At 46.8% G+C, this 72,089-nt stretch overlaps 1 protein-coding gene across 1 annotated transcript in view; it reads left to right on the top strand.

Moving 5' to 3' along the window:
- LOC144144829 (uncharacterized) overlaps positions 1-603 on the top strand; it is a 944-nt gene extending 341 nt beyond the window's left edge. The window contains exon 1 of the mRNA XM_077676338.1: positions 1-603. This exon is cut by the window's left edge and continues 341 nt beyond it. Coding sequence (XP_077532464.1) covers positions 1-486 — 486 coding nt within the window. The 3' untranslated portion in view covers positions 487-603.
- Positions 604-72,089: the final 71,486 nt, after the last annotated feature.

Genomic DNA, 72,089 nt, shown 5'->3' with positions numbered 1-72,089 from the left:
GCGGTCAGACAAGAAGTGGTTGATTTACAGCAGTACAGCCGCCGAAGCAATGTTGAGATAAAAGGGGTTCCGGTGGTCGAAGGAGAAGACCTTATCGCCACCGTAAAAACCATTTCTGTCTGTGTGAACGCTGAAATCGAAGAAACCGATATTGAAATAGTTCATCGAGTGCCAACTAAAAATGCGGAGCAGCAGAACATCATTGCCAAGTTTGCGTCACGAGCATCCCGAGATAAACTTCTTACTGCTGCAAAAAAACAACGGCTAAATGTTTCTGCACTTGGCTTCGAAGGTAATGACCCGATATACATCAATGATCACCTGTGCCCGGCAAACAAGATCCTTCTGGGTAAAGCCTTGAAAGCGAAAAATGAAAAAAACTGGAAGTTCACATGGGTGCGAGACGGCAAAATACTGATGCGAAAGGCTGAAAAATCTCGAGTGCTTCACATTAAAAATGCAGAAGACCTAGCTCAGGTCGTTTAAGCTAATGTCTTTTAGCTTTACGGAAATTGAAGAATCATGGCTTGAACGAGATAACCTGTCCGTACTGAATTGTAATATTCGTAGCATCCGTAAAAATGTTGACCAGCTTGTTGTATATCTGTCCCAACACTCGTTTGTTCACGACATTATTGCAGTAACCGAGACTTGGCTCAAAGATGGCGAAACGGTTGAAATACCAGGATACGAGTGTTTGTCTTTGCCCAGAAACAGTGCGTCTCGTGGAGGCGGCGTAGCTCTTTTCATAAAGTGTGGAATAGAATACCAGTGCTTGAGTGAAAGCTGTTGCAGTAGGAAAACTGTTGAATCCCTTTTCCTTTACCTTAAACTTGGTGTAACAGTTGGTGTTGTTTATCGGCCACCCAACTCATGTTATAATGAGTTTATTTCTGGTATGGAATCAATCTTGGATCCTCTTATGTCTCGGACTACTCCTCTAGTTATATGCGGAGATTTTAATATTGACTTACTAACTGCTTCTGATCGGGATTATGTGTTCTTGTTGCAATCGTTTCGCTTAAAAAATGTAATTAGTGCCCCCACCCGTGTAACATCAAAATCTGCAACGTTAATTGACCATGTACTGTGCAACATTGACATAACTGTGCGGGCTGGTGTTTATGAGGTTCCGATTGCTGACCACTATCCCACTTTCATATTCTTGCCTCGGACGTATCTATATCCCCTTTGCGAAAAACTAGCAGAACGGGCAACCCGAGTTGATTACGGAAATGTTAACAGCCTCCTTAAATTGATTAATTTTGAAACCCTGTATGATAATGACGTTGACATAGAATGTGAGAATTTCATCCGCTGTATTCAGAACGTAGTAAATAAATCCACGCGGGAATGCTCGCGTCGTCAATACAATCATGCCATATGCCCCTGGGTAACTAAGGACATATTATCAATACTGAAGAAAAAAGACACCTGTTTTCGTAGATGGAAGCGTGATAAAACAAACACATATTATCATAGCCAATTCAAATATTACAGAAATATTTCGGTTGCGATGATGAGGAAAGCAAAAAAGCAGTATTACACGAACCTAATCAATGAGCAAAAGGGCAATTCTAAACTGCTGTGGAAAACTATAAAAGACGTAACTGGTATAGGTCAAGTGAAACGTATTTTTCCCGATGACGTCACTGTAGAAGTCGCCAATAATTTCAACAGTTACTTCACCAATATTGGTAATAGCCTTAGTAGCAAGTTTCCATCCACGCTCACAAATTCATGTTTGCCAAGAAAGGTCCATAACGACTTTCATTTTCGTGCCATTAGAGAAGATGAAGTTTTGTCAGTTGTAAGTACATTACCGATTAACAAAGCAATCGGCCATGACGGCATACATACGAAGGTTTTGAAATATAACATCGAGATACTTTGCACTCCATTGTGTCACATTTTTAACCATGCACTTGAATCTCACTCTTATCCTCACATACTGAAACTAGCGAAGGTCATACCGGTGTTTAAATCAGGGGATCCAAATGATCCTTGTAGCTACCGGCCGATATCTATACTAAGCATAATTAACACCCTTTTTGAAAAACTAATTGCAGTACAACTAAATCTGTTTCTTCATGCCAACCGTATAATTTGTCCTCAACAGCATGGTTTTGTTCCACATAGGTCTACATCTACAGCAGTTCTAAACCTATCTCAAATTATTAATTCCGCCCTTCATGAAAACAAAATCGCAATAGGAGTCTTTTTAGATATTAAGAAAGCATTTGACACGGTTTCTCACACTGTGTTGTTGAAGAAGTTGGAAACTTATGGAATCGTTAATGACTCAAAACAGTTTTTTCAAAGCTATTTATCCTCTCGTCAACAAAAAGTAGTAATTGGTAATTGTCATTCCACTTATAACACCATTACTTGCGGAGTACCTCAAGGCTCTGTGCTGGGCCCTATTTTATTCTCAATTTACATAAATGATCTTCCCCAGTCCGTTTCTTTTTCTGAAGTTTTAATGTACGCAGACGACACCGTGTTAGTCGCAGTTGGTGACGCCCTTCCATCTCTTCGAAGTGGTATAATGGCTGATTTGCAAAACCTTTCGGAGTGGTTTCTACATAACAAATTGACTATAAATACTGATAAATCGAAACATATAATTTTTCACTCAAGGTCCAAACACCTTAATTATGACACTTTTAATTTATCCATTGAGAATCGGTTAATTCAAAGTGTGTCTTCCATCAAATACTTAGGAATTATTTTTGACCAACACTTACACTGGATGGAACAAATTGATAGCGTATGTAAGAAGCTTGCTTTTGGTTGCTACACACTACTAAAGGCCCGTCAACACTTTCCACTTAATATTCTCCGCTGCCTGTACTTCTCGTTACTACACTGTCATTTATGCTACTGTAGTGAATCGTGGGGTGTTACCTACGCGACCTATTTAACTCCACTGCAGCGATTACAAAAGCGAGCGTTAAGAATAATAACATATTCTCCATTCGATCACTCGAGCAACAGATTATTCAATGAACTTAGAGTGCTTTCTTTCATATCTCTCCGTGATTACAAAATTGCCCTTGTAGTCAACACCATAATAAATTGTAACTATCCCCTGCCCTTAACTTTGTTTTCTTTGCCCGTTCGTAACACTAGACAAGCTACAAATGGTAATTTCAACCTCCCGATTTGTAAAAATGTCTATGGTGAAAGGTTAATTGAGTTCTTTGGTGCGAAAATTTGGAATGTCCTAACAATCGAAACTAAACTTGCAAGAAATTTTAAGTTTACCTGTAAAATGGTCTTCTTGTGTAATCAACCTGTATAGTTTTATCTGATTACGTATGCCTTGTTTTTCTGGTCTAAAATGTTTTTCTTGTCTAAAGAACCTGTGAAGTGTTTCTCTGATTACGTATGCCCTGTGTTTTTCTTTTCTGCGTCGTGCCTTGTTTTGCTATTCAATAATGCATTTATGCTTTGGACCGGACACTAGCCTTCGGCTATCGGTCCAAATATTTTTGTATTGTTTAAGAGATGTGTTTAATAAAGTTGACTTATGAAAAAAAAAAAAAACTGCTTACAACATGTCATTGAAAGGGCGCGGCACACGGCGAGGGCTCCTCTGCCTACTTGTTAAGCAGCGAACCCGACACATAGTGCAATCCGGCTAAGCTCTACTGCCGGTGCAGCACTTGTATGAAGCGAATCTTACTCATGCAAAACGCGGAAGTTCCCAAAGTTGATAGCGTAATTAGAAAAGTGTCTTGATACTTCAAAAATGCAGAAAACAGTTTCTGCCTGAAACCTAAGTCATTGTACGGTAAAAGCAGCGAAAAGCGAGTGTTTCTTTGACTCAATGTCTCACACAAGCATCTATACATTGACAAGAAGTTACTTGCGATTCTAAAGATATGTCCTCTTATAAAGCTGCGCGATCCCTATTGTACGAACACAGTTTTTGCCTAATCGGTAAGTTATATTCGCACTCTCTGAAATTCATAATGCTGTCGAGAGCTCAAATATTAGGCGGTGCTTTAGTTAGAGCTTCTGAGAAAACGATATTGAAAGGAACAGTTTTTTCATGCGGGCAGTTTAGTGGGTCGAATACTCCTAAGTCACATTACATGGGCATTTATAAAAAAAATTGGGCCCATCTCCCCGTGAGGGGGACCCGAGTAACTGCGTCGCATAGGGGGTGGGTGTATTGAGGTAAAGTTTAGTGTTTGGAGAGTTGGTGGTAGTGAATGCGTTGTATCAGCAGCTTCTTGACGTAGTTTGAATGAGTCAAGGATATAAGGCGTGTTCGTAGCCTTTGTGGCGCAGTGGGTAGAGCACCATGTACATTGCGTTCTGCCCGCAGGGTCGAGGGATCGAAACCAGGCAACGGATAGTATTTTTTATATAGTGTAGGGGGAGGGGTGCGGACTACGACTACGGACGTCAACGCGGGTGACATCGTGAGTTACTGAAATGCTCTGCATTTAATAGAATCCTGAAAGCGATAAAATCAATGTACCAACACCATTCAGCACAGCTCCCGGACTAACTTTTTATAAATTCTGTATTTATACGGGTTTGTATTGTAAGAACGCCATGCACAGAGTATCAGGATCACCTACCGTGACACTAACGAAAACGTAAGGGAGACAATATTTCACCTGAATAGAGCGTACCCATATTTCGGAGAATTTTACATATAGTTCTGGGGTAGAAACACACTGAGCGGCCAAACTATGTACCAGCTCCGTAGTCTGTTGAAAAAATCACTTGTTGCTTGCATGATACGCGGGCCATCGGAATCGTTATGCTCGGCACGGGCGCTGAATTTTTGTTTGTTTTCTTGCTACCTTTTCTGTTTCTGCAATATCTTCGTATATGTGCTGCTGGAGGCTTCTGTATTCTCGTTCTTGTTTAGGGTCATTATGAGTTTCCTCGACTTTAGCAGTATTCTAGTTTTTTCTGAAAAAGAGCGACACTAAATTGTGAGAGATTTCACGAACCAGAATACTCAAACCAATATTTCAGCCAACACATAAGAGACCATCGTTTTGCAGTGGCGTTACATGTTCCTACTCCGTCAGCTCATTTCTCACCCGCACGTTCGGCTATATCCTTTTGTAACACCAGAGACGGGGTTCCTTTTTCTTGGATGAATGATGACAAAGGCTCACCCTCAAACATAAAAATTCGGGATGGATATAAAGATATCGCCCTTTCAACACCACCCTAACGTGCAATTTGCTTTTCTTGAATAAGTATTGTTCCTTTATGTTGACTGTTCCTTGCGAACCGATACTAAGAATATAAGAGAAACGAACATAATATGCCCTCAACTTTAGTAGACAGCTTCACATGCAAGAAATAAATATAAATAAGATATATTCTGGCTCTTTAATGCAGCTAGAGGCAAGAAAAATAACCACAATCCAGGTCAAGCAAGATAACTGCTGTTTGTTGTTTACGACAAAGATCTGTACAAACCACAAGTACTTTGCCTTTTAAGGGTGTTCCCACACTTTTTTCTTGCTGTACACTATTAGCCCACGCCATTGTTTTCATTTATGTGTGCTGGCGTGGCTGAGGAGAACAAACAAAACGGGTGCACCAGTTAACTAATAGACTGGTGTTGTCTTCATTGCAGACTTTAGCAGCGCTCCCACAGAGGCCAAAGAACAGTACGTTTGTAGTTGCCAGTAGCCTTCATTTCAAACAAGACAACATGCTGCATTCAGTAATCTGTATTATTGCAGTCATTATGGGTAAGTAATGTGCTGATTTTTTGTTATCTGGTTATTTTCACCGCAGAATGTTTAAACTTGTACGTATACATCTCTGGTTGGGAAAAAATGCGGAATAAAGGGCGGCACATAATAAGAGAGATCGAAACATTCAGCGGGGCACAGATGCAGAAAGGAGAGAACGAATAGGCACCTTTGTGCCACCTTTTGTGCCCAATATTTGTAATTTTAAAGTACCAAAACCCCTGAATGCTATCCTTATCTCTAGTTTTTTTTTCCAGCAAAAATTGCGCATAAAATTGCGTGTATGTATACAAATTTACAAGGTGTTGTATATTGCCCGTTTTTTTGTTTTCCTTCCTTTTTTGTGATATGATTGCTTGCAATCATATTCAACGTTTACACGCGCCTAAGTTTACCCGAAACGTGTAGGCCTCAGTTATTACAGGGCACACCTGTCACTGGCATAAGTGATTATTTATTGTTTTGAAAAATTTGGAGCATTGTAAGACCCACAAAAACAGATCAAGTACAAGTAGACAAACCATGTCAATTTAAAGTAATCATTCACGTTTGTATGTGATAAACTGCATTTCAAGCGTAGCAATTTCGTAGCACAAGTCACCGCAATGCGCGCCAAGAGAGCAATGTTCTATCTCCCACACGCCACACTGGCCCGCAGCAAAAAGTGGACAAGAATGACACAGCACTGTTGCCGTATGCATATGAATAAAAGCCATTGTAAGAATGAAAAACTATTCTTAGGTGCTACAAAAGCGTCATTGCAAGCTAGCACTATTTATTCAATGTTTACAAGCTGCCCTAACATCTCAAGTTTCCTCACTTCAGTCTGACTTCGGCACGTTGGCAAAAATCAGGAGGAAATCAGGGAAATGCAACACTATTGTAAAGCAGAGGAAAACGTGCAATGTTTAAACATGAATATATATGACCAAGACCAAAACATGTGAGCCACTTGAATGCCAAACAAAAATCAAATCGCATTTTCCCTGAGAAATTTCTTAAGCGCTCGAAAAATTGCACAACCACCACGAAACGTTTTTGCAGAGTACAGCTCCATTATCTCCTAGAAAAAATGGTAATTAGTGCCACGCTGATTCCTCTGTACTTGCGTAGATTTACAAAACAAACTTATAATAAGCTTATCGCTTGAAATATATCCCGACAAGCACACCATCACGGGGCACCTTCAGCAAACTTGGTGACGGTATTGGCTACATCGCAGACCCCGATCCCCTAACGTCAGCTGTAACTTACCGTGGGGAGGAGGGTACGAAAGTACAAACGGTGGCCGTCGGAGCCCCGGTCAAGCTCTGGCGGATGTTCTGCCTGTCTGTTTACCAGGAAGGGAGATCCGGGACCTCCCTCTGTATCAGGGTAACCCGAGCAAAAAAATTACCCCTTCCCGTGCTTGTATACTATAGCATATGGTATTTTCAAACCCGCCCTCCAAATGTGTTGGGTCCCTGAAAAGGGTCTGTAACGAAGTTACTTTTCCTCCTTCGCAATCAATCTCAGTCCCAATGCCCGATTATATCTTGCGCTTTTTGATCATGGAATCTCTTTACAAGACAAAGCCCCTCACTTCCCCGTCCATGCTTCCAACCTCCAAGTTTCTCGAAAGGCTTATCGGAAAGTCGTACAAGGCTAAGAAACTCACAACGGGAGAAGTTTTGATTGGCGTAGAAAACAAACAAAAATCCTCTAAAAATCTCAAGAAAACGCGCATTGTAGATTTTGAAATAAAGATCACGCCCTATCGCAGCCTCAATAGTTTCCAGGACGCGATCTCTGATCGGGATCTTCCAAGTGAAACAGAAACCGATCTGCTCGAGGGCCTTAAAGATCAGGGCGGGACAACAGTGAGGTGAATCACTATACGCCGTAATGACCAAATACTTCCAACCAAGCAAATAATCTTGCCGTTTGATCGCTCAAAGCTTCCTGCGTCGGTCAACGCAGATTTGATGAGATGTCCGATCTGACTTTGGGTGCCCAACCCGCGCCTTTGCTTTAAGAGTCTGCGGTTTGGCACGGCACAACCTCTTGCAATGGTAAACTGACGTGCGCAAAATATGCAGCACATGATTAATTAACGGACAATTGTGCATCAGAAAGCTTCACCCTTGCGAACTGCCAGAGACAGTACGCTGCCTATTCCGGGAGTTGTGGAAAGTTTAAGAAGAAAAATATCATCGCGTTAACAGTCAACGAGAACATCACCTTCCAAGATGCCCGAAAGAGGTTTGCGTACCTCCCTGGGGAGGTACGCCGACGCAGCTCGCCGGAGGGCGAAGCTGCGGCTGGTTTCGGCAGGGAGCCAGTACCGCAAGTCGGACCTTTTCCTGCCTCCGCCCTCCCTCGGGTTGCCTCGTGCAGCTCAAATCGTCACCATATCGCCTGCTCAGCCACCAGCGGGTGTGGTGGCAACCACGTCCGTTGGGGATGCCGCTGCATCCACTGCTTCCTCCCCACCGGCCCAAACTCACGCGAGGACACGGACGAAATGAAGACGGAAGCACCGGCGGCAGTTCCCACCCCAGCCGCACCGGCTCTGCCACCTGGGGCACTCCTGACACCCTCGGCGGTCGCGCTTTTAACGAAGGGCACCGGAAAGGGTGCCACTTCCAGGGGGTCCGGTTCGCAGGGTACCCCTTGCAAATCTGATGACGGGATGAATGTGGGACCGTTCCTGTATGCTTCGCAGCGGAAGGAGCGGGTCCCTTCATCCAAACCTTCAGAGAAGATAAAAAACCTTTTTTAACAGTGAAAGCCCCGAAACACCTCTGAATGCTAATCAGCCAGGTGTAATGTGTGTCCAGTAAACACACTTGAATTCCGATCGCACAAATTTCTTCAATAGTTATATAGTATTTCGAATAGACAGGAATTGCTGCACACACCCTTCGGCCGATGTGGTAATAATCGCCCGGAAATCCTTAGCATGTCTTTCTATCACTTTGAACAGTCTTCTTCCGCACAACAATATTTTAGAGGTTCATAAAGGCATGCTCCATTTACATTCCTCCGTATTTTGCATTTCAAGTTCGAACTCCGAGGCGCTGGTTTACCAGCTGCCCAAACCATACATCCGGACAGGCGATCTTAATGCCCGCAATATTCTTTGGGGCTCTTCTCGCAGGGATGACCCAGGCCACCCAAAAGAGATTTTAACATCCAGAGGAGCTTGCCTTTTAATCAGAAACAGCCAACATACCATAACATCGGACACAACAAATTCTAATATATGACTTGGCTATTGGCTCCGAAGTTCTCTTTCCTGTCTTGAATGGGCCATTGGCACGGACCCACATTGTAGTGACCACTTACCCACCTGACAAACATATACGCAAACACCCACGCAGTCCGTCTTCTTAGAACTGGTTCAATGACGCAAGAGTTATCTGGAATACATCTACAGAGACATTCAAAATACACTACACAACCGTAAGACACCTACACATTGAAGAAGCTACGAAACTACTCACGGCGCACATCCTCGACGCCGCCGAACAGTACATTCCCCACGCCTCTGGTGCCCACGCAACCAGAGGAGGCCGTGGAGGAATCAGGATTGTAGGCGGGCGCGATAGGCCGAGAACAAGGCGTGGGGTATCCTTCGTCGGTACCTCACGTCAGATAAACTCTATTTGTTCAAACGTTCCAAGGCGTTTGGAAAACGTGTTCGCCAGTTGGCACACCTTCTGGACATCCAATATTTCATACACGGATGCACACAAAGTCAGGACACATTTACGGAAGCTCAAAGGACAACAAACAGCCTGCCCCCTGGTTATCGCACAAAGAGAATGCACTCTAAGACCAGGCTAATACACTTGTACCACACTTCGAACACGTGTCCAGTTCAGAACACTACACAGTCAGATGCAACACAAAACATCTGCAGAAAAGAAGTCCCTGCGTGATAGAAACAAGTCGCACCCTTCCTACGATTCTCCTTTTTCAATTCATGAGCTGAAGGCCGCTCTGATCACATGTACGTTTTCAGCTCCAGGTGCAGACAGAATCACATACACCATGATACAACACCTACACTCAGGCACCCTTGAAACACTTTTACATATATTCAATAAATAATGGCTTTCGGGGCACATTCCACGCTCTTGAAGGGAGGCCATAGTAGTGGCTTTCCTGAGGAAAGGAAACGACCCTTACTCTCTTGCCAGTTATCGGCCGATTGCTTTGGCCAGCTGCCTCTGCAAGCTCCTCGAGAAGATGATAAACAGGAGGCTCGTGTACTTTCTTGAGTGCAATGGTCTCCTCTAAAGCTGCCAGGCAGGCTTCAAGGCAAGGCGACCCACTAACGATGAACTCGTCGCGCTCAAGTCTTACATAAATGATGCTGTTATTCATAAACAGCTTTGTACAACGGTGTTTTTTTACTTTTAGCCTTTTGACTGACTTTGACTTTGACTGAAAGCCTATAACACCGCTTGGCACTACGGGATACTCAGTGACGTGAAGTCATTTGCTGTCTCAGGCAACGTGATGACCACTCTTGCTAGTTATTTGCCCGAAAGAACATTTCGTGTGAGAGTTTGTAGCGCACTCTCAAGGGTTAACGTGCAAGAAAACGGTGTTTCGCAAGGTGGACGTCTAAGCTGCACTCATCTCATAGTTAAGATGATCTCCATTCGGAAGGCACTATCCCCTACAATTTCATATTTAAGGTATGTTGACGAAGTCCAAGTACCTTTAAATCATGCAATATGTCCATCTGTGAGAATCAAGACCACCTCACTGTCAAAACTCTTGCGAGCTGGGCAGACAAGAACGGTTTTAAACCTAAGCAAGAAAAAACCGCTGTGTTGTCTTCTCCAGGAAGGGTGGGATCCCTCCGAAACCAGGGATTACTCTAAATGGCATCTCAATTACCGTCAAAAAACGCACGTTTTTAGGTATAGTATTTGATCGAAAACTCACAATCATTGTAAACAAAGAACAACTCAAACATAAATGTCAAAAGCAATCAACATTCTTCAAATTCGCTCACATCATCAGTACTATGGAACTGTCAAGCAATTCCTGTTACGTATTTTACCAGCCTGGTGGGTTCTCGATTGGAGTATGGAAGTGTCGTTTATGGGTGTGCAACAAAAAAGGCTTTAAAAATGCTCGACCCAGTGCTGCATCTGGCGCTACGCCTTTCATGCGGTGCCTTTTCCACTGGCCCAGTGTAGCGCTTCTACGCTGAGTGTTATGAATGGTCCCTTTATCACCAGAGGATTTACATGCACTTGTTGTATGCATCGAATATCATGGCCCTGACTAACAACACTTTTAATTCCACCAATAATTACACATCCTCCCAACAACTGTTTTTAAATCGTCCTTCTATCACTCTGCCTTTTTGACAGCGTAAGAGAGGAAGCCTCTGAGCTCAAGGTGCCCTTTTTAGGCATCCATAAGACACCCAATAATTTACTACCACCAGGGAATCTGCGCCCTCTGTTGTGTGACCTATCTTTTACGCAACTTCATAAGAACAGGGCACCAAGAATTGCGATTCAGCATCATTTCTTGTTTTTACAGAATAAATACCGGTGTGCCGAATTTTATAGTGATGTGTCAAAGACTGCTACCACTGTGCCTTTTGCTGGGCACGGACAGAACATTCATTTATGTCAAACGATGAATCCCCAGAACAGAATTTTTACGGCGGAAGCATACGGCATATTAATGGCGTAAAATCACAATGTCCCACACAAAATTACAAAGTCCATCGTGTACACGGACGCCCTCATCGTTGTACGTGCGCTCTCCTCTAACAAACAGTTTAAAAACTATGTAGTTAATGTTACTTTTAAGTCTATTTTGTCTGCATGTACCGCAAAACGATTTAACTATATGCTGGGTTCCAGGACACTGTGGGATCGTCGGGAATGAGGTTGCTGTTGAAATGGCTGCCGGGGCTGCACTACAAGGCACAGTGGTTATAACAACAGTACGGTACACTGACATGAAGCCACACATTAGACAACATCGTAAATCATGGCAAACAGACTGCAGTGAACAGATAAACAGCACATTACACATTATTAAACCACATTTGAGGCCCTACACAACCGACACACGCAACAGATACACCGAAGTCGCTTTGGCTAGGCTACGGATAGGGCCCACACATGTAAATGACTAGTATCTGCTCCCGGGATCTTATAGACCCCTGTGCGGAAGGTGCGGAGAGGCCCTATCCGTAGTCGAAATACTCATTCAATGGAAGGCACTTGACACAACACGACAAAAACACTTTTCTCAACCCTACAAAGAACACATTCCACACCACCCTTCACTGTTTTTGGGTGATGATGCCATGGTTCTTGTCAAATGTGTTTTCAAGTATTTTTCAGATATAAATTTTTAAACCTCATTTCGTATCATGTGTAATCAAAACAGGCACTATACACCAGACATCACCGTTGCCTTCTATTGATTAAGCCAGTCGTCTGGCTTACACGTTTTAACACCCACTATTTTGTGGTGACCACTTTTGTTTGCCGCTCTTTGCCTTAGCTGGCCTTGCGCCAAAAACACCCAAAACTCATCATCATCATCTTGACACGCACTTTTTCAGGCTACTGGTACTCTGTTTTGAACAGTCGAACATAAAGTATTGCACACTTGTGTGCACAACTTTGGATGCGCGTTACCTAAACGTGCCGTCTAACCTTCAAGAGATCACGAGAATTCCAGTTGTGTATTCTTGCATGGGCAGAGTTCTCACAGACAGTTTGAAGGACACGGGAGTCATCAAAGTCTTTCGATATGTGGTTGGCTTCTTGATGCTGCTGGAGGGTAGCAAGACAGCCTTCTCTGAGGAATTGGCTACTGCACTGGATATTTTTAAGGAATGGTTTAGTCCTTTTGTGGTCACTCACGAGGTGCATCAACAGGAAAGCGCGAAGTTTTGGGATCTATTAAACTAAGAAAAACAGCGCAGACGACGGGACGAAGAAAGGTAAGACTAAACACAGGCGCTGACGAACAACTGAGCGCTTTATTGCAGCAGAAAACATATATGTAGACAAAGGAAAACAACAGAAGGACCGATAATGACCTAGGAGATATCACATCGGGAAAAAACACGATATCTCGTAAACCTGAACCGCCACGTGCCGATACAAAGTCTAAAGTTCAAGATAGGAACAGCATTTCTTTTTCCAGAAGGGAAACTGATGCCGCACTAATACAAGCACCTCCTTTCTTTTTGATCTTGAACGCTTCAAAGATTTCCCGCTCTCTTCGTCCAGGATACCGCGCGAGAATCGCGCAGTCATGAAAGAGGGGTTCGCAGCCGCAGGAAGCGCAATGCGTTGCCAAGGTGGTACTTGATGACGTCCTTACATTGTTGGCATGCTCCCTCAGGCGATCATTTAGGCAGCGGCCTGTCTGCCCGATGTAAGTGCGGCCACACGGTGACAAAGGAATTTCATATACGACGTTTTGCACACATTCAACATAGCGTGTCATGTGATTTTTCCCGCACGTGCTTGCCTTCGGTGTTTCAGCATTGACCCGCTTGCACAATCGGCCCAGTTTTTTAGGTGCAGAGAATACCAGCCGAACATCTGCCTTCCTTACAATCTTCTTGAGGGCATGGCTGACGCCGTGGACGTACGGAATCACCGCTGTTTTTTGTCGCTCCTTCTGAGGGCTCTTCTCTGGAACTCTTGAGGAAAGCGCGCGCTTTCCTCAAGAAGGCAAGCACGTGCGGGAAAAATCACATGACACGCTATGTTGAATGTGTGCAAAACGTCGTATATGAAATTCATTTGTCACCGTGTGGCCGCACATACATCGGGCAGACAGGCCGCTGCCTCAATGATCGCCTGAGGGAGCATGCCAACAATGTAAGGACGTCATCAAGTACCACCTTGGCAACGCATTGCGCTTCCTGCGGCTGCGAACCCCTCTTTCATGACTGCGCGATTCTCGCGCGGTATCCTGGACGAAGAGAGCGGGAAATCTTTGAAGCGTTCAAGATCAAAAAGAAAGGAGGTGCTTGTATTAGTGAGGCATCAGTTTCCCTTCTGGAAAAGGAAATGCTGTTCCTATCTTGAACTTTAGACTTTGTATCGGCACGTGGCGGTTCAGGTTTACGAGATATCGTGTTTTTTCCCGATGTGATATCTCCTAGGTCATTATCGGTCCTTCTGTTGTTTTCCTTTGTCTACATATATGTTTTCTGCTGCAATAAAGCGCTCAGTTGTTCGTCAGCGCCTGTGTTTAGTCTTACCTTTCTTCGTCCCGTCGTCTGCGCTGTTTTTCTTAGTTTAACAATGTACCAACTGGCCCGTCAGCATACCCTTTTGGGATCTATGTCTGAAATGCACTGCTTGGCATGCATGTTGGTTGTACGAACCCTGTTGCCAGATACCGTTATTGCCATTTACGTCCGCACACACTAAACTTGTGAAGAGGAGCATTGCCATCACGTGTCTTACTAACGCGCTGAAGAAATCTCGCAAGCACCTCAACAACATTAGCTTTGACGCTCAAAGTAGCAGTCTTACACCAGCCGGATATCCTCAGAGCGTGTCTGTAGCAGGGGTCAATTCGATTCGTATGAAGGCGAAGAAGGTGCATTCAGACCCAGAATGGGTGACTCAAAAGGACAAAAATGTAGCGGTCATCCTTTATATGCATCGCATGTCGCACAACATTCAAAGGACTGGTGGAAGCGCTGGCGTGAAAGTTGTCATGTCGGCCCCAGACAACATGTCTAGACTCTTCAGCCAAACGGTCCCTCTAAGCAAATGGAAGAACAAGAGCCTCATATATTTCCAAAACCAATACGTGCGTTGCGCGGGAGGGTGGTCTATAAGTTGCCCTTTACTTGTAAAAAAACATACGTCAGCCCAACTTGACGGTGCCTTAACACTCTTACACGGGAACATTGCAACAACGTACGGAAAGGCAAAGGTTCTAATGTGGGTATTCCTTGACAAAGGAGCGAAAAGTGCGAGCCTATGTACGATGCGTGCTCAGTCATATTTTGAGAAGGTGACCAGCGCAGCGAGAGATTGTTGAGGCCGCGGAATTGCTTCGGATAGCTGCAAGTGCCAGTACGACAACCATATCTTTGAACTCGAAGGAGCTGGCCTTCTTGGATAAGCATTTATCACACGTGTGTCCTTGACGGCTGCGTGGGGGGCTCAGCAGTGACGTGATAAATTTTATAGTCGTTTGATCGTATCGTTCTTCTTTGTTTATATATCCCGTGGTTATTAAAATTCACTTGTAAGTAGCGCGGGTCGTCGTCTCCCTCGTCCTGTGTTTTTTACTGCGCTTAGTAGAGTGATTGTGCTTCGGAATATTCCTACCCCGAGGAGTCGACGTCGTCTGTGAGAATTGTGCATATTCCCGCTACACGGAGCCTTAAACATTTCGCCCCTAATTTATAGTTTAGCTTTTCTGTTGAGGCGAATGAGGCGCATTGCTGCTCCGGCCTTGAGCTGCTCCTTATGCCAGTCTTGGGAGTCTATTCTCTAAGCATTCCCCATTACCCCCAGGGACGATGTGGATTTCTTCAAGAAACAAAAGTTTGTAAGAACGAACTTGTGCTCCTCTAAGAATTTAAAGAATAGACGAACGGCGAAGTATTAGTGCCAAAAAAAACCGTGCACAGTAAAGTGTCGGCGAATTTTATTGATGGGGCGCTTGATCCGCGAGAAATTATCGTCCCGCGTTTTGCTTTTAGGTGCGAATGCACTTCTTAAGCGACCCTGAATCACGCGTCCACCGCCGTCCGTCCATCCGCACCACATACCCACTTAGGGCGATTGGCCAAGAAGAGTTCCTAATTTCTTTAGCACATACCCACTTAGGGCGATTGGCCTAGTCCTCCAGCGCGCCACCGCGCCCGCCGCCCCGCCCCGAGCCTGCCCCCAGGCCACCGACGCCATCGACGACTGCTGCTTCGCCAGGAGCGGAAGTCGGGGCGAGTACTGCGGCGTCTACCTCGTCGGTCACGTCTACGCGAACCTCGTGTCGCACGCCGTGTCCACCTCGCCGGTCAGGGACGAGTCGCCGTACAGTGCCGTCTACACCGACGCGTACTCGGGAGACGGAATCGTGGTCGTCACCCTCTACCTCGCGCCAAACATCTCGCGCGACGACGTCGTCGAATACGTGGACGCGGCGATGGAGAGTGTGGCCACGCGCGTAAAGCCCTCGGACTCGGTCGTGGTTGTTGGGGACTTTAACGTGGAAGTGCGAAAGGGCGGCGAGTGGTTGATGGAATACATGCTCGCCAACCACTCCATGACGTGCCTACCGCTAGAGGCTCCCACCACCATCAACGGCAGCTACATCGACCTGGCCTTTGCGAGGAACTGTCTGATACGCGCGGTCTTGCAACAACTCTTGACCGTACATTTCAGTGACCACAAGGCGGTCATAATGACCTTCAACTACAACGACAACACCAACAAGTGCTGAATAAAGAATACTGTCGTTTCACTTTACTTGCTTGTGTGTGTGATCTCCTCGAACATACACTTTAATTAACCAAGATTTCCAGAGAACGACTAACGGGGTGTGTGAATCCCCACTTGATCACGCGGGGGTGTTAAATGCAACTAACGGGCGAATGCCAACACAGTTCAACATAACTCCCCCTCATAGCATCACCCGTGCATTCGCACTTCCCCATGCTCCCCTTCGGGGAAATGCGGGTGAATTTTTCGAAATAGTCGAATTATATCGACAGCACGAACTAGTTTTTTATGCAAGGGCATAGCACTCTCTGTACCAAATGAGATTGCTTCTTCAGCATACAAAACAACAAAATGGGAACCCGCGCTTGGCATTGAAAACATAGGAAAGTCAGGCTACATAAGTAAGAATAGATGTAAAAATAGAACAAAATACATCAGCAAAAACAGATTGTAGGGTTAGTGGCCTTATCGCCTCTAAGAGTGTATCGACGGGATGCCAAAGTAAAACGGTAGCACAAACAATAAAAAGTCTCTCATCTGGTGTGCTATGGCTTGAGAGAAACCAAATAGACAACATCCGCTGGTGCGCATCATTGTGATGTGCCGGATTGACCGTCGGCGACAGCCTCGTAGACAACATGCCAAAACGCCGCTGAATTCTGTCTGATCTCAAATGCCATCACCGGAGCTTCTCACTTAACTCCCCGTGGTAAAATTGCGGTCCAAACCCTCCCTAGATTACCTGTTTGATACTCAGCGTCTCAAGTTCGTAGGTAGTAGCGTTCGCCATCCAGCAGCTGCTGGTTGGTTGTACAAACTCTAGCAAGCTGGCGGACCTTCTCCCTAACGATCGTCGTCTTTTACCTGCCGCCGTATGGTATCGAGCTTCGTAGTCGGCAGTCTTCTATAAACAAGCTCGAACGGTATCATCGGGGTAGTTTCTTGTGCAGCTGTGCTGTACGTAAACGTGACATAAGGTTGTACTTCGGCCCACGTCTCTTGTTCTACATCGACGTCGATGTACACGGACAACATATCGGCCGTCGTCTCGTTCAAACGTTTCATTAGTGCGTCCGTTTGGGAATGGTACGCCGTCGTTTTTTGGTGATCAATGTTGCTCTAGCATAATACTCCTTCCACGAGTTCCGCCGTGAAGACCGTTCCACATTGGTGTTTTAGACTTGGGGGCTCCATGTCATAGCCAAACTTGGTGGATGAACTTTACCGATTCATGTTCATTGGCATTGGGAAGTATGGCGCCCTCTGCTCTGCGCGTCATGTAGGTTTTCGATACGACCATCCACTTCTTGTAGGCTCACAACGTACAGAACGGGCCTAGAAAGTGAAATCAGAACTGTTTAAAAGGCCTCGACGGGACGGTCGCCGGCTGCAAAACTGCGACGCGTGTCACCGGCGGCGTGTTTGGTCGCTGACAGTCACGGCCGCTCACGACGTAGTAGGAGATATCGGATGGAAGCTGGGGTCAGTAGTGCTTCAGATTGCTTCTTGCCATGGCGCTGGGTGTGCCGAGTTGTCCAGAAGACGAAACGTTGTGCATGCCTCCCAACCTTCTTTACGTAGGTCTGTACGGATGACAAAAATATAACTCCTTCTCGTTCAGGGGTCAACGTTTTTTACTAGGACGGACTTTTTAATGCAGAATGCAGGAAAGGTTCTCTTTAAGGGCCTCCGCACGCCATTCTTGCGTCCTTGAAGGCAGTAAGTTATGACGCCAATTCAGCGTCGGGCGCTTCTGGATGGGTCGGTTACGATTTGGAAAAACGCGCCATCTTTATTGGAGTGCTTTGGCGGTGGGTCGACCGCGGCACGAGATAGGCAGTTGACGTCCAAATGTTTCCGGCCGGAGTTTTAGGCGATCACAATTTCGACTTGTATAGGCCAAATTCGAAATGGCGCAATAATAACGAGGCACTCTTTCTCTGGAGACTGAGTAGCTGTTTACCTTCGACAGAGCATGACTGGCATATGCGATTACTGTTTCGCAGCCAATTTGCTTTTCGAAGATTGTTACAACCAAGCCTATTTTTACTTGCCGTTTGGGTTCTTTTACGTTGCGGCATTTTCGTAAGAATGAGTGAGCACAGCCGGGGTTTCGCAGGCATTGCGGCACCTCGCCAAATACTTCTCTTTTGGGCGCCGTCCTAGGAAAAAAGGCTGATGTATCTCTTCAAGCGCATGCACAGCTAGGCAATTTGTAGGGAGCAATATACGAAGCGCCTGTAGTACGAGTAGTGTCAGAGGAAACTTCGCAGACTTTTTATGTACTTCGGTCTTGAAACTTTGCTAGAGGTTATGTTTTTGCATGGGCAGGCGCGTTTACGATTGGTATTCCGGACGTGGAATAAATTTTGAGTTGTTGTTGGCAATGCGTTATTTGCAAGGTTTCTGCGTTAACCACAATAAACGAATGGCCTGAAGTGGACTCAAGCAACGCTAAGTGTTCATCAAAAATTCTGGCAATAATGACACTGTTGTCGAAGTAGGCGCCAGAAGTGTTCCCCTTCAGGCAGGTTTATAACAGCGCTAATACCTTCTTCAAACGTTGCTGGCGCCGTGCACTGCATAAGTAGCATCACCTAGAACTCTTACAGTCCGTCCGGCATTACAGAGGCAGTGTTCTCACTGCCCTTCTCGTCCGCTTCACTTCGCCAGTATCCGGTTTACAGGAACAATGAGGAGATTCCTTCGTATGGAAAAGGTGATGAATTGGTAAATGACCTTGACGATAATTAGAAGACGGTAAAAGTCCTTCTTTATTATTTTGTTCAGCTGTCTGTAGTCAACACAGAAACCGAACGCGGCACGATTTTCTCAACAAGTGCAACGGGGACTTCCCAGGGCCATCTCCATTATTTTATGATGGCGTCGCTCACCATATTTTCAACTTGCGCCCGGATAGCTTTGGCCTCGTGTGCACACACGCGGTAAGCTTTCTGTCGGTTAGGTCAGGTTCCATCCTCCATGATAATTCGGTGCTTTGTTAGAAGTGTCTTCGTAATGTGGAGTACAATAAAAAAGACGCTTGCTGTAGTGCGCAGCACAGCCAATAAATTTTCACGTTTTTTTTCTTGCCGCACCAGGTTCACGTCAAAGAACTGAGGAGGCGTGAAGCCATCTTCAAAGGTGCGTCCAAAGTACGCAACGGAAATCACGTCACTATAGTCGTGAATGTCTTCGAGAAACACAATTGACGTGTTCCTGCTGAAGTGCTGAACTCGTTATTAAAAATAGTTGCCAAAAATAGCAATTTTTTTTACCTAAAGGGCACGATGGTTCTTTCGACAGAAACACCGCCATTATGCAACAAATTTTGGGAACCTTCCATCATAGTCAATGTTCAGGTAGCACCTACAGGGCAGGCGGTGGTTATAAAGCTTGCGCTGCGTGGCAACGTGACTGGATCATCGGCAACCCTTATAGCAGCGTGTTGTTGGCGGCTTTCTTTTAGCTTCATGGCTGGATCCGCAGTGAAACAACGAACAAGGCCTGCAAGTTCGTAATCGCACCGTTCTCCGTGAAAAACCCCATTCCAAGAATCACATCACAAGAAGAAATTAGGAAGTATGCCGAACGCAGCCGGATACGTGGTGCCGTCTATGCTGACGCGAGGCGTGCGGGTTCTTATAAGAGTGACTAGATGATGTGCTATACATATGTCCGGAACGTCGCAACTGGCCATACATTTTTATTTTCCGAAAGAATGATCCGCTTATAACTGCGTAGTTGGCTGCCGTATCTACCAGTGCGACACCGTCAAGGCCGTCAATGCATAGTTGTGTTAGAAGTAGAAGTAGCTGTCTGAGTTTCGGTTTCTGTGGTGCATCGCATAACGACTCGTTTGCGTTAATAGTGGACGGCTACTCATTGCGTTCATGTTCTTTGTAATTGCGGGCTTGGTAACATCGCATACTCCTGGCATCGTGTGGTTGTGGTCGTATTGGGGGGTCATGTGAAGTTTAGGTCCGGGATGGTGGTATTACAGAACCCGTCGCAGAATGCAAGGCGTCGGTCTCAGCATAATTCCTCAGGTTTTTAACTGCTATTAAGATCTAATTATTTCCATGCGAAGACTTTAGAACGGGTTCTTAAGCCTCTCCCATTATTTTGAAAGGGAGAGGCTAAAGGGTTATGGGGCGAAGGATGCCGACGGCAGCAGCCGGTGGACTTTATGGCGTTGGCAAGTCCAACAACTTGACACATACCGCTCAGTAGGTTGCCGCTTCACCGGCTTACAAAATATTTGCTTTAGGCAATGGCGGATTTTATTAATCATACCTATGATCGTCCTCCACAATCAGGAGTACCAAAGGCCGTATCCCCGTATGAACGTCAGGCAAATATCGGCCGCCCTCGCAGGAGTAGTGCGTCTATAAACCACACCATCACCGAGGCGAAAACGGTTTTGAGATGTCGAGGCACCCTTTGTAATGAACAAGCGTGTTATAGAATTATCGTGCTGTTGTTCGATTCTGAAAATATCTACATCAGGGCACGTCGGCGAGGCATGCAGAAGGTATCCATGAAAGTTGCCTGCGTCGCAGTGGGTGCTTTCCATGGGCAGAAGACAAATACAGTCGGGGTCGGCGTGCATGCGAGCGCTTCTGTATTTTACGATCAATGTAAATTCAATGTATATCCAGGAGGGTAGCGCTGACTGGTCACTACTGTGCAGGCGCACCCTCATTAACGTCAGAGCGAAATCTGTGTAGCAAAACTACTGCCAAACACTCTCGTTCCGTCACGGTGTAAAGGTGATCATACTTGTTCTGGGAGCTGCTCGAGTAGACGATTTCACGTCCGCTGTTGGCATGGCGCTGGACGAACACAGCGACTATCCCCACACCGCTCACATACGTGGGCGTAAACGTCGAGGTAACGAACAATGAGTCTGCACCTTGGTAGACATTTTATTTACGAAACGGTGATTCGCAGTCTGCAGTCCAATTAAAAGGAACATCTTTTTTTACCAGATGAGTGATTGGGGAGGCAACCTCAGAAAGGCCACGAAGAAGATGATAGAAACAAGAACAGACTCCAAAGAAACGTTGCAGATATTAGGGGGGTGCGGCCTCTGCAGAGCTTCAGAAGTTCCTGTACGCACTTAACAGATCGCTTAACTCAAGGAATTGGACCCTCTGAAGTATTATTTGCTTTGCCCGCCTTTTCTTTGCATGAGAATCACCGATACAGGTCTTGATCTATTGGAAGAACTGGTTTGAGGTTATCAGCTTTTATTCATTGTTTTCCAATTAAACAAACGCATTGCCTTCCAGAAAAAAAAGTCGATATTGGCCAGCCGTGTGATGGTGTTCTAGTGTAGAGCAATAATTCAATGTTGGTATCATCTGAGTCATACACAGATGTCTTCGCCAGCTCTGTAAACAAACGCACGGGTCTCTTAATGGGCGCGCCCAAATCACAGTAGCAGCCGCGATCTTGGGTCCTTCTTTCGCCCTCATAGTATTCGGCAAAGTAAGTCCAGCGAGCCATTCGCTTCGACGCAAGTCCTGGACATGCCAGGTTACGTACCCAGCGCCTACCAAACTGCTCACAAAATCGGCCAAGTGCAATTTACTTAGAGGTGAGCGAAGGTACGCTAGTGAACAAGCTGTCAGCAAGAAGTTATCGTTTGTTTACCTCTTTTCTGGACGACCACACCAAGCGAATGTATTTTCTAATTCCACTGAATTCGTAACGTATAAAACCAGATTGATTTCCGGATTTGGGGACCACAAAATAATTTGTAGAAAACTAAAGTAAAGATTAATAACCTCGGGACACCACAGCAATTTAAATAGTTGGCGAGGCAGTAGAAATGGTAAGCAAAAATATGTACATAGGCGAAGTTGTGACTCCGGATACCGACCACAAGGCAGACATAATAAGAAGTATAAGAATGGGGGTGTGCATTCGGCAGGCATTCGCAGAAAATGAATGGCAGCCTACCATTGTAGGTGCAGAAGAACGTGTTTGACAGCAGCATCATACAGGTAATCACCTACGTGCCAAAAACCTACATGGCAATATGAGCAGAGTCCCAAAAAGCGGCGTCCGTAGGTTTTGGGAAATTGGCGACAGCTGCAATTTTGTGAGGGTCTGGTTGCAATTCTTCGGGGCTAATGACGTGGCCTAAAAAGCGGAGCTTCTCATAACCGAAATGGCACATCCCCGTCTTGAGTGTCAGTCCGGCAGAACGTAATGCTGGGAGGACCAAGCAAAGTCTTCCAAAGTGCGCCTCGAAAGTGGCAGAAAAGACAACAATGTCAGCGAGGTACACAAGGCATGCTTGCCATTTTAGGACGGTCAGGACAGTGTCCACGAGCCGTTAAATTGTTTCTGGAGCTGATCACAACCCAAAAGGAAGCATAGCCCAAATTCACAAAGTTCATCGGATGACACGAATGCAGTTTTCTCCCGGTACCCTCACCGACCTCATTCTGGCCGTTACCACTCCAGAAAGCCATTAACGAAAAATACCCTGCGTGGCGCAGTCAGTCATGGGAGTCGTCGATTTGTGGTAGCGGGTACACATCCTTCTTGTTGACTTGGTTTAGCTTGCAGTAGTAGAAGCAAAAGCTTAGACCACCACTTTCTTCCGCACCAGAACCACAGGAGAACACCAGGGGCTTTGTGATGGCGGTATCAAATCCTCCTCCAGCATTCGTTTTACCTTGACCTGTATAATGTCTGGTTCCTTGGAAGAGAGGAAGAGATACGATTAAGGTTTTGGCGAACAGGTCTCCCATCTATTAGGGTAACGATCCGATGCTTCGTAAGGGGCCTTTGTCGTACCTTGGTTGTAGGAGAGAAGCAATCACTAAACCGTTGTAATGGCTTCAGGAAACATTGTTCTTTTGTAGCTGGTAGATCAGGGCCTATGTCGCAGGTGCAGGACTCATTACCACCTGGCGCTGTTTCGTCCTGTAAGGCTCGACATTCTCAGTTTTCCTCGATGCTCTTAAAACGTGCTACGGCGGTTCCTTTGGAGATTTGCTGGCGTGAATTGCTTAAGTTTGTTAGAAGTACTGTGGTGCAATTATCATTTAGGTGCACTATTCCTCGTGCGATTGAGAAAAAAGGTCACCTATTGTCTCTACTATACCTTCGCCACACCACACCCAGAACCCTCGCACTTCACGGAAATTAAGGCGAACAAGTTTGGTTGGAAGACTACTCCTTCATCAAAGACATTCAAGGTATACAATCATTGTTCGTGATCAAGGTCTCTAGGCGGGACATCGGTAGAGAATGTGGCTCCACACTCTGCAATGTATATAATGGCGTGATACTCTCGCAGAAAGTCCATACCCCAGATAAAGTCTTTAGAGCACTGGAGAAGGATAAAAAGTGCTGACAAAGTCCGAATCATTTATAGGAATTCTCGCGGTACACTTGCCCGTCGGCGTAATTACGTCACTGCCTGCGGATCGAACCTGTGGCCCTGTTCATGGCGTTTATACTTTTCTGAGCTTGTCTGCGAGTCCTTCGCTCATTACCAAAGATCGGCACAGGTGTCCGCCGCAGCAGTTACTGCCTGCCCGTCGATTAAACCAGAAAGATCGGCGCTCACAACTTCAATGGCGCATTCTTCCGTCGTACGTCGATTGACCGCTGCCGGCACTGGAGGGTCTTCAGAGCTTCCATAGGCAGCAACGTTGCCTCCGGAGATTGCCGGTTCCAGTTTCCGAGGTGGGGATTTGGAGAACTCCCCCTTGACGCATCCTGGGAGCTGCGATGATTTAAAGAAGTGTTCAAATGAGCTAGTGACGTGAAGGTGGCCACTCTTTCACAGACTGTTCTAGCCTCGCCACGACATAGGCGTCTAATTCATGCGGTCGCTCCCGGAAGCGAAGAGGGCGACGAGCGGCGGAGGAAAAACCGAAAAACCGGCATGTCCAATCTCACGGTATGGGCAGCGACGGTACACGTGACCCGCTTCACCGCAACGGTAGCCTAGCGCTGTTTGGTCTGCGGGGCGCCATAAGATGGCCATGCGTATCGGTGGCTGGAAGATAGGCTTACTGCGGGTCCATGTCTCAGCAGGCGGCTTTCGTTTTCATTGGCAAAGGTGGCCGTGCAGCCGGCGGACGGGCCAGGGCCTTCGCACAGCTGACTTCTAGTATCGGCTGGGTTCAGGTGGGACAACCGCTTGATGGATCTCTTCGCGCACGACCTCAGCTATTGTTGCAATGGCTGGCTGTGAGGAACTCGTAATAAGATTTGTCAGTTCTCTCTGAACAATGCTCCAGACGCGGTGACGCAACTTATTTGCTTGGCTGGTCAGAGAATGGCGGCCTGCGTCGAGGTTTCATTGTCCAGTCGGTTATAATAGCGAGTAATCTCGCAGCGCTCGTTTGATGGCGCTAGCTTCTTTTAGAAACTGCGGCACCACCTGTGGGGGTTTCGCACAAATCCAGCAAAGAGCTGCTCCTTCACGCCGCGCATAAGGTACAGGACCTTTTTCGGCTCGGACATGTCGGAATCGGCTAGGCGAAAAAGATGTTCCATGTCCTCACCAAAAATTTCAAACTTTCGTTTGGCTTCTGGTAGCGCGATTCTAGTAGTCGAAATTCCTTGTCCCGACGGTCTGCGTTCAGAAACGCCCCGCGAAGTTCGTTGCGGACGTGGTCCGACGCTCGAATGCTCGTTTTGCGGATCTCACACCATGTACAGGCACGATCCTCTAGCGAGAAGTCGACGTTTCTTAGTTTGTGGACGGAATTCCAGCGATTCTACGATGCAACCCGTTCGTACTGGTCGAGCCAGCCGTTGACGTCTTCGAACACGTCGACATGGAAGCTCTTGGCTGCCGAGGTTATTGGAGAGTCACTTGTGAGTTGTTAGACTCTATTGGTTTGCGTTTCACGAGCATGACACGCCTGAGAGTTCCCGGGCATAAGGCCAAAGTCAGGGGTTGGGCCCAGAAGGTCACCGCTGCTGCGATGGACAGGCGTGTCAATAAGAGGTAGCCTCCCGGGCCGGATGAACGGCTGCCAGTAGGACTGCTCGACATACCCTGCACGGCCGCAAGTGATCCGTTAGAAGGCGTGCAACAGGCGAATTTGGAGGCAAAAAAAACACATATTTGTGTAGGCGAACTATTTCCTCTACAAAGAAAGCCAACAAAACACGTGGTCTCACGCAAAGCGCCGATCAGCCAGATCAGCGTTATAAAGCACGAGCCGTCCCCCGAACTTCCCTAGGCGCCCCGCGCGGAGGAACATCTCGCCGTCGTCTTGTTCGTGGCTCCACCTCATACCAGACGCACTCGTGACAATATCCAGGTGGTTCGGGGCGTCATTCCTATTGTGAAAGCTGCCGCGCTCAGCACAGCCTCTGATCGTACCATGCAATTTCCACAAGTGCTGGCGCCGTACCAACAGCCAACGTACTGTGGGGAATATCGCGAGACGAGCATGGGTGCCCACACAAATATTGCATCCAGGGGAACGTCATGATAACAAAGGCGGAGACCACGGTGTAAGATAAAGAGGAGCGCCGACTTCGCTTTGCCCGACACCAGGTCATCAGAACCCGTTGCACAGAAATCCATCTCACGTTATCAGCTTACGGCACCGACAAGATTACACAACCGCACAGTGACAGTGAACATCGTGCCGTACGTTACGACACGGGTTAAACCAAAAATACCGCACGAAATTTTTTGGTCACCTAATCACGCTGCCAGCGCTTTTCATTTTGATTAAAAGGCGACTACCACAAATGTTTTCTGTGGAAATGTATGCGTCATTGCCACACGCCTACATAGTGCGGCAATGTACGCTGCGGCCAGAGACTGCGGGAGGGCTTCGTTAGCGTTGTTTGGGTCCAGAAGAAGCATAAATAGTTAGTCACGTGGCAAGATAGCGGGCGAAGAATAAAGGGCGATTTCCCCGCATTCATCGCTTTGTTATAAGCCGATTCAGGCTACAGTGCATGTTGTAGTGGTTAATATTACTGTGGATAATTTCTGGATTTTTCAGAAATCGTCGCCGTATGATTGCATCTTAGATCGGCTGGTACAAATTGGTACTTTTCAGTTCGCCTTGAATATTTTTGACTAAATGTTTCCTGATGAAAAATAGGCGAACATTACATATGTGGCAGTGCGCGATTATCCCACCGCTTATCGCGGCAGCGCCTAGTGATTTATATTCCTTTCAGTCACTGTGTCTCCGTATGGAGACGCGACCTTCTTTATCGGTTTCCTCGTGAAAACAAAGAGTTCATGCTGCAGAGCGGTGCAGCTAATGTTGCAAACCTATGGAAGTGAAAGTTAGCACCATGTGATGTGGAATGGTGGAACCGGGCTCAGAAACATCGTTTCAGATTAGACGCCACCAAGGTTTGTGGGGGTCCGGTGTGTTCCCGTCCCAAGTTATCTTTTACTGCGGCGTAAATCATTTATAAAGGCTAAAAGACATCTTTCATTTGCTGAAATTATTATTTCACCTCCTTGTTTGTAAATGCCTCAGGATATTTATTATTCTTTATAGGGAAAAGCACGATTGAGTAATGATGTCTCCGTATAAGGACGCGATGCCATTTGCGTGATAAGTATTCTAGAGGAACTGAACTTTTTTTCTTCCCTCTAGACACTTGACACTGCTAAACCTCCAAGTATAGAAAATTTTTCAGTGAATATAGTAATTCCTGACTGAAAGGGATATTACGTGCGTGTCTCGTGATAGTGGGGACCGTTTGACATGTTAGAGGACAGACGTCGCGGGGAAAGAAAACATGCCTTTGGGGATAGCGAGCAACGGGAGAGCAAAGTACTAAGGCACTACGACGACTGGGTTGCGACCGAGGAAGAGAGCTAGTGAACGCTGGGGACATTATCGGTCCACGCCAATCATTTTGTGTTGGCCAAAACCGGGTCCCCTTGTTATCAGCCAAGACCAACGAATTGTTTAAGTGAAGCAGATAAGAAAAGTTAGATTATGATATGGAAGTCGAGCAATCAGCTTGCATATTATACAAAAGGCTGTGAGGAACTGATGCATTCAACACTGCCATCTTGTTTAGACCGTGCCACCGTGTCAGCCCCGTTGACTTCTGCAACAGCGACTGGCACGGCAGACTGCTGGAAGTGGGTTATAACGTTTAGAGAAATCGCCACTTCTTTACCGTTGCCCCAGCATGCTCTACAGGCAGCTTTATTGAAACAAATGGCAGCATCTCCACTCCGTGGATGATGGCGAGGGTGCGGAGTACGGGGACTCGAAATTACACCAAGTTGTGCCCCGAGTGACATGCCATATACGCCCCCACCGTTATTAGATTTGAGCCGTTAGGGGCACCCTGATTATTCCCTGAATGAGACTGCAACTCACAGCTCAAATCAAATTTAGCTTGATTTTCGCACGATGCTGGTGTGCGCACGTATGGATCCCGACAGACATTAGGTCCTAAGGTACTCTGCACCATTACAGGCGAGGGAGTAAGCCGTTTGACTCTCGGGTACTAACTCACGGTCGTAGCCCAATGGGTAAGACGACTGTCGCTAACTCCGACTGGTCTACCAGACAAAGGCTCAAATCCTGCCGCTGCCTGTGCGATTTTTAAGTGCGAATGCACTTTATAAGCGACCCCAAACCATCCACCGCCGGCGGCGGCGGCGTCGGTGTCCGCAGTGCTCCTCTATATTTAAAAAAGAAACAGCATCCGGCGCCAGGTTTCGATCCGAGGACTTTGCGGCCGCAGCGCGACGCTCTACCGACCAAGCCACGGACCCGACGCTGATATCAGTGTTAGTGACGCGCCTTATATCTTTAACGCATTCAAACTACGTCGTCAGCGGCGTGTGTTGGCGACTCAGCGGCGTTATAGCGGCTTGATAACTGCGTGGTGTACACGTGATACTACAAACCCGATGGAAGAGATGGAAGAGATGGAAGAGAAGGCGGCGAGGCGGTGGGCTGCGGGGGCCGAGCGCAAGCGCCGCAAGCGGGCCGACAACCGTGCATTCGCACTTTCACATTCTCCCCCTCGGGGAAATGCGGGGGAATTTTTTTGAGAAAGCTCTAATGCTCCGCCTTACAGCCGTTCAGCTGGAAATTAGGTGGACATGGAAGTTTTCCCATTGTAAATGCTATGCGCACGGACACGGACGGGTATTGTGCGGTGTTGAGGTGCTCCGCGCCTAAAAATGGTGCGCTCTAAGCGGACGCTGTCCTGTGCAGGGTGCCTGTAAACGAGTCGCCGCGCTGCTCACACAGGATATTTGTAGCCGGTGATCAATGTTTGCGGGCGCTCACCTCACGACAAGGCAACCCAGCACTATATTTCTTGGTCTTGCGCCTATAACAGCGTATAACTTTGTATTTTGCACAGTACTTGTTTTTGTACAATCGTCTTGAAATTTATGCCACATTGGCTTCTCCATGGTAGTAACCAATATCCGAGGTATGATATAGCGATGTGTAAATGGGGCTTAGACAAGGCCTTAAGATGCTGGGTCACTGTTTCCCACTTGGGTGGGTTCCCGCAGAGACCAGAGGAAAAGGTATCAACGAGTGTCAACACATAACAGTTAAATTTAATCAAAAAGGGTTCAAGCCGTGCCGGCACCCTCACCGGTCTCTATGACGGGGAAGCATCGGCGCTGGTCCGGCTGCTCTTCAGGTAGACGGGTGTCAGGCGGGTGGCTAGATCCTAGTCGTTGTAGTTAGACCCTTCGCTATCGGGCTGAGGTTCACGGAAGGCGTACGTTCGCCGCTGGACCGGCGGCTCGAGCTCTCAGCCGGCCAATGCGTAGTCCGCTGGGCAGTGGAGGTGATCTCGGAATGCAGCTGGCAGCCTGCTGGTCCGTGTTGGCGGAAGGTTCAGGAAGCGGTGTTCTTCCTCGTCTTGTTCTCGACCTGGAATGCAAAAGCACGCTGTCGAATTGCTCCTGCGGTGGCTTCCTCCGTCGGAATGGCTTGGCGTCGGCTGGAGAAGGGGAACCAAGGGGCTTGTTTCGATGCCTTCTTATACCCTCCGCTGGTTGTGTGGAAAGAAGGGATGGCATGTTGGGGAACAAAGGAGGTCGGGTAGGGGATTGTTCGCTCCTTGTGCGTAAGTGACGCTTCCACCAGCGTTCTGGGTACTTCAAGGTGGGCTTGGCCTCGTCTGCGCGAAGGACGGCATTGTACTCACGCGGAACGAACGGCGACACCGGTTGCAACGTCGAACGTTACACCCGGCCATCCCAAGCGAAGCATTGTGTTCCTGCAGAAGTCTGGATGCTCACAAGTTTAGGCACATGGCGTGGTTGGTCAGGCTAGCAGTACACAGCGCTACACACCCTTAACATACAGTCTGTTCACCAAGCAATGTGAGGTCTATCGGTGACATTCTTTGGACAACATGGATGCGTGGGCATCATATAAAACTCCTGAACAAACGCAGTTCGCGTTCTGTACCTTAGATGCTTGACCCAAACAAATTTCAACATACATGTTTAGAAGGGCAAGATATATACGCTGAAAATCAGAATTTTTTACCCAGATAGACTGAACAAAGGATGGTTAGCGATTGTACGGCACGGCCCCCATGCTTCGTAGGGCCTAACTGTACGCCGGCTAGGGGATTCTGTTCGCCGCTGGGTTTTGGGAATGTTGAATTACTCCTCGAGTAAGACTCAAAGTAAACGGGCTGTGAACGGGTTCGTACCTGGACGTCGCGTTCCGGGGACGAAGGACAAACTGGATGTAGAGGCCGGCTCCGTCTACGCGCAGGCTAACGTTCTCTTCCGCTGATCTCCCGGCTACCACCGCAGGTATGAGGGCACCGATGAGCTTGTTGCGGGATAACGTAATCTCGTGAACTGTGGTGTTAACTACGTGCACGAGCATCTTGCCACAATTTGCAGCTTTAACTAAACCGTAAGCGTAGGCGATACGCGACACCTCGAGGAGATTGATTCGCGATGCCCCCAACTGTCCCCTAGCCAGTTCGGAAGTTACCTCACTCATCAGCACGCACTCGTTCGATGGGGGCAGCCCGGTTTCCACTACGAGACGTATGGGCGCGACCGTCGAAAGAATACAAGTCGTTTGGTCTGCGGATATCCTCGTCATTACCTGCCCAGTTTAGAATCAGGATCTGGACGCACCTTATGCTAATGGTGCTACTGCTTAGTAGCAAATCTTCTTTTTACAGCAAAGCTGTAAATGGCTAGGATCCAGCAGATCGCCTGCGGTCCCAGAGCGATGTAGACAGGAATCGCTAGCTGGCGTAGCGCCACTGTGCGGAGCCCACTAAAATCCTCGGAATCATAAAACTGCGCGCCACACCCCCGGGACATGGAAAAAATCATAAAAAATTAAAAAGGTCCTAGGGCCTTCTTATAGCATGCGCCGTGATTACCATACACACGCTTTAATAAATTGCTACCCACGATTGTTGTATGTTTTGTAGCTTAAGCTACACTGGCCGAGGTTGAGCAGTTTGGCGTTTGCCGTGAAGGGCCGTTCTGCGCAAGCGCGAGGGGCATTGGATTGAATTCGACTGGATTGGCTTGGATTGGCTTGGATTGGACTGGATATGATAAGATTGGATTTGGATTGGATTGGAATAAAGTGGATTGTGTTGGATTGTGTTGCGCCACAGCGGCGGCAAACGCACTGGCGCCGGGCGTGCCCAGGTGTGCTCCTCAATTGCGCAGTAGCTAAGTCTATAGCTGCGTCGGAGTCACTTGATAGCCGTTTCGCGTGGCTCGTGAAGAGCCGTGCTGAGCATGCGCGAGGAGCCGTGACTGGACAGGACTGGACTGTCAGTTAATAACCAACAACAATTCCCAATCGAAATTACAAACAAGCGTGTTCTGCTTCGTGCACCCCTTGTTCTACGACCCAGTCAAACCTGGCGTTGAGTCTCCGCACCGCTGCTTTGCTGGCCATCCCTCTCCACGGTGTGGAAAGGCTCTAAATTTTTCTTCGGAAAGGATGTTTTGCCGTGTTAGACAAGCTACCCGCAACCTGGCCCTCTCTGTGCAGACAAGGAACGTTGCCGTACCAGTGCGCTCCCGTACTTTAAAAGGCACTTCACAGAATGTTATAATTTTCAAAGGGTCGCCCGTGATGCCAGCGAGGCATGTTTTCTGCTCTAGAGACCGGAGTGTCGTTCGCCAGTCGGTCAGAACATCCGCTAGAGCGCTTTTACTGAGGAGGCTTACTTTTGAGCCCGTGCCTATCAGGCATTTCATAGCTGCTCCCCCTATTTCGCACTTAGTATCGGGCTAGTCTCCCGCCATACGTTAACTATGAACTGTAGAGTGCCCCCTTCCCTTCCCCTGGCAACAGTGTGCCTCACGGGGGCTCGACTAGTTTCCGTGGTTCGACCAGAAGGCGTAATTCACTACCGCATTATCGACGCTTCCTTTTTCATCTCCCCCGTGGTCCGCCGGGATGGAGAACGTGCGTGTGCAGTTCCTAGAAACGTGTCCTAGCTCGCCACACCCATGACATATCAGCTGTCTCCTCCCGTTGCTGCGACGCCTGCCGTTTTGCTGCATGTGTTCATGTCGCAGCGCGCTGCTGGATTCAACAGGAGTTCTACCCTTTCGAGGCGCTCGCGGAGCTTGTCAGTTTCCTTCTCGCCCTCCCGTACGCTTCGGCCGTGATTTACGTAGGGCTCGCTGTTTTGTTCATCCTTCACAGCCGCTTCAATTGGCTCTCCGATGTTGTTGGGGTTGCTGTAAAGTGTGTATCTGCGGGAAGGGTCTCGCTCCCAGTTCAGGAACTTGGCTACGAAGCTGCTCGTCCAAAAGCTCTTTGCGCTGCTTGCGCTCGCCATCCGTCTCGGTGGCATTCAGCGCCCAAACAGCTGCATTGCCCAGCGCGCCGAGCCTGCTCGCGAACGACTGTTCATCTTCCCAGTGCTTTTATTTGGGGGACAAGAACCGCTGATCTTTAACAAACTTTGGCTGCGTATGGAACCTCTTCCTAGCCAGTTTCAAACAAGGCATAGGTCTGCCTTAGCCACAGCATTCTCATGCTATGTGAATTCGTAGGCCGTACCGACCATTTTGCAGCGTGCAATTCCTGTCACCTGTGCAATTCCGCACACCCCCAACTACTCGAATAAACGTAGGAAGTCCTGGAGGGCAATCCCGTTTTCGTCTTCCGAAACTGCCGGAACCATTCCTCGCAACGCCATGACGCTCGCACCTAGCACAATTGCTTGGATTATGGTAGGCTCGCTCATGATGCCTCGTTTCCTCTCAAGCGTCGGGGTGAAGTCCCACGCTTATACTCTGCAATTTGAGTTAAGTGGATCCCACCGCTGCCACCACTCGGGACGAGCCCTTGGCCGTCTGGGCCACTGTTTTCTGTTTGAGTGGGAACACGCAGTGTTGAGAGCAAATCAGACAGAGGCACGAACTGGTATCAACAGATAACAGGCAAATTTATTCAAGAAGGTTTTAGACAGTGTCGGCACCCTTAGCGGTCTCTAGGATGGGGTAGCGCCGGCGCTTGCACAGCTCCTGGTCACGTACAAAAGTTTAAGGCGGGTGGCTGGTTCCGGGCCGTGGAGGCGAGATCCTTCGTTCTCCTGCAAAGGTGCCCGAAAGGCGCACTTTCTCCTCTGGACTTGTGGCTCCAGCTCTGGAGCCCGGAAATGCGTTCGCCGCCAGGCTGTGGAGGTGATGTCGGAGTACAGCTGCGGGCCCACTGGTCTGTGTTGGCGGAAGGTGCAGGAAGCGGCGTCCGTCCCGTCTCATTGTCCAGCCGAAATGCAGGTGTGCGCTGTCGCATTTCCCCCTCGGCGGAGAAGGGGGTCCTGGGGCTTGTTTTAACGCCTTCTTACACCCTACGCTGCTTGCGTGAGCGAAGGGATGGCGCATTTTGAACAACGTGCGGCCGGTCATCGTACCCCGCGCGTATGTGATACCTCTACCAGCGTTGCGGGTGCTTCAAGGTCGGCTTGGGCTCATCTCCTCGAAGGACCGCAGTGTACGCACGTGGAGTGGTATGAACGGCGGCACCTGTCGCGACGTCGGAACGTCACAGCTGCTGTCAGGCATGAGTTTTATTACACCAAACTGATTTACATCGTAGTCTATAGCCTATGCGTGATTAATTAAAGAAAACTCTCTTACACAGAAACTGTTCGTAAAGTTCAGGACAGCAAAATTGGAATAATGTCGATACGTAAGCCGGTTTCACGCTTTGGTCTGCCTCAAAGACTCGCTGCTTGCACAGACCGAATGAACGAGACTAATATCGTGCCAAGAATATTTACACCGTCGTAAATACACCGCATTGGTGAACAGGGAGACTGCTCCACGTAAATATGTATTTCCAAGCATACATATGGCAACTCTGTGTTTATAAACGCACTGCAAAAGCTGTGGCTAGAGTGGGGAGCGGGCCTTAGCGAACCGCGTCTGCTTTTGAAACCGGCCGCTTCAGGAATTTTAGTGACGCCCCTACATGCAGCGCTCATGGAGTCTAATGGCTATGAAGGAGTAGGTCCGATTTAAAATACTTAAGCAACCAGAACCCCCCCCCCCCCTCACCCTCCAAGAAAAGGCCACGAAAAAGTAGGCCTTCTTTAGCAGGTATTCTCGAGAAGTACCCGTTTTTGACGTCGACACCTCACCTCGGCTCGCAATCAGCGTTCTGTTGTGCGATCCGCATGGTCACCCCCGTGGTTCCTGCGGTATCGACAACAAAACAAATGGCTACCAAGCAAACACGGTTCATCTACTCCGAAAAGGTGTCCAGAACATTCAAAAAATGTTTGAGCCGCAGCGTACCTTCCAACGTATCCGTCTTACAAAGAGCCACCCCACCCGGGCCATATTACTCCTGCGAGGCGTTAATCTCCCTGCTTACCGATATTCACCCCACTGATACCATTTTATTCGACATCAGATTCTACATACACAGTCCCCCAACTAAGCCGATGTACTCTACATATAGACGGTATTCGTTGAAAAGTGTAGAGGTCAATTTCTTCGCTTAGCAACACTGGTAACGGCCACATACATGGCCGATGCGCCACGGACACGGCAGAGCCTGGGCCACTGCGGCCGGACGCCGAAGAAAAAAAACACCGGCGTGCGTCACCTGCTCCGTTCCAATCCGATTTTAAACTGTGGCGCGAAGAGAGATGTTATTAATCGTACTCACAGTGAAATCGACGCAATAATTTGTGTTCGGCAAACAGTTCGTAACGTGAAACACAGTCATGTGTTTCACAGTCGTGCTTAGCACGGACAAGTGCCGCCATCCCGCGGAGCTCGACGTAACGAGTGACGGCGCACCGTGGCCTTCGCGATCGGCTACCGGCGGCGCGCCGCCGGCAGCAAATCGCGGAGGCCACGGGCGCACTCCCACGGTTGCATGGAGGAGAAGCGGTGTGCCTGATCTGCGGGCCGTGTGCGCAACGTCGCCTAGCAACAGACGCTTGGCCACATATATGGCGGTGCATACTCGGTTGCCTGCATACATTCTACGCTATTGAATACCGAGGATACACTAAAGAACGCCGACTTGGAAACGGTAAGACACTTGAACAACCTATCCACCAGGTTGTCTGCACTCTACCAAAATGCTGCAACCAATGCTACTGCGTGCGCCTTAGCAGTCAATGTTTCTAGAGCGATTCTTGAAGTCAGAAATCAGAAAAAACTTTATTGTGCAAAAGTCAGATAACATGTGCAAGGTATACAAAAAGAGGTCCTATAGTCAGAGGCAGAAAGGGGACCTCTTGTACAATGTAGAAGTGAAAAATATTGCAATGTATATAGCAGAGAGACAAAACTACAGTAAAATGCCATTGAGACAAATAAAGTAAGAATATACGCTTGCAATCTCACAGAAACAATTGAAAACCAAGAATAACACGCTTATTACATAAACAAGTGATTACAGAACGCAACTCACAATGAACAAGAAACAATAAAGAAACAGAAAAAGAGGCTAGTTATTTGACATGATATGACTTTTTAACTTCGATTTATTTATATTCAGAGAACGAGATGCTTTAGTGTCAAAAGGAAATCTATTCCAAAAAGAAATTCCAGAAAAATAAACGGTTTGCTTGCCGTAATTAGTCCGAACATTTGGCAAGAGAACGTTATTGTTTAGGGCAAACCTTGTGACATTCCTATTTGAAAGAATAGTATTTAAGTGCGCAAATTGTTTGTTTGTAATTCTATGCATATAAATAAGAAGGTTATATTTAACTAGTTCGGTTACAGTTAATGTATTGTTTTCGTGAAGTAATGACGTAGCGTTAGTAAGAAATGGGCTTGACGTGGCAGTTCTTATCGCTTGGTTTTGAATTGTCTGAACTGAAGTAAGATGAGTGGTGTATGTGTAACGCCATGAAGTAATTCAGTGAGGAATGTGTGAATGAACAAAAGAAAAATACAGTGACATTAGTATTGAGGGATTGAAATAAAGGCGAGATTTAATCAGTATTCTAATACCATACGTCATTTTTTTCTAATATATGCAATGTGTCGGTGGTATTTCAAGTTACTGTTAAGTTCAGCGCCTAGGAATCTACAGCAGTCACTTACAGGGATGTTATTGCGAGCAATTTTAACGGGAGGGACAGAAGGTGAAGGTTTTCGCGGTGAAGAGAAGACGGCAAATTTTGTCTTAGACGCGTTAATTTGTAACATGTTATTACTGCACCACCAAGCCAGTTGTGAGAGGTCAGAATTTAGTTTTTATGTTAAGGACGTAGCGCTGGTATCGGAGTTAAAAATTGTGGTGTCGTCTGCGTATAATATACAACTGGATGAAGCGAGGCAATTCGGCAAATCATTAATATAGAGTAAAAACAAAAGGGGCCCCAGAATGGATCCCTGGCGTACGCCAATGTGACTCTGCGGAAAGCGCCGCAGTTCCTGCCTTTGGCGCGGCGCTGTTGTCCCACTGAGCAGATCGCTGAGCAATAAACAACTCACACGAATTATTCCCATGGTGGTTGGGCCGTAGTTTCATTTTTACGCCCATGGGAAAGGACCGGAATGTCTGTATTGACGTGCGTGATGTCTGAAAATGACAGCTCTAAAGCTGCGTACGCAGCGCAACGCCTACTAGGCGTTACTAACCCTGACCGTTCCTATAAAACCGAGCCCGTTTGCTCGCTGAATGTTCGATTCGTTTTCTTCTGCATGCTATCCATATAGTAGTTGCTGATCGTAGAGTGTCTATTTAGCTTACGAGGAACATGCAATTGCACACGTATGGCACGCATATTCAAAAGAAAACAATCTGTGATATAAATTATTATACCACAATAAAGGAACGCTTACATTACTGACGTAAGTACACGCGAAAACTTTCTGAAAGTTTGAAATGATAAATTTAGCCGCATTTATACATTCTAAATTTATGAGACTGCGTGCTTCATCAGGGATTGTTTTCTCCTGTTTTGTCCCTTTCAAAAGTTTCCCTTTTCAGCGAGCCCTGATTGGCTAAAAGAAAAGAAACGGATGTGACAAATCGCAAGCATGGCCGACCTACTGCGTGCATTTGTCCGCGGCTTCGCCGAACAGGCGATTTGAATTTTAAACAGAAGGGTTTTTGGAAGCAGTCATGAATGCGCCGATTATCGTCTTGCGGGCTCGCCGGCGGAAGAAGCGGTCGAGAAGCAATGCAGACGCGTTCGATGTGCCCCGAGAAGCATTCCGCCAGCATTTACACCTCTCAAAGAGGACCGTGCGGTGGCTGTGCGAGGCGTTCCCGGACGAAGTTGGTCGGCGGACTCGCGGGCTCAGCGTCGAGGAGGAAGTGTTATGCGCCCTTCGTTTCTTCGCTACGGTGGCTTTCAGTCAGCGGCCGGTAACAAAGAAACGATATCGCTGTCACAGCCCCCCGTGAGCCTGTGCATCATACGCCGCCACCACAAAGTGAAATAAAAGATCGTCTGCCAGCTAGCTAACGGTCAGCACGTGCAATGGGATAAACGATCGTCTGCGAGCTTGATAGCTGTCTAGTAGACGACCAAAATACACAACCACTCCGCATCCCATTTATAACCTTTTATTGGTACTTTGCGCATACACATACCAGCTTAACGTTCGTAGACTTCTCGCGCTACAGGTATGCCGTTAAGAAACGAAAATCCCCCTCTTACACATTTTTTCACTCGTATAGCCCCACAAAAATGTCAACGACGTAAAGCCCCCTTCCAGGTCCTTGGACAAGCCCACGTCGGCATGCCATAATTGCGTCGATGCCAAAATACGTAACTGGATGGTTATTTTGAATCACGGGAATTGTCACCGACCTCCAAACGGTGTCCAACCGCGACAAACTGAGTAACCGCGGCTTTGTTTACACTTCACTGTCACAAGGAAACAGCTGACTGCAGCTGCCATCTTTGAACGTTCCTTCCCTTGCGGTGAAAACTTCCAACGTCGTAACAAAGAAAATTTAATCGCGTTTATTCTTTCAAAATTCGTTCAAATAAACACATAAAAGATACTCTGATACGGTTTTAGGTCTTTAAAATGCGTTAGCAAGAACTGTTATGGTATTTGAATCAAAGGCCCACTGCTTAACCCGAAGTGCGTCACGATGAAAGGGACACAAAGGAACGTTTTCAAAAGAGATAGTTACAAGAATACCGCCCCAGGTAAGTATTTATGTCAGCAACATGCCCTTTGACAATACAGCATTTGGCAGTAAAGGCAACGCAAAATTGTTAATTTCGAGCTAGTTAGCACATAACTGAAGACGTTACGTTGATGTGGCAGGCCTGGATGTAAATACTTACGTGGAAGAGACGAGATAATTCGTTATTTAAAGTCAATTTTGTGGCTCGGCACACAACTCCGGCGAATGCTTATGGGGCACTGCATACGCTGGATAGAAAAAAAAACGCCCGTGCAGTGCTCTCTGGTGGGCAGTGTAGGTGCTGGGTACATATTTTTAAAGGGAAGAGACCGATCGGCTGTTGGCAGAAGGCGAGGGCTGCTCGCACTCCCTGGCCCTGCGAGTGTTCCATGGATTGCCGTCCTCGGCCGTCCTGTACGCTCTTCCAATAGTACACTTGCAGCCACTGCCGTGGAAGGAGCTGGAGATGGACTGATCCGGGCCATACGCCTGTGTCTGGGCCTTTAAGCACGTCCCCCAATGCGGCTACCTAACCACATGCCGCTACCTGTACCATCCAGATGCGGGCCCTGTAGGCGGAGCTGCACCATATCCACCGTCTCCAGAGCGCACCGAATGGGGCAGCCCTTCTGCAGCGCTACCGCAGCCGCTCATTCTCGCAGATTGGCATGCTGGCGTTCATCTACGAGGGTCACATTGAGCTTCCGCAGCGTCCTACCCTAAAGAAATCACCTTCTTGCATGGTCCATGGGCAGAGCTGGAGTAACATGCACGGCAATGGAGCTTGGCGCCAGTCGTGTGTACTGTCTACCCTTCCCCGCCTCCTCCACCCATGCAGAGCTGACCGGGCTGCACCTTGCTGCAGACCTGCTCCTGGAGAAGGGAAACCGGACTCAGGGGGCCGTCATCTTCCCAGACTCCCGTCCCGCTCTCTTGCGACTGCGAGCAGCGGACCAGCCATCGAGTGGTCGCTTGCGGTGAAGCTCACCTGTTGCAGATGTCGGCGTCTCCGACAATGAGGTGGCTCGCGCCCTGGCCAGAGGTGCTGCTAACCAGGAGGGATCCCTGCCTCCCTGTTCCTGAAGCCCTTCTACGCCTAAAACACATCCTGGCGCGGGAGGTGGAGACAATGCACCCGGACCCCAGCGTCCTCAGCGGCCAAGCTCTGCAGGTCCTACCTGGCCGCGTCAGCAGGGACGCAAGCTCCATGCACCTCCGCATGCGGCTCGAATGCTGCAACTTGGCAGCCCGCTTGCATCGACAAGGCCGCCGGTCGTCGCCCACATGTGCTGACTGCCCAGAGCGCGAGACCCTGGAGTACCTTCTCTGCTCCTTCCCCCAGAACGAAGCCCCGTGAACAAAGCTTAGGGCCGCACTCAGCGTATCGGGCTGCCCAGCCAAAGCTTAAAGGACCTGCGTTTCCCGACGGGCAGTAACTCCACCCGGGGGGAAGCCTTGTGACTTGTCCTGGCTTTCCACGAGGGGGCGAACCTCATACAACAGCAGGATGAAAAGTTGTTTGAGTTGGGCGAGTAGGTTTGACGAGTGCATTATTCAAGCGTCTGTTATTATGCATTATATAGAAGTTGCTTATCTTGCTTGTTGATGACAGTATGTAGGAGCAAACTTGTTTCCTCGTTTTTTATCTCTACCAGTGATTGGTATTGCATGGATGGTTGCGCATGCGCCGTTTCGGTGTTTTTATGTATATATCTTTTCGTTCAAATAAATCTCAGTTGATAGTCAGCGCTCGTCCTGTCTCGTTTCTTTCCTCGTGTATTTCGGCCTACCGCGCTGTTTTTACATCATACAATGGCTCTTGCCCTACGCGTCACTCACTCACTTTAGCATTAGGATTCGTCTTTCTCCCTCCCCCCTTATTTTCCGGCAGCACTGTGTGCAGACTATCCTTTAAACTCGTAGCAGCGATTGTTTCGAAACACCTTCCCGGCGTTTTTAATAAACGTTCGGTCGGTGACCTGAATTTTTTTTTAACTTTGAACATCTTAACCGACCATTCCGGATTTCGTCAAACCTTGGCTTACAGTGATTGCCCGAGTCACAAAAGCGTTTATACAGGAGAACCTGCCGCTCCACACTTCTCCGTGGGTGCATAATAACGAGGCAACAGTTCTAAACGCTTCCCGCACGTTATCTTATTCTGCCATTCTCCAAGCCTATATCGCTCTATCTGGTGAAAGGGCGAAGCGAAAGTAGGCAGAGCCCGTTCAAAACTTTTCCAACTTGAACCATCTAATACTAACGCCATAGATATTTTTGCCGAGTGCTACTATTAAATGACATTTCTTATGCCTTGTTGCAATTTATTTTCCATCGACGTTTCACATTTTCAATATTATATAATACCTTTCGACTTTTTGTTTTGATATACCTGTCATTATTCTATAATCAAATGCTTCTGCTATAAATCTACCTATAGAACAAACCTTAATACACTTTTATTGTCCATCTTGATGAATATAATTTTTCTAATCTCAATACTTCATTTTAACATATTGAAAAATTCTAATATCCCACGTTTTTGTAATTTATTGCTTATTTTTCAGTAGGGCTTTCCAGACCTTCCGCAACCATTCCCATCTCCAATGAAGCGGGTGTGTGTATTCACTTTTTCGAAACTAACTTTTTGAATAATTGCTTTCTAAACTGGTGTAATGTTGAGAACGGCGATATCGCCTACAATGTACCACTCTGCCGAACCGACGTACCGAATGGCACTTCGGGCGCGCGTTTGAAAGGAGGTTCGCTTAATTCGTGGCATCGTCTGCTTCTTCCCAAGTATATATTTGTCGTCCCTGCAGTAATTTACACGCAGAATAACGCAGGAAAAGGACGGACACCACTAGTGTCATCCCTAAAATACTCGTGTAACGCACTGTTTGGGCCGTGCGGAGAAACAACTGTTTGCGCTGATGAGGCGTATGTCAATTTTCGTTCGCAGTCTTAAGTTGAACCCTAGCATCATCCAGCAGTCGTTCAAAAAACGTTGTTGTAAAAACTTCTTGGAATCAAATGAACAATAAATACGTTAGTTCGCGCGTGATACAAATGCATTCAAATTGTTCAAAATTTATGTAAAGTTGTATAAAACGACATATATTTAAATGGAAATGTAGCCTGATTGTTTTAACCATCGCAAACGTTGCTATTTGCAAGAACTCCTGGTAGCACTTGATCTGCTAATGCTCATATATGGTGGAGGAGGCGACCTCAAATGCTCTTCTTTCCTCTGAGACAAGTTAAAAAGTAAGCGCAAATATTCAAGGCGAAACATACAGGGGTTCTATATGCTTGGAAGCCTACTCGGCTCCTTTATCAGAGGTGATTGTGTAAGACCAGAGGCAGCAGTTATGTAAGTGTCTTCTTTTTTTTTTTCTTTTTACTTGGATGTACCCCTTTCCTTTATATACCTGCTGCCTCTTGGAATAGAATAAAACATAAATAACATTGTGCGCGCCTGATAGAAACGCCTTCAAATTGCTTAAAATTTAAGTAACATTCTTTGAAACGACCCCTGATAAAAGAGCGTTGTAGGCTCTGAAACGCTGGGACTGCTTTCAATAAACGTCCTTGGTGTATTTGCCTCTTCCTCAACTTTAACGCCACCAAACAGAGTTCTGTTGAAGATGTCCACATTCAAGTGTTCTCTAATGCGATCAACGCGTTTTTCACTAGTTTTGCATTACTACAAGCCAGTTGGTATATTTCTGTCTGTGTTCCTACCAAGCGCATTTTGTAACTCTAAGTGTTCTCTACAGTATGTTTACGGCGGCATTAGGTTATAACGAGGAAAATCAAATGCATCGTAGGATGAAAGGCAGGGAGTTAAATCGTTTTTTTAGTCAAACAAACCGTTTGATTTCGAAGTTTTATTTTATTAAATGGACTTTTCTTGTACGTTTACATGTCAGCGGGGGGTTGCTTGTTGTTGTGAAGATAGTTTCAGTACCAAGCATTTTTCACTAAGAAAGAAGTATTCTACGCGTTCTATAACAAAAAGGGGTAACGCGTGTGGGGAATCATTGACCTCTGTTTCGTTATTTTAGCTCAAATACTATACAGCTCAATAAGAATCAAACCTCGTTTCTTAAAAAATAGAGAGTCAGAACGGATAGCTCTCACCCATGCCATCTGAGTCAGTCAGTAGAAAATCCGGAGTTTTCAACGGGGTTGGAATGGTGAAATCCGGTAGACATCGGCTTCCTAACGCGAGGAAACCAGGTTCTATTCCGACAAATAAAAGAGTTTCTTTGTCGTGCTTGGTGTGCGTTTATTTACCATTATCATCGTTTGTGAAGCCATGTGTGTAAAGTTGGCTTTCTAGCAGACGTTTCGGCGGGAAATCGAACGCCATCAAAAATGATTACAAAGCTCTTTATTTAACCTGAGCTGTTTTGCAGCAGGACCTGCACATGGAGGGGATTGCATTGCAAAATGTATTGTGTTTGCATGTGCACTTGTTTATATTTTGCATCATTCCATCGCGACAAAAAATCATTTTTGTCCGAAGAATAAGGAGCCATGCACAGCCTTGCATAAGTGCCACTGACAAACGCAAGTTAGAAAAGAACCTCTTTTCGCTTAAAATATGTGCTATCTTTTGGTGCTAACTCTAAACGTAGCGCTTAGGATATCGTTTAAAATGTTGGGTAAGCTGTGAGAACTGGTTTAACAGATTGGCCTTTAAACCACAGCCCATTCCACGAGCATTGTACCGGCTTTCAAATAGAGGGAACTCGTTTATTCTCTAGACCAGTGCTTAGGACGCAGTTAAAGTAGATCATTTGACAGTTACATAAATATGTGGTATTGTCTTACAAAAACAGCGCTGAGCAGTGGAAGTTTTATCTTCACCACCCTTAGAGTACTATGTCAGCCGCTGGAATAATATTTTCGCTCAATCAGCTCTTTAACATAGACGCACGGGTGGCACAGATACCTAAAAAGGAGAACAATGCATATGCATCAAATATACGACAGCGCCTCACTGGATACTTCAGACAACATGGACCCAAACACAGCGTTATGCGCCGCTGTATGTATTTGTACTAATGGTTGTTATCCAGAGTAATTGTGTCTGTATACAGATTACCAGTGGTGTGCTGAACACTTGCAGGGTCCCCACACTGAGATACCCACGCATAAACGCGAACAAAGATCAGTTGTAACAAACGAACTTAAATTTTATAATCTTCCGACACAAACGCAGAAATTTTCGGAGGCTTTTGAAACGTGGTGTGGTTGTAATAAAAGATTTATTTCTGCCTATCAATTGTACCGGAATATCTAAATAGTTGCCATATTCCATCTGTTCAAATGGTCAAATTGAAATCATTTATTATTTTTTTTTTACATTTTCCAGGAGTTTTTCAGGATGGGGAGGAATGCCCACCACAATTCAAATTGCAGAAACGTGAATGGGTTAGTTCTGCCCTTTACTCTGTAACTTATATAAGCGGAATTTCACTACTTTTTTAAAATGTGTGCCTTTAGACAAATTGAATTGGTGAATAGCGACTAACGCACTGAAAAAACGCCATACCGATTTGTGGATTTTTAGGAATAGGTGGGCATCTGAGTGCTTTCTCTCGAGAACTCTATGGATCGGTTCAGCGCACCTTACGGCGGATTTAAAAGCCCGCAACAAGGCATTTCTTGCACTACCTTCAAAAACTGCAACAACTGATGATGAGTGTTGCCTTGTAATGGCGCATGGCCAACTCGGACAAAGAATGCCAAAAACAGATGGTTGGCTAGCATAGTTTAAAAGGGAATACTAAAATTGATCCGCAACGGACGTCAAAAAACTTAAGTCGATGGGAATGGCTAGTAAGAGGGGCAGGTTGTCAGTATGTATGATACGAAACGAGCTTCTGAAATTTAACTTCTGATAAATACTTAAGAACGGGTTTGACAGAAAACATTGGTTCATCACCTAAAAGTGCAATGCGTGGAGTGGGAGTTTTCGTCTGTGTATTTCTGGATAGCGCGCTTCGTGGTGAGGAGTCCCTTGCATGTGATTAGTATGTGAACTACGCATAGGCCCTCTCCACACTTGCCGCACATCGCTCTCAAAGACCCAGTGAGCAAGTGTGAATGTGTTACGTAAGTGTGACCTATCCGTAGCCTAGCTAAGGTTACTTCAGTGTGTCTGTCGTTTGCATCTTATGTAACTGCCTAAGTATGGCTTTATATTGTAGAGCTCGTTCTATGTTTTGAATCCCATTGTTACCGCCATCATTTACACAAAGCTGTTCATACCAGCAGTTTCAGGTCGAAGTGCGAAACAAACGGTACATCTACGCTGATGCGGAGGGCGGCGACAGCTGCCCCCTGGTCGACAATTTCGTTCCCCAGATTGCGATGTGACCCGTAGCCCAGGAAGCAATTATTTTAGTTGTGATTGATCAGCAGGCGTTTAAGCTTTGATTTGATACTAGAGGAGAATGTGTTTTGTTTGTTTGAAGCAATGTAACGCTGTAACCACACTTACTGAGTCTAGCAATGTAAGACTATAACCACACTTACTGAGTCTGTAACGACAATGGAGTGCTCTGTTCTGCTTTGTGTGATGTGTTGTACTGCTGATAGAATGCACCGTACTTCTGGAGTGAAAAGTCATCAATTTCTGTATACTTGTTTCATAACGGCAAAGCTGGGCCATGTGCAAAACATGCGACGGCTCAAGAATATTTCAAAGCATCGATGTAGAAGGCGTTGTGCCAGAATTTGTGTTGTAAGTGTAGGAAGTGCTGTAGTATAAGTTATCTGGGTGCATTTCATTTCTCAATATATTTAAGAGAAATATCACAAGAAATTGCTGACCTGTTCCAATGCTAAACGAGGTCAGCAATAGGCGACTTCATGCTGTCCTCAAACGAAATCCTTAGTTCATCAGCAAGGGCTTTTACTCTGATAGAAAAAGGAGCGGGTATCGATGGCCGTGCTGCGTACAAGGGAGCGGATTAGATATTGTTTATGACAAAACAGCATGGGTGATTTTTTATGGAGGTTGTTTAAATAGCATAGAGAAATGATGCGTAATAGCGATGATGTAAGGGTTCCACATATCACACTCTTCATATAGGCCTTCGATGGGACTCCTATGGAAAGCTCCGGGTTCAAAACGGAGCCCGAAGCAGAGCCCTGGGTACAACATATTAGAGCAGGTTTACGAGTGGACCCACACACGACACTCCCATAGTCCAAGCCGGAGCCAAGAAGACTGCTAATAATGCGGGGAGTATTTGTTTGGCCGCTTGGTAAAGTCATTGCGAGAAGAACTTCAGGATATTCATTGTTTTAAGGCATTTATATTTTAGGTGTTTTATAAGTGGAAAAAATGTCACCGTTTTATCCGGTACAACGCCTACGAAAATGTTCCTTCTTTAAACAAATTGAAACCCATCTAAGCTCAATATCAGGATCAGCATAGATTCCGAGCCTTCTTGAAAATGCAACATAAGTAAACTTTTCTGGATTAAGTTAAAATCCTTTACTGTCTGCCCAGTCAGCAAGTTTATTGACGCCACGGTGGATTTGCCTGCCGCAAACAGACAGATTACAAGGTTTCAAAGAGATTTGAACGTCGTCTACATATAATAAGTAGGAAATGGTTGGTGCAAATCCTTCTCCAAGTAAGTTCAGTTTTATATTACACGGCGCGCAGCACAAACCGTCCCTTGACGTACACCGTTTTCCTGAACGTAAACCCGCGATTTGCCTTGCCCACTCTCACACGAAAAGTTCTTTCCGACGTGTTCTTTGCAAGCGTATTGAACATGTTGCCTGACAAACTAAAAGACTTAGGGTCACAAAGAATTCCAAAGTGCCATGCAGTATCATAAGTTTTTTCAATGTCACAAATACTGTCATACAATACTGTTTATGAATAAATGAATCCGTGATGCAGGATTTCAAGGCCACGAGTTCATCACGTGTACATCGCTGGCCCTTGAACCTGTTTGACAGCTCTCAAAAACACTATTTTACTAAATAAAGTACGCAAGTTTCCTACTAATCATCTTCTCGAGGAGCTTGTACAAGCGGCTTGTAAGGGCCAGGGGCGATAAATTGCAGGAGAGGATTGGTTCTTCCCCTCCTTCAGAAAAGCAATTACTATAGCCTCCCTCGATGACCTCGCGATGTGTCCCAAAAACCATATTTTGTTGTATAGGTGTAGAGGTGTTTAAACAGGGTCGGAGTGTATATGTTGTGTCATGGGGTATGTTATGCTGTCTGGGCTCGGTGCCCAAGGCTTACAGCCACATACTGCAGCCCTCAGCTCATGAAGCGAGAACTTTGAGTTATAAGTGTCGGACCTGTTGTTTTCACATAATGGCTTCTTTTCGGCAGCCATTTTATTTCAGGAACGCGTTTGTGTAGTGTGTGTAACAGGACAAGTGGTGGAAGGGTTGTGCAAGTGTGTTAGCCCCGTCGTCGAGTGTGTTTATTGTTGTACTGAAAAACGGCAGGTTGTGCGTCTGTTGGTCTTTATGTGTATGTATTCGTGTCCAGACTTTGTGTGTGTGTGTGTGTGTGTGTGTGTGTGTGTGTGTGTGTGTGTGTGTGTGTGTGTGTGTGTGTGTGTGTGTGTGTGTGTGTGTGTGTGTGTGTGTGTGTGTGTGTGTGTGTGTGTGTGTGTGTGTGTGTGTGTGTGTGTGTGTGTGTGTGTGTGTGTGTGTGTGTGTGTGTGTGAGTTAATAGATTTCAGTATGGCGCGGAAGCTCTGCCTCTTTGCCTCACGAGGCACGCGCTTCCACGAGCCTTCGTTCGTTTGAAAGATAGGTCTTCTCAAGGGGGGCATAAACGAAGGATACCCCACGCCTAGTTATGGGCCTCTCGTGCCTGCTTACAGTCCTGGTTCCAACAGGACCTCCTTTGGTTCCGCGGAGCATCGGAGACCTGGGCAGTGGCTTGTTGGCAGCGTCAAAGTGCGCCGTGACCACGTGCGTTGCCTCCTGTACGTGTCGGTGTGTTATGGATGTGTCATGTTGTGTAGATGTTTCTGTGAATACGTTACAATTCGCTATCGCTTCATTGAACTTTTTGTGGGAAAGTGAACTGTTCGGCCTATCTTTGTTAGTGAGGTAGGGAAGTGAACACTGCCGTACGGGTTCGTGACTACTTCCCATTGTAGAAATGGGAAGAGGACTGGTAAGCCAATGGCAAGTGTACGTGGTAGTAAGCGTTGTGTGCTATGTTGTGGTGTGTAGGGTGTTCCTTGATAAATAGGCACACTCCAGCTGACGTTAAGAACCTTTCAAAGAGGCAACCCCGCTCACCCGTGCGAGAAGAGCGCCAGAGTGAGTTGTGGGCATTCAGGACGCCTATAAAATATATGGCTCAGGTAATTGATCTATCAGTTTTTCTAAATCAGAACTTGTTTGCCGATAATCCGGAGGGATATATATGAAGCATTTTGTTGCTAGCCTGTTACTAATTGTTGTTCATGTAGTAAAAACCTCAAGGACAGAGGTACGAGTGACTGAATGATACGTCAAGAATTTTGGCGCGATTATGGCTGAACCACCAGAAAAAGTTGCGTACCGATCGCTGCCTCTTCTGAAAACCCGACACTCGTTGAAGAAGTTAGCATGTTTTCTGTTTAAATGTGTTTCTCTTAAGCAGATGACACTTGTTTGAATGGCATGCAGAAATTCGTATATATCATCTCTAAGTTTACATTGGCCTCTGCAGTTGTGTTGTGTGATGTATTATCGTCTCATTATGTATAGACAAGACATTTTGGAATGCGTTTGTGTAACGTTTTTCTGGGCAATAATTTTATACTTATTTTGCTTTTCTGGAGGCTTGGGCGTCGCAACCCGGCCCTTGCCCTGAGACACAGTCAGAAACGCTGCGACGTCCATGACATCGTCGGATCTCCTCGGAGTGCCCGACTTACCGGGTTACTTGTACCGCACACCCTTTTGGGTTCGCTTCATCTGAGCCGCCCCCTCCGAGGACGTCAGGAGAGCCCTTGGTGGCACTGGCGCTGGGGGGGGGGGGGGCTGCCGCATGTTCCTCCGTCTTCATCTCCTCAGGTGGAGAGAAAGCAGTGAACCACAATCGACGCTGGCTCAGAAAACCGTGTGCTGACGGGATGGGTCGCCACAGGTAATCCAGGGGGGGGGGGGGCAAGGGCCGGACAAAGTCCGACTCTTGGTACTGAGTCCGTGCCGAAACCTGACGCCCCTACGCTGCCCGGAAGCTGCGTCGGCGTACCTCTCCAGAGAGAAAGAGGCAAACCTCCTTCACCACTCTGGAAAGGAGACGCTCTCTGTTACCTTGACTTTGATGGTTTTCTTTTCAATTTGGAAATTCTCGGATACCCCGTGGTATGCAGTGTGCGGTCTGTGGCAACAACCACAAGTGTATTGGACGGACAGTTGGACGTGGGTTGGGCATGTGCAGTGCATTTCGCACAGGTCGTTCTTTGGCAATAATTGATACCATGCCCGAACGGCTGGCACTTGAAGTAGCGGTGCAGGTTCGGTTTGTAGGAACGGAGTGGGCAACAGATAAAACCTGCATTGAAATATCCAGGATGTTTGGGTCGGTTAATTGCCAAGAGTGTGTCTTTCGTGGGGGTTTCATTACTGTCGTTTTGGATGGGGATGCGCCTTGCGGGCGTAAATCCCTCCTTCGTGGGCCTTCAGACTGGTCGCCATCAGTTTTGGTGAGGAGGTTTGTTTGAGAGATCACATCCTGCGAACTGTTCAGGCTCAGGTGCGGTGTGACTGATGTCCAGATTGAAGATGTGGGTTTGGGCAAGGAGGTTGACAGCCTGTGGTTCCGTGTTGAGCTCGACACATATTTCTCCCGTCTTGAGTATTTAAGGCCCGTACCTTTCACCAAGGATGCTCTGCAATATTTTTGATATAAAAAATACAGACATTGACGCTACAGGTCTTGCTCAGACAACTGACTCAATCACAAAAAACGAGAATAGTTGTCAGTCTTGGAAAAGATCGTTGTTGAGAGTGGTGAAAAATATGATTCGGCGCGGCCCTTTCCTGGGGGCCGATCATGCTTGGAAGGCGGGTGCTAGAAGAAAACATATGACCTGCATTAGAAGCAGCAGACTCAGGTACTTTTTTCTCAAACCTTGTCCTGATAGCTTCAGAGGTCCTGGAGCTTCCTGCCTGATAGCAGACAAGGAGGCCATCCGCCGGAGCTTGACAAAGGCTCTGACGGCCACCATTTGTAGTTTCCACCCTTCACCTTAAAACTCTTAGCCACGGTAGGATACAGTGTGTGTATAGGGGCTCGAGTTCCGCGGTGTCGCCCACATCGTCACCTAATATATAAGGTGGCCCTTGCGTAACACTGCAACCATTGTGCTGTGCTTTCGAAGAACCTACGTGGTCAAAATCGCAGGGCTTGCCAGTGGCTTTGTTAACCCTCCATCCATTTAGATCTCCTTCAGTATCGAACATTTATTGTGAATCAACTTTCATTCACTTAACCGCGGACTATGCGCTCTAATCTCTTCACACTTTTGTTTAGGCTGGGGTCCCCGGCTGCCGGACATGTCGAAGGCAGGAAGGGGCGAACAGCTGTCAGAGCCATGGTTCCCCGATAACAATCCCGAAATCTGCACGACGACAGCTCCACGACTGCAATCTTGACTTACGTCGCTTCCCAAGGTGACGACGTGTGTCGTAAGAGATCCACAACTTTTCTAAAAGTTCGGAGAAACTGAAAGATTGGGCAGCAAAAAAGTTGCTTTCCCTGTCCTCCAGCGAAGAAGCAGAACCAGGTTTGAAGGTTGATTTTTGTTTGCAACTATAAAAAATTTGAAGCAGAGGCCCCTGTGCTACCTTAACCGCGGTGCCTTAACGGCTTCATACCTGTCGCGCTATTAGGTGAGTGAGGCGCCGCGCCCAGACAGTGATCGCGAGCCCACGGACAAGAACACAAAAGGGGAGCACAGGCCTCCGCCGAAATGCTACAGCTGTGGTCACATCAGTCACCTGCAGTATAACTGCCCCCATGATAAGAAAGGGCAGCCGGCTGCTTAGGGGAAAAATAAATCGCAGCCTTCGGGGTTAATTGCGAGAGCACTCTGCTAGTCGAGCGAGGTACTGGGGTATGGCCCGGCTAAGGGGACGCCGCTGTCCAAGCTGCCGTGGATCGATCTTAGCTCGGGGAAGACCCCAAGTGAGCTCTCTTAGATTCAGGAGCCGAGATATTGGTGTTAAGAAAGAAGCTAGTGCCGGATGCCGTAAAAAAACGTTTAGGCAAGCTCAGGATGCGGGGTACGTTTGGGCAAACTATAGAGGCAGGCCTCATGTATGTTCCATTCAGTTTGGGTGAAGGAAATAGTAGCGTGACCCCACATTTGCAGGCACTCTCTGCGGTAACTGATGAGTTGGCTGAGGGTGTAGACGTCTTGCTTACGCCAATTCTGTACGATGAGTTGAGGCAGGCCCTGAAGGAAGCCGATGACCTCGCCAGTAGGATTGTACAGGCGGAGAAAAATATGGCACGACAAGAGGGCGTGAAGCACGTAGAATTTGAAGTAGAGTCAGAGGACTCGGGAGATAACCTGGAAAGTGAAGAAATCGCGCAGGAGGCGGCAGTCGAAGTGCGGCCACGCTAGGATAATACGACGGCAAAGAGAGCATTTGCAGGAAAGCAAAGGGATGATGTGTCGCTTGAGGGTGCTTGGGAGCAGGCGCGAGCACTCACATGGGATGATGACAGACGATGTCCTTCTCTTTCACGCGGAAGTGATAAACGGTAGACCGCCTACGCATCTGGTTCTCCCTGAAACACGCCGCAAGGAGGTACTTGTGCTGGCACACGACAGACCATGTGGGGGTCATTTCTCTGAAAAGAAGACAAACCAGCGCATCCGGAGTGCGTTTTTCTAGCCGAACCTGGCGAGTGACGTTAAAAAGTATTGCGAGTCTTGCCATTCGTGCCAAGGGTTTGCTAACCAGAGAGTAAGGAACCGTGTCCCAATGACCCCCTTGACGAGGCCGCAAGAGCCGTGTGAGGTCGTGTACTTGGACTGTATTGGCCCAATCGAACCGGCGTTGGCAAAGGGTCACAGGTATGCCCGCTGCCTCATAGACCTCCGCTACGCTCTTTGACGGCTCAGGCAACGTGCCAGGCTCTCCTCGAGGTGTTTGCGCGGTTTGGGATCCCTCAGCTGATCCGCCGCGATCACGGCACCAACTTTACCACGGCGCTCACAAAGGAGCTAGCCGAGCATCTGGGAATCGGAATGAGGTTTTCAACGCCGCAACATCCACAGAGTTACGGCATATTGGAGAGGTGGAAAGGCACCTTTAAAGTTATGCTGAAGCATGAAATATTACACAGGGGTCGCGAATGGGACCGCGTGGTCCCTTGCCTGCGATGGGCATACAGGGAAGTACCTCATGAGATCACTGGTGCCTCACCGTTTGAGATGATGCATGGCCGCGTTCCACAAGGTGCACTGATGGTACTGAGAAAAACTTGGTCTGGGGAATGGTGGCCGCTTACCGGGCTCAATAAGACAGCTGCGCAATATCTAGCCTAACTCAGTCAGTAGATGTCAGAGGAAGCGCGTGCGGTGGACGAGCGAATGGAATGCACCCAACTAGCGCATGCTGAGAGGTACAACCTGAGAGCACGGTCGAAGGAGTTTAGCGAAGAGGAACAGGTGTTAGTATAGGAGATAACCCACAAAGCAAAATGCACCCCAAGTAGGTCCAGCCGGGCAGAATTAAAGAACGAAAACTTCCTGACAGTTATGTCTTACAGTTTGAGGATGGGTCGGAGCGCTGGGTACACACAAATCGCATAAGGAAATACTGCATGCGCGTGAACAATGTAAGCGTGTTTTTGGAACAAAACGGGGAGTTTGGAGACGTCGAAAGTAGCCTGTGCTCAAAGAAACATAGAGCGAGTATACTCGACGTGTTGCGGGGGAGCACTCACTTGATGCCACAACAAATCGAGAAGCTCGGGAGAGTCATAGTGTGTTACGAGCAGACTTTCTCGGTAAAGCGGGGTAGGTGCAGGCTTGGCGAACACAAGATCAGAGTTCCGGCGGGGGATGTTCTCGGCAGGGGGTACCCGTATAGAGTTCCGGTTGCACTTCGGCCAGAGGTTGACAGACACATCGATGAGCTCCGTGAATGGGACCTGGTGCATCTCGAAACCAGCAGGTCCGCACACCCGATCGTTTGTGTAGCCATTAAAGACGGGTCGGTCAGGCTCTGTATTGATTATCGCCAACTGAAGGCCGTCACGGAAGCTGACAGTTATCCAATGGGAAACATGACCGAGTTGATGTATGAAGTAGCCAGGGCTAAGTATGCAAGATTCTCGACATGACAAGGGGTTACTGGCAGATACCGGTCGAAGAGAGTTCCCAAAGGTACACTGCTTTTGCGATACGAAAGGAGCTGTTAGCCTGGAAGAGGATGACGTATGGGCTTTGGGATTGAGCCGCTACCTTTCAGGGCTTCAGGAATGAAACCCTGAAGGTTCATGCGGGTTACGCCTGTGCTTACATTGATGATGTGGCAGTGTTTTCTAAAACATGGAAGGAACACCTTGAGCACCTAAGCAAGGTCTAAGATACTATAACAAAGGCCGGCTTCAAAATCAACCCTGCCAAATGCAGATTTGCTGAATCAAAGGTCAAGTACCTAGGGCATGTAGTAGGATCTGGGGTTCACTCTCCCGACACAGACCTGGTAGAGGCTATCGTGCTACTAAAAGCACCCTTGACCAAGAAAGACCTGCGCAGTGCACTTTCAGCTACTACCGCGAGTACTTCCCCTCGTACTCCGAAATGGTGCTTCCGTTGACTGAGCGCTCACCGGAAATGCACGGCCTACGACCCTCAAAGTAACGGCCTCACCGAAGGCCTTAATAAAACCCTAACTGACATGCTATCCATGTACGGGGACCTGGGGCACAAAAACTGGGACGAAATTCTTCCCTACGCAACGTTTGCCGACAACACTGCTATGCAAGAACCAAATCTATGCGCACCGTTTAAACTTGTTTACAACGCCCTGCAACGACACCCTTACCTGAAATAATGCCTGTCGATGCAAACGACGTGACCAGCGCTGATGCCGAGGCTTTTAGCCAATGGGCGAAGGAAGCACGCCAGCTAGCACTCGTCCGCATTCGACATCAAGAAGTAATTGACGCCGAGAAAAAATATACACCATCTCCCCCGAGGGGAAACATGGGTAGATGCGACGCATCATTGGAGGGGGGGGGGAAGCACACTGCGTAAAATGAAAACATAACAACAAAGGACATGTAACATACAGAAACGCCACGGAAACCCACATAGTCTCCATTAAAATCATCGGTGGTCATCGGATGTCATCGGCGGAGCGGCGCGGGGGAACGGCGGTGGAACGACTGAATGTAGCGGCGCAGTTACCGCGTTTATATGTAGCGGAATGAGAGAGAGCAGTGCATGCGCATGTGTTTAACCGAGGGTTAACACGCGCTGACACACAGAAAGCACGGCGACGGGAGCGAGCGCCAGCGAGCGCTAAACGCAGTAGGCGCTGCGGTAAGAGAGCGGCGTCAGCGTGCAGGTGGCGTGGCGAGGAGAATGGGGGAGAGACGTGCGGACTACGCCGACTACGGAGGACAAGGCCAGTTAAAGAGATGCGTCGCATCTAATAAAACAAAAGACACCGTAACATCGAGTAGCAACCAGGCGACATTGTTTGGGTGTGGACGCCGATTCGCCGCCGAGGTCTTTCGGCGAACCTGCTTCGGTGATACTTCGGGCCTTTACTTCGGTGATACAGCCCGTTTTTCATGACAGAGATGCGACCCACAAGTTGTCCATGTGGTGCGCTGATGCGTACCACATGGACAACTTGTGGGCCGCACTACACCCGGTCTCGCTTACCCGAAGCATAATACTACGCGAGCTTTCGTGCCCTGACACTGGCCCATCAATGAAAATCTACGTGCCTGTTTTTTGTTTTGCTTCCCTGGCATCGGACCGATGCCAACTAAGAGGGGGAGCATTGCCGCCACTTTCATATTGTGGGCGCAATTCCCGACCGGCTAAAGGGATAGTTTCTTGTAAAGGGAATGTGCTCACTGGTGGACAGAGGAGGAAGAACTCCAAACTCGCTTGCTGTAGCTGTGGATCTCCAGTGTTTGCCGGCACAAGTTCGCCCTGTTAATCCCGCTTTTACTCTCCCTACTGTAGTTCATTGCTACAATATGTTATTTAAAGGGGAAGCAATGTTACTGCCTCTGTTTTAAACCACAAGCATTTAGTACCGTTGACACCTGTGCCATACGAGTCGTCGCTTACTTAAACAAAGCTCGTCTGGAATAAGGATACCATGAATTTGCAACGTAACGAACTAATGGCTGCCGCTCCGTTCACGTTCTCATGATCCTCACCCCTTGAACAAAACAAATAGGGTGGCAACAATAGTACCTGTAACGGCAATAGTGTGTCTTCAGAACCGGGCACGGATGTCTCATTTCGTATGAAAGTTGGGAATTTTTCAAAACGGTCATCAGCAATGTATTGCCCGTTTATCCAAAAGCCTACACATTACAAGTCAGGGTTCTTCAATACCACGAGGAGACATGACGGTGAATAATTTTGGATGGACTGCGTGTATCTTTCTGTGGTACCCCTTTTTCGATGTGAAACTTTTCGTGTTTCGTGTGAAATTTAATCCCGCCCGTACATTCCCTCTTTGTGTCGTGACTCGTCAGTGGGACTTCTGTAGGTCCGCCCTTTTTCTTGGTCACTTAATGCTTCCAGCACGGCTGAAGTATCTCCTGAACCGAACGCTTTTTTTAGTCTGTAAATGCCAAAAGGTTTATTATACTCCGCGAACGCTTCATTACTTCATTCATGACATAAATGTGAGCTATTTTTGTTGTATGCTTTCCAAAACCCGGTCTCGTGCTGATTTTTTTAGAAATCAAACCTGTTGTTTATGCGGTAAGCAACAGCTTGTACAAACTCATACTAGAATGATGGCTCTGTGATTCTTAGAGACTTTGCTATCTCCTTTAAATTTGGAAAAACCATCCTCACCTGGGCAAAATTAGCGGATGGATTGTTACATTAGTGTAAGTGGCAATTTGTTGAAACAAAAAGTAAGTATAGCGAGCATAAAAAATGTATTTTTGCACCGCACACACTAGGAAAAAGCGGAAGGAATCCATGAATCCCGAAAACACAAATTAGAACAAGAAAAGAAAATCATGTAAAAAACAACCGATATGAACCGCCATATCCACGAAATGGCATAATTGACAAGTTAAAACATCTTTTCGTTACAGAAATATAAAGAAACCTAATTGGGCGAAGAAAAAGCTGGAGCATACATGACCGACGTATGACTGATTGCGCATTTGTAGACACTTCTCAAATATTCGGTGCATTTATGCCTTGAGGCTGCCTGAAGCTGCATTCTATTTGGTATGAGAGTAAAGATTATTTTCTCCAGATTTTTCAGGTTAACTCATTTTAATTTGGACTAATTTTCATGAACTCATTCTTACTTGGGCTCATTCGTGACGTGTTCTTTTCCTCAGATTGCGTTGAAGTGCAAATCGTGAGGCCAGGAAAAAAAGAGCATCTAGTCTGGTACTGCTGCTTTTAAACCGGAAACTCAACCCGCAATATCTGACAATATTTCTACATATTCAAATTGGAGCGGTTTTGTAGACATCTATGTATTTAACTTTCGAGTTACGTGTCGGTTTGCAAATAGGGCTTTATTTTTCTGTGGATGTCTGTGAATGACGAAACTCCGTTGTCTTGTCGCTTTACCAGCCCACGAAAGAAGAGCAATGCCGCTGTATATAATGCACAGTTTACTCTGAAATATAAAACCTTAGAAGAATGTATGACTATGGTTGTGCCGTGGGTCGCAGATTTGCACACTAGACAAGACGAAAGCCGCTGTAAGTACAGTAGAAACTTTTTTGCGGGAAAATGTTGTGGTCGGTAAATGGTGCTGGCGTAAATACAACCCCGGGCATTCGATTACAGCCGAAGAGATATGAACACAGGTCTTCACGTGAACTCCGCTGACGTCATGACATGGCGCATCAATTCAGGGCACAGAACCACGCATGGATGAGGAACTGATCAATTTTTCTGCAGACACTCATTCGAAACTACCTATATTATCACGTAGGCCAGGCATCAGATTTTAACCGGAAGCTACGTGATTGAGTGAATGTATGGAGAAGAACATTGGGATTCGTAATTACATTAGAAAAGCAAAACCAGATTCTGCGTGCACTGTGCACTACATAACGTATGCTCCGGTGCATAATATTAGATGTACTTTCACAGAAAGAGCTGTAGGCCAACAACCGCTAGTTCTTTTTTATTGCGTTCTCCACGTTTGGGTGTTCGTTTCGTAAATTCACCCATTCCAAAGCATTAACTTCCACTGGTTCTTGGGGCTTCACAGGCAGATCGATGAGCCGGCATTGGAGACTGAAGTGATACTATTTTAAGTCAAGTCTTTCTGAAATCCTGGCCGTATATCTGAAAGTTCATTCCGGAAATGGGAAAGGCTATGATAGTGCACAGGTGTCTGTCAGTGAATCGCAAAGAAGCCCGCAACATGCGTTTGAAACATTTCTAGGCTGTCTTAGAGGTTCACACGTTAAAAGAAGTTGTCACAAATTACTGCTTCCTCCTTCACATTTCAGTTACCTCAACAATGTGTTTACAGCTGCGGAGACAGAACGGTACATGTTGGAGATGGTGGAGTTTGTCTCTACGTAAGTCCTTTCTTCTCCTGACTGCTAAAAATAGTGCCTACAACATAGCTAGCTGAAGCGTATTTGTAGAACATTTTAAATAAAATAACATTCAAGATAATTTCAAACAAGCTACTGCAACACACTTTAGAAATCTTACTTGTTCAGGTTCAATTATGGATCTGGAATACCCGCTTTTCATACCCTACGAAAAATATCTTTATTTATCCTTGGTTACGATAAAGTAGTTTAGTTATAGGCCGCAAAATAGCGAGAGCAACCAAATGTTGCTTTGCGATAAATTAGGAAGCTTACAAACGCAAAATGCATTTTCCGTCACAAAACGCACACTTATGATGTGTCAGTTCTGATTTCTTAGCGCTGGGCCGTCCATTTTTATTGGGTTCAAAGTACACAACTAAGGGTAAATTTTAAATCTTACAATAACAAATTGTCTGGGACATACAGATAGAATTTTTTTTAAAAACAACGTTTTTCATAATTTTGACCACTGATTTGAGCTTAGACAATCCTTCTTTAGACGAAGCGTGTCAAGAAATAAATTAAAAAAAAAACGAGGAACCAAAATCACAGAATATCTCTTTGAAACACTGAAACTGATATGTTGAAAATTAGAATATACATACAAATTGTGTGCTCCGAACCTTTCTATCAGCCAGCGCTTCTTTGTCAGCTTCTGAATGCAAACTTCTTAAAAATTACTGCGAGAGTCTGGTCAAACAAAAATATCTGGGCGTTTTCAATTTTTTTATTAGTAGCAGGCTTTGCGGGTCAGGCTTTCGTGCTGCCCAGAAAAAAAAATATTACCTAACCCATGCTACGTTGTGTCACAGGCATTGTGCAAAACCAAATGTATAACGAAGAGAAACTGTCACTGGGGAAAAAAGCAATCTAGGCTTAGGTGCTTAGTCAAAGCGGTATAACACGAGAAACTGAAATGTTCGATGTTGGTTGCACACAAAGCGAAGTGATGTTCTGGAGTAGTGTGCACACTCCTTGAAAGGTCTCTTTTGCAATGGAATTGCTTGTTTATGTAGTAAACAGAACGAGAGTTTGGTGCTTCCAACAATTCCAACGTGTCAACCTTAATGCTGTACATACGTGACAGAAAATACCACGGCGACTTTTGATGGACGAGGAACAACTATGTGCAGCGAAACGAATCTACTTCCTGCAGCTTTGAAATTCGGCTTGCATGTACACCCCGCTTTTTTTGAGTAAAACAACTGCAATTGTACGTTTAGCTTTAAATGTTGAAATCCATTTACTCAATCCTCAATATAAATATCTGATACCACGAACATACCGCCATGTGCGTCCAGTATATACTTCAGCAGAGCAACAATCCTAACCCGGTTTATGGCTGCGTTTATGGCGCTTGCTATACCACGTTTCATTGTGATGGAGTGTTTAGGCTTATTTTTTTATTTCCCCGTGGCTGCTAGCAGTCCGCTATCAGCCATGCTACTGAAGCGTCCACGGAAATACTTTACCGCTGCCATCCGCAAGCTATGACTAAGGCACCAAGATTAGAGGGCTGGTCTGAACCTGGAGTATGGCGCACGGGCAACCGAAGTGTACAAAGGAGGGGAGCGCGGCTATGGCAGAGACAAATGAAAGGACACACATTTTCAGTGAAATTTGCTTACCGTCCTGTCGGTGATAGTTTACTCGATAGAAATGTTCGCCAGCCCAGGGCGCAACTTACGCCCTCACAATAAAGCCTCTTCTCACCAGAAGATATCAAATATACATTTCCAGTGATTCACTTGGAAAAGCTACACATGAACTATCAGGTGCGGCGTGGTTCAATGCTCAGGAATAACTTCGACTACCAACAGATCGAAAAAATGCGAAGAAATCTCTACGCACGGGCGGTTCACTACTCTGCGTCTGTCAGGGAAACGGCTTCGGCGGCGGGAAATCAGAATCCGCGTCCTTGGGCTAATCAGTGAAATGTTTTGTCCACTAAGCCAGCTTGGCGTGTTCCTCACAGTACTGATGCTGGCACCAGCATTGCGTTCAAGTAAAACAGGTGCAAAATAATAGGGCCAGTCTCTAACAAATCACGGAAGCCAATAATATGAGCCGAAAAGAGGTGAAATAAATCCCAGTCCTCATCATCATTATCAGCCTGCTTGTGCCCACTGCTCAAAGATCTGCAGCCCCGTTTATCAAGTGCTAGCTAACTTTTCCCCTAATTTGCTCCCTTTACCCCTCCGCATATCCCCTTCTCCCAACAATAAACCGTAAATGCAAGGGGGTTCAGCCAAGGACTTGATGGAAGGATAAGGTACAAAAACCCCTTATACAGTATTTATTTACAGTCAAACCCGGCTATAACGAACCAGGATAGAGCGAATTATGGTATATATCGAACAAAAATAATTCAGCTACGGAAATACATGGGAAACATATTCCTTGTAACGAAGTTCACATCTGATATATCGAACTCTGGGCGCCTAGAGAGGCCACCGAAATGCATGATCTCGGAGCGGCGATTGAGATGTGGATTGGCCGCGACCACGGAGAAAGAGCCGCGACTGAGACATTGCGCCTTGAACGGAGCGACGTGATGCCCAATACTTTCCGGAACTGTTTCTGATGCGCGGCACTCGCGACTGAACCCGCACAGTCAGTGAGTGCGGACCAAGACAGCAGCATCGGTGAACTATGGGAAGAGCTCGCCAACGTTCCCTATGATGTCGCCAGTGAAATCCGCCCGACGCTTATAATGAATCGCTTTCGGCAGTCGATGTGCTCCGCCAATGCTTCTTAGATGTTTGAGGACGCGGACTCTAACTGGTGCAAACAATGTTTTGTGTAGAGAATGCTATGCTAGTTGAAGCCGCCAAAACGAAAGTAAAAACAAAAATCATCTTTTTTTTACAACGTGGGCAGTTACGGAGGAAAGTAGCTTTGATACTTGCAATAAATGGATTATTTTGGTCTGGTAATGGCTACTGTACTGTGTTCGTTTCTGCTTACGCGGATGGCGGAGTTGGGGAGGGGCGGGGGGCTCCCGCGGATGGCGAACTCGTAACAATAAGCTCATTATAGGCGGGTTCGGTTATATTGAACTATTGGGTATATCAAACTAATCGCGGTGCATATTGCAGTTCGCTATAAACGGGTTTGACTGTATATAAGTTTTAAAACTACCCGTCAATATTCCCGGGCTTTTGTCGCCTATTCAAGCTCAGTTTAACGAACGGCAGAAGGTTTCATGCCGAAAGATTAAAAATCATCCTAAAACAGGTGAGGATGTCCTCCCAGAGAGCAGTGACGTATGAATTCTTCACGTAACTCAAGAGTCAAGCACCAGAGCCGAACCCCCAATCGTCACTAAAAGAAAACAATAAACCAATTGCCCACATTATAAAACATTTAACCAAGGAAACAACAGTTAAGAAAGAAGAAAATATTCAGCCAGTGATAATAAGCCGAATATTGCAATGCCTACCATACCCCAAACTTACCCACACCGAAGAAAATCAAAGAAACGTCATAATCACGACCGAATTATAAGGCAGTCCTAAACCCCGCAATATTGACAGTGAGACGAACTGACAATACAAGCACCACGAGGGGAACAGCCAGAGACGAATAAAAAAGAAGGGGAAACCCATGAACTCGTTGGAGGGATGAAATGACAACTTTTCGAGGCAAAGAATATACACGGGCAGTGAAAGGCAATCTCTGGGAAGGTCAGTGGGCGAGGCGCTTGTTCTGCAGTCGACTTTATTAGGGCGTTGATGATGATGACTATATTATGCCGTCAAATTAGGTCTTAACGCTTTTGAAGAAACCAGAGAAACTCCCTTCCGAGCAACCAGAGACAGGCTTCAAAAACCAAACAGGGACGGGCTATCGTATGGAAGACAGGCTACCCCTCTGACAGAAATGACTGCGCAACGTAGTAGACATGTCCCCAGAGCTGCCACTCCTCATAATAATTTTCGTGTATCAAACACACAGATCCATACCTATACCAAAACCGGCGATATTGAAAGATAAATTTCATTTGAGGAAAATTCCAACATTATCAGGCCACAATATGCACCGACGTAGTTGCTTACTGAGGCCTCCAACGTACAGGGACAATAAACCGAAGTTGGAAACGTTCTCTTGGCAATCCGACAAGTGGAAGTATGGAATAGGAGCGAAACATCATTAAATAATATCAAAGGGCATTGGACGTATCTCCAGGCAGAATACCTTAACGCTTCGGTAAGATACTCCCCTCCACAATTCAGAAAGTTAAGGTGTCCTGGACACCTGGCCACAAGGGCCTGGTAGAGAACGAGGCACGGACAAACAGGCATGCGAACTCACATAGCGTACTCCTTGCGACCACTATCACCACGCTCCCCTCCAACAAAAATGCTAAGAGTGCCTCCTCATGCTAAGCCTAAGAATACAATTTTCCCTTTTGATTGAAGGGGGTCCTAATGCCCAAGAATCGCATCCTCGGGGCAGGGTAAACCAACTAAAACCAACTAAAGATGGTTAGAACGTCCCGCAAAAATTTAAAACACTAGTACGATTGGGGAAACATCTACGTTCTTCCCCTCAACCTTACCATATCCAAAGTTATACTCAAGGAAGAACAACTCAAACATTACATATTCCACTTCTATCAAGACACAGGAGGCACCATTGACCTGCTCGTTACCTTAAAATGAGCACGAACTGATGAGACGGCGAGGACAGAAGCTGCTGCTTACGGTGCCCTAGACTTCAGGTTCCACTCATGAGCTCCGTACCATCTCTTAACCCCATTTTCTTGAACTCTATATATTTCTTCTGTAGCAGAGGTCTTTACTTCCTCTCCATCTCTATTTCCCTCTCTTTCTTCGCAAAAATCAAAAACTTTAATCTGGCACAAATATTACAGAATAAATATTTTGAAGCACCAACAAACCACCTACTCGCTCCACCTATATGCCAAACTCAAAAATACTGAAACTGGTAAATTGGACGCATAAATCAGAAAGGGTACAGCCGGGTTGTGGGGCTCCAAGTAAGCATCTGCAAAAAAACTTTGAATAAAACTGGGTATTCACAACACAGTGGCTAAAATCATGGAAGCTCATCTATCAAATCAGGAACAAAGATTCTGGTAAACTATCACTGGGAGAATCCTCCTAGATAGACAAGGAAGGACGTCCCGTGCAGAGACGGTATGGGATGTACGAAATAAACTGCAAGAAAACATTGTAATAGCTCCCATACCACGCCACATGCACCCAGTACACCATAAAGGCAGAAGAGAGGCGAGAGCTCTTGTAATCTGAAAAGCCAACACACTAAACTTTTTTACGCCCTTTTGGCCAAAAATGGTGTAAGATAATTGAAAAAAGGGTGTTGGGAGGCCCGTACGCCCTTTTTCTTGAATCTCAACACCCTTTTTTATAGCTTTCCACCCTTTTTGCGTGAAAAAAAGGGTGTTGAACAACCTCAACACCATTTTTTTTGGAAGGGTGTTGAAAGGGTGTGGAAAAGGTGTTCAGCTCATCATTGATTGAGGTCGTGCATGCAATATAATTGCAAAAAGACATCCCATTGTACCATCCACCCAACCTCGTCAAAAATGTTCAAAACCAAAAAAAAGCTGCCAAATTCAATAAAAAGCAGCGGCAGCACCGACGTTGAAACAGGAAATAATATCAGCCCTTGCTTATTACGACATCGACAGAATAACACTCCCCCTCCCACTTTTTGTTTTCTACAACCTTGCACGGAGCACAGCACAACCTTGAACTGTGACATCTGTATCATCATTCCGTCGTTCCCTGTTCCTCTCCTGCCCCACCAGCACAATCATAGCCCCCTCTGACAACAGTCATTCTCGTCACTCAGTGGAGTTATAAAGTACTAGCAATCACAATTTTATTCCATTCTTATTGTTAGCGACCGTAAATATTGTGTACAAATGCAATAAACAGACCACCTAGTTTCTCCAGCAGAAACAACGTTGGAGAACAAGGCAGATATCAAAAGAAAACAAAAGTTGGGGAGGGAGGGGGCATAAAATCGGGCGCTAAATAAACAGACGCCACATAATAATACGATTACTTACACTAGAACACTGCCAAATTTTATTGCGGAGTGTTATCTTACTATCTGCTGCTTTTTTTAACGTTCAAATTGATCGCCAAAAAACTTAGTTCGCGTTTTGTGTTTGTAAACTTAAAAATATAAGATTCTTTATTATATTACACACAAAAAATAATAAGTTACTGTTATATTTAGTAAAAAAGGCAATTATTTATTGTTGTCGTTTTAATTTGTTTACGCAACCCGCTGCCAATGGCCGACACCCTGAGTACGGCGTGCGGCGGCACGGCCAGTTACCTCCTCGAATCGTCCCATGACCCGTCTGGCGTCGATTGTGATCTGTGGTGTACCTTCGTGCCGTTAAACAAGCGCAGTTATCAGGTTTAATTGGGTCCCTCGTCGTTTTCGGTTGTGGCTGTCGTGTTCGACTTCGCGAAGAAATATTTGAGAACAACTTTGCACCTGAAGAGGGCTAATTTCGTTTGGTGCTTGCCCCTGAACGTCGCTCGCTCTTCTGCGTCGTTAAACGTCCTCGCAGGTAAGCTGTCTCGTCACATTTGCCGCCTTTCTTGTCACTGGATGTCGTTTGTAGCTGTGATCGCCGCTTTAAGGATTCGTTAACAGGAGCCCGCGTGTGTGAATTGTTTAACTGAACTGGCTAGGTTGAACCTAGAGGGCTGGTCTCTAGAAAGGCGATGTGCGAAAGAACATTGTGGTGCTTGCATTGAGCGCTGAACGCACTGGCGCTCAGTAACGCAGCGGCGCTCAGTAACTCAGTAACGTTTCCCATTCCGGAGCACTATATTGAACAGCTTCAGAGTTCACCACTGCGAACCACGTCTTACGTGTAGTTTATCAGAACACGGGCGGCTACTCCTCTAAACTGTGCTGCGCAGCGTTTACGGCTTTGTTAATCACCGCTGTCGTTTGTGCCGTGTTGGGAATGGCGAGGGAGAATCGTTTTCTAGCGAATGTGCGCGCCTCGCAAGCTTCGTTGCGTTTGCGGCGAGCCACCTCACCATGTGTACGGTGCGGCGGTACGCGGGCAGTGATTTTGGCTGAATGTTGTGTTGCCCGAGTTGTAACATTCGTGCACCCAATAATTTCCATTCTTGCCTGTGTGGTAATCATGCGTCATCCTGTTTTAGACCTCTGGACGGTCTGAGCACATCACGTGCCTCCATTCAACCGGACAAGAGCCACAAGCATTGTCAACAGTGTTTGGCCGCCAGAACGTAAGTTTTCAAACACAGTTTTGGTAGCACAGTGGGCTACCATACTTGAATAATGTTCGATCACTTGAATGTACAAGTTCTCGCCCCGTAACAACAATTATTGGTGTTTCACTCATAACCTAACATGTAGCCACTAAATGGCAACCTTTGTTGTTAATTTCGGAAAACTCAAAGTTTCACCAAAAATCATAATGTGGGCGTAGCAGTTAATCACCATGCATACGAATTTCCTGGTGTTAGTCATGTTTACGGTGAAGCCATATTTCTTAGGTACACAAAAATGTTATTACCTTCGTAGTTTAGTCTTCGATAAAGCCTTACCAGTTCTGTTTTCAGCTGTTTTTTTATGTTTATCATTAGAATTGACAGTCCTTGCAGTCCACTTTTTCAAATAGTTATGTAACTGCCCGTACCATTTAAAGAGGCCTGATTGGGGTTCTGAAGGCTATTATTTACGCACGCTAGTGCTGTACCGCCAATAAAGAAATATCCTTCCACAAAGAAAAAGATTTGAAACTGTGAAGTATCAGCTGCATTACTCTTAACTGGAACATGCTAATTGAAAGGCCTGGGGCTTTTCCTGAAAGCACTGTGGATGTTATGAGAGAGGAAAACCACTCAAACACATCTGTCAAGGCCGTTGCTGCTCCAAGATGCGTGCAAGCATTGAGTCTTCTGAGCAATACATTACACCTTTTGTTTTAAAACAACCGACGTGCATGCTGAACGTACTCCTGATTGGGCGTGTGCCAGGCGCGTAGCCAGGAATTTTTTTCGGGGGGGGGGGGGGGGGGCGTGGTCGACCAAAAGATGGGACGGGGAAATATGTAGGCAAGGCATCTTGCGCGTTGTTTTGCAAACGAAGCTTGAAATAACTGACTTTAAAATGCGATTTGTGTATGCTCAACACTAACCGTAAAGCCCACCTTAAGGAGCTTAGATGGGGATGATAATGATGATCACCTAAATTCCTGTTCGCTGGTCTATGGGCAGACCACGGGTGATTCATTCGTCCGCAGAGCAGGTGCTTAGGTGGACCCGCGCTCGTGAGCGTGATCATGAGTATGCTCGTGATTGGCGCGCGGTCCACGAAGTTTGTCGGGCGGAAGTGGAGGCCAACAGTGGTTGTTTACTATCAAGATTCTCATGTTTTATAAAAGATTTTCCTTTAGAAAAGGGACTTTTTCTTGTCAGCTATCAAGTACAGTCGAGCACGATTTGAAGGTTATCGCCCCATCATCGAGCAGCCAAGCGGGCCACCAGCCCACGGTTTCGTTTCGGAACCATGAAAATCGAGATTTCGCACTCTTCGCTCCCTTGTTGGCTGTTCCATGATACAACAATGACCCGCACGACTGACTTGCCACCCTTTGGGTTTCAAGCTGTACATTCGTTGTTATCAAGCACAGACTTGGACTTGGTTGCCCTTTATCTACGCCGACGATAACGGAACTTGCATGGAATATTTGCTAAAGCTGGTGTTCTTTCTGCTTCGTTTGAAAGAGTAGCTTTCCCGAGAAAACCTTCGAATCGCAGTGGACTGTACATGCGGTGAATTCGTATATTATGGCGGTGAAGCTAGCAAACGTGCGTCTTCGTACTTAAGTAATCGCCTTTTGTTATTTTTTGTGCTAGTAACGTGAGTAGTAAACTTGCGATAAGCGGAACACCTTATTGCACTGCTGTTGAATGTTGAGCTTGTTGCACGTTTCTTAAATTTCATTATATTTCTATCTGTTAAATCGAAACAGACATGGCTTCAGTAAAATTCTGGTTAAGCAAATACAGAATGCTGATCCTAACTAAGAGGGAGGTCAAGGAAACAGTGGAATAGTGCCAAAAAAACAAAGCTCCGCAATAAGGAGAATTGTGGTTTTGTTGATGTGGAGGAAACACAAGATGGGCAGAGCAATGCTTTTTATTCATCAGAAATTATGGATCTGCAATAGTCAATGAAATGCGATTTCGGTAGAAAAATAAACATATCAAGGATTGATAGTTGACTGAACAAAATACAGCGACATGCTCTGTCATGTGATTATACTTTGTACCAGTGTAAAGACAAGGAATGAGACGCTCCCGTCCACATGTAAGCCTATATGAGGCTTTTCCTGCTGTTCTGCCATTCCCCGGCCGTGCTGTTCCGCCAGGGAAACAGTGGGGCTGTTTCGATCGGCTCGCGGCAGGCTCCCGGCGCTTGTCGGTGTATCCGGCGCGAAATGCAGCCGGGCTGTATATATTGACAGGTACAACACCATCCTGAGCGGGCGCAGGGATCAAACGTTGACATAGCCCTTGTTTTCAGCTTTATATGAGCAAGAATGTCCTTAAAACTGCAGGTTCCGTGCCTGCAGGTGACTTCAGGCGGTTTTTCAGGCTGCTTAAACCGCACCCCAGCCTTGGCATAAAACAATATAGGGGTGGGGCCACTGGCCCCCCCTCTCCCCCCCCCTTTCCCGGCTGCGCCCTTGGCGTGTGCTTATTCTTTCTTGCACCCACCACATTCGAGCCGTCACGTTGATTTGGGAATGCTGGAATCCAGCATATGCCGGCAAGATACGAGAGCTTGAACATAACCCACTTGCCCGCAATGAGTTTTCAAAGATCTCCACCACCTGAAGGTACTGAAGTGAGATGTAAGCATTGCCTGAAAACCATACCAGATGAGGGTACCAAATCATAGTTATGGGTCTTTCTCGCCCATTTACGTGTTCTGAACGAAAAAAGTGCCATTTAAAGATAACACGTTCCCTGCCGATTTCTGATGCCTGATTACATAAATTTAGCGGCTTGCTCACGTCTAACGTGTATGTGTGCTTGTTAGGAGTGAAGTAGGTAAAAATTGAAAGGTTTGATTGTAGTTGTGTATAGATTACCTACATTGTTTTCATTCCTAGAAAAGAAAAATTGAGGTAACCATGCCAATTGTTCAGCATTGCTGCGTTTTATTATGCTTGTATGATTCGTAGAACCTGCAGGAGTTCAGCTGCTTGTTAAAGGAAAAATGAACAGTGGTACAAAAAGAAGAGCATCTACTAAATAACAATCTTCACAATCGCAGGATGCCAACGGTCCACCTACCAACTTGCGTCCTGCATTGTTTCTGCTGGGTGGAGTGGCGCATGGAGCATTTTTCAGCTTCTCGAAGTTTTTGATCAAGCGCTGCCCCAAGTGAAGGATGCCACAGAGGGGTGTTCTGTTTTAATGCCACAATTTCATGTGCTGAGCACTTACTCGTAAGGCATTTTAAATATTCATCATCCCAGAGGGTATGTTACCTCCGTCTTGGGTGGATTGTGGCTGCAATCAGGTATTATCATTCAGCTGAATACTTTCTAAATATTTCAATTTGTGAACAAAATATGATAAAAGTCATGATTAGTTGTACTACAGTGCAGGAAAGAAATGCCAGCATATATTTTAAGAGCCTCTGATATTTCAGGTCATTGGCTGGTGAGCAATAAAACAGAACTGAAAATTGTTTAAAGTGAAATCAAATATTTGTTGTCACCAGTGCATGACCCGTAGTAAAAGCAATCTGGTCTCCCAATTTCAAATGAGACCGGAAATGCCAAATAAATAAGGAAATAAACAAGACAGCTCTCTACAATAAACCAATTCAAAGAATTGCTCAATGTCTATAAAGTGGTAATTCAGGCGGGTTAGTTCAGTGTTGATGTAATACAAGCAGGCACTCGCCTGGTCAAAAACAAATAAACAAATAAAGACGTTTTAGGGGCCCTACTGGTCCCTTGATCACAATGAAAGGGGGGGTGAAAGGTCGCGATTATTTATAGGTTCGGTGTCGCAGAATGCGCATGTATGTCTCGGGGAGATTACCCCGCGACCGGTTAATCGTGTTTTTAGTTGGATGAATATGCACTGAATCTAAAAGTAGTCGTGTCGACAGGCGCTTCTCTGATGCTATTATGCTTGCGGAATCCCAATCGATGACGTGGTCAGTAGCCAGGTGATGATCCGCCAAGGCATTTCAGCTTGCATTGCCTTTTTTGACATCGTTCTGGTGCTATTGAATTCTTTTAAAAATTTGCAGTTTCACCTATGTAGGATGCGTCGCAATCCTTGCATGGAATTTTGTAGGCAACTCCGGGGAATCTTGATTTTTCTAAAGGGTCCTTCACGCGTACCAGCTTCTGCTTAAGCCTGTTCGTTGGGACGTGTGCAATTTTAACGCCATATGTGCCAAACACCCTTGCAAGAGCTTCACTGATGCCTTGCGGGTAGGGGACGGCAGGGCGGTTTTGCCTGTATTCTTCAGGAACCCTTTCGTGGGAGGCAACTGAAGCCCGCAATTGTTGCGTCCTCACAAGCTTTGAAGGGTAGCCGTTGCTGCGAAGGTCCTTCCTTACCACGGCTAGCTCTTGCTTGCACAGACCAGGCTCAGAGCAGATTCGTGATGCGCGTGAGAAGAGTGCAGCGGCGACAGAGCGTTTTTGGCCTATAGGATGCGCAGAGTCGAACCCCAGGTATCTACCCGTGTGGGTCGGCTTTCGATACACACTGGTTGTAAATCCTTTGGCCGACCGTTTCAGAAGTACGTCGAGGAAGGCGATCTGTCCGTTATTTTCCTGTTCCATGGTGAACTGGATGCTTGGAACACAAGAGTTTAGATGCTCAATTAAAGGCATTACGTTTCGGCGGTGGATCACACAAAAACAGTCGTCTACGTAGCAGACAAAAATCTTAGGGTCGTCTTGTACGAGCATAGCACAGACTTTTCTAGAGCCTCTAAGGCAATATTCGCACAGACTGCTGAAACGGAAGCTCCCATCGCTGTTCCAAACCGCTGCTTGTAACATTCTACGTTGAAAACAAAACATGTGTTCTGCAGGCCAAATTCCAGGCAAAATTACGCGGTCCGGAGTTGCAAGGATCTACTCGAGAACGATGCATCTCTGCCTTCACGTTCGCCAATTGAGACGCAAGACTTATATCGTCTCCTGGAATTTGGCCTGCAGAACACATATTTTGTTTTCAACGGACACTATTACAAGCAGCGGTTTCGAACAGCGATGGGAGCTTCCGTTTCAGCAGTCTGTGCGAATATTGCCTTAGAGGCTCTAGAAAAGTCTGTGCTATGCTCGTACAAGACGACCCTAAGATTTTTGTCTGCTACGTAGACGACACTTTTTGTGTGATCCACCGCCGAAACGTAATGCCTTTAATTGAGCATCTAAACTCTTGTGTTCCAAGCATCCAGTTCACCATGGAACAGGAAAATAACGGACAGATCGCCTTACTCGACGTACTTCTGAAACGGTCGGCCAAAGGATTTACAACCACTGTGTATCAAAAGCAGACCCACACGGGTAGATACCTGGGGTTCGACTCTGCGCATCCTATAGGCCAAAAACGTTCTGTCGCCGCTGCACTCTTCTCACGCGCATCACGAATCTGCTCTGAGCCTGGTGTGTGCAAGCAAGAGCTAGCCGTGGTAAGGAAGGACCTTCGCAGCAACGGCTACCCTTCAAAGCTTGTGAGGACGCAACAATTGCGGGCTTCAGTTGCCTCCCACGAAAGGGTTCCTGAAGAATACAGGCAAAACCGCGCTGCCGTCCCCTACACGCAAGGCATCAGTGAAGCTCTTGCAAGGGTGTTTGGCACATATGGCATTAAAATTGCACACGTGCCAACGAACAGGCGTAAGCAGAAGCTGGTACGCGTGAAGGACCCTTTAGAAAAATCAAGATTTCCCTTAGTTGCCTACAAAATTCCATGCAAGGATTTCGACGCATCCTACATAGGTGAAATTGAGAGCATGACGAAATCCCGTCTTACCGGGAGGGTACATGAACGAAAAAGAGACGCCGAAAGTACTTACGTTTCGGCTTCCAGCACGGAAGCCTTGTTTACAATAAATGCATCACCAGAAGTGGGTCGTTTAAGTTGGCTTGAATAATGGCTGCAAAGAGCGTGCGTAGATCCGGTTTAGATTTCAGTCGTTACGATTGACCGTGTTAGATGGGGTCTGAATGATTAGTGATTCCAGATGTAGCCGTGATGCGGTCACTTTTTCTGTAGCGACGATTCTTGCATTGTCCCAATCAATCTTGTGGTCATTCATGACGGCGTGTTCGGCTAAAGCATTGTAGCGGACGCTTCTATTCTTTACGTTACGTGCGTGCTGCTGCAGACGATTCTTATAATTTCCTGATTCCCCGATATACACGCCGCTGCAGTCTGCACAAGGTATCTCGTATACCACACCGGGGAAGCGCTCCTTGGGCAAGCGGTCCTTGACTCTCACGAGCTCATGGCGCATCTTTTTGCCTGGAACGTGGGCCACCTGTCGAAGTTTCTGCACCAAGTTATGGCTCCGCTCGTCGGTAAAGGGACCACTCACGTTCGTAATTCTTTCGATTTTGTCGCGAAGACTCGCAACACCGTGATCGAGAAAGACGACTTGATGGTGTCCTTCGACGTAAAGTCCCTTTTCACGAGCGTTCCGGTTGACCTGGCTGTCAACGTATGCACCGCTGCTCTCGAGGCTGATGAGACGTTGCCCGGGAGATCACCGATGGATGCGCCAGAACTACGCAGGCTTCTAGATTTTTGCCTGAACTTCGTCTTTATGGGCCATTTTTACAAGCAAAGGCAGGGGGCTCCAATGGGTGCCGCTATTTCGGTCACGGCGGCGAACCTGACCATGGAAGCGCTGGCAGCACGCGCGCTAGCCTCCTTTGCCCCTCAACCAAAAGTGTTCTTGCGTTATGTCGACGATTGTTTCTGCGTCGTTCAGAAAGACGCGGCGAACAGCTTGCTGGGCCACCTCAACAGTATGGAACGTGCCGTTCAGTTCACGTCAGAAGAGGAGGCCGATGGAAAACTTCCCTTCCTGGACGTCCTCGTGTCTCGGCAGGGCCAGAGGCTACGTTTCAGCGTATACCGCAAGGAAACGCACACAGGCCGCTACCTGAACTCCGTGCACCCCGCTTCCCACAAGAGGGCTGTTAGCACGCTACTGCAGCGTGCGAAAAGATTGTGCTCGAAGCCCAAGGATGCGGCGATGGACACGGCAAAAGGGTGGGACGACCTGGCTAGCTGCGGTTACCCGAGGCACTTTATAAATGTAACGAAAAGCCAACTGACCCGACGGGGACAACTGGACGTGCCTCCTGCCCCGATGAAGCGAGCTCCTGTGCCCTACCTTACAGGAACAAGTGAATGTTTGGCACGTGTCCTACGGGAATATGACGTGCAGGTGGCCCACGTTCCAGCCAAAAAGATGCGCCATGAGCTCGTGAGATTCAAGGACCGCTTGCCCAAGGAGCGCTTCCCCGGTGTGGTATACGAGATACCTTGTGCAGACTGCAGCGGCGTGTATATCGGGGAATCAGGAAATTATAAGAATCGTCTGCAGCAGCATGCATGTCACGTAAAGAATAAATGCATCCGCAACAATGCTTTAGCCGAACACGCCGTCGTGAGTGACCACAAGATTGATTGGGACAATGCAAGAATCGTCGCTACAGAAAAAGTGACCGCATCACGGCTACATCTGGAATCACTAATCATTCAGACCATATCTAACACAGTCAATCGTAACGACTGAAATCTAAACCCGATCTACGCACGCTCTTTGCAGCCATTATTCAAGCCCACTTAAACGACCCACTTCTGGTGATGCATTAATTGTGAACAAGGCTTCCGTGCTGGAAGCCGAAACGTCAGTAGGTTTTGTTTGGACTGGTGGGCGTTTCTTTTTCGTTCCTAATTCTACATAGGTGAAACTGGAAATTTTTAAACGAATTCAATAGCACCAGAACGATGTCAAAAAAAGGCAATGCAAGCTGAAATGCCTTGGCGGATCATCACATCGATTGGGATTCCGCAACTATAATCGCACCAGAGAAGCGCCTGTCGACACGACTACTTTTAGAATCAGTGCATATTCAACCAACTAAAAGCATGATTAACCGGTCGCGGGGTAATCTCCCCGAGATATACATGCACACTGTGAGCCACCGAACCTATATATAATCGCGACCTTTCACCCCGTTTCATTGTGATGAAGGGACCAGTAGGGGCCCCAAAACGTCTTTATTTGTTTATTTGTGTTTGACCAGGCGAGTGCCTGCTTGTATTTCATCAATAAATCACCCTCCCCTGACGAGTTTTCGTCGAACCTTGGACTCTGTTAGGTGTCAGTGGGTTTACACAGCCAACTTGTGGGGACGCACATAAGCTCTTAACAAATGAGCTGCG

Source organism: Haemaphysalis longicornis, unplaced genomic scaffold (assembly GCF_048455015.1).
Source record: "Haemaphysalis longicornis isolate Haplotype H1 unplaced genomic scaffold, Haemaphysalis longicornis Haplotype H1 scaffold_7, whole genome shotgun sequence".
NCBI lineage: Eukaryota > Metazoa > Arthropoda > Arachnida > Ixodida > Ixodidae > Haemaphysalis > Haemaphysalis longicornis.
The sequence above is the reverse complement of the archived record's forward strand: the minus strand, read 5'-3'. Positions and strand labels throughout refer to the sequence as shown.